This window comes from Coregonus lavaretus (assembly GCF_964263955.1).
Source record: "Coregonus lavaretus genome assembly, contig: HAP1_SCAFFOLD_790, whole genome shotgun sequence".
NCBI lineage: Eukaryota > Metazoa > Chordata > Actinopteri > Salmoniformes > Salmonidae > Coregonus > Coregonus lavaretus.
In genome coordinates, this window is record NW_028157721.1 from 78,132 (window position 1) to 142,750 (window position 64,619).

The following is a 64,619-nucleotide window of genomic DNA, read 5'->3' on the forward strand; positions in this document are numbered from 1 at the left end:
ATTAATGAATGTTTCATTATTAGAAATGATCATATATTGATTGTAGAGAGAAACATGTATAGTATGAATATTTGAGTAGATTGACCAGAGCAGTTTAAAAAGCAGTATCAGTCAAAAGACAGACAGTGAGGTATCAGATTTAGATTGAATTGAGTATCCAGTCCACACCATATCTATTTTGACAGTGAAGATAACCTTTTAAATGTGGCTCTATACTCCAGCATTTTGGATTTGAGATCAAATGTTTTATTTGAGGTGACAGTATATAATGTCACCTTTAATTTGAGGGAATTTTTATACATATCTGTTTCACCATTTAGAAAAATAAAAGCCCTTTATGTATCTAGTCCCCCTTTTTCAAGAAGTCAAGTATTCTGACCAATTAACTTATAGTGTATTAAAGTAGTCAAAAGTTTAGTATTTGGTCCCATATTCTTTGAATGCAATGACTAAATCAAGCCTGTGACTGCCATGATTAGGAAAAATCATGAATGAATCATGAATAATAATTAATGAGAAAGTTACAGAGGCTACAACAAAACATGCTAACATCTCACCATTAACATCAAATAAAAGGTGACATTCTGTACTGTTGCCTAATATGAAACATTTTATCTGAAATCCAAAATGCTGGAGTATAGCACCAAATGTAAAACTGTAAGCTTCACTATCCAAACAGACAGTGAGGTATCAGATTTACCGTATTTTCCGCACTATAAGGCGCACCGGAGTATAAGCCGCAGCAGCTAAATTGAATGATGTGTACATATCTAAGCCGCACTGGACTATAAGCCGCAGGTGTTTTAATGTTTAATTACCATATGTAATGGTTCGTGCACAGAGGGGATTGTCGGGAAAGAGATGGCTGCTTGAGGAAGCTCCCATTTATTAACATTTCAACAAACAAGTTGCATATTTGCATAACGTATTCCAGCAAAATTAGTTAATAGCGTCACAATCATTTAACCACTTAACTTTGGTTATTTTTGAAAAACCTTGAAAAAGTGTGCACATCTTTGAATATTTATCTACATTATAGCCTACAGTAGTCCCATAACAAAAAACAAAGCTTACAGCGCTTGACGAGGCAATATCAATGGCTAAATTAAATGTGTTTTTTTTTTAAGTGCAAAATAAAGTGCCTGTAACACGACAGTAAGCGCGTAAACCTAAAGTTGCAGCAACACGGCTGCTTAAAATATACGGTAATCAGCCTACCAGAAAAGTCATTAATCCTCGTCTTCATCTTTTAGGCTAAGGTGCAGTACACGGCTGTAACCAGAAAAGTCAAGTCATTAATTTTCATCTCCGTCTTCTTCCTGCGTACTAAAACCACCAAAGTCCTCATCTTCAGTGTCGGAAACGAACAGGCTCAGTGTGGCTTCATTAGCCACTCTCCTCTCTCCTTCGTTGACGCGCTCAAAACCAACGAACTCCTCTTCGTCACTGTCGGAATCGAACAGCCTCTGAAGGGCCTCAGCTGTGGCGGCGTCCTCCTCTTCATCACACAGCAGTCCAGCCTTTCGGAACCCGTTAATGATCGTGGATGTTTTGACACTCCTCCAAGCTATCAGGATCCACTCGCAAACTTGAGCGAAAGTTGCTTTTCGCATGCGACCAGTTTTGGTGAATGATTTATCGCCGCTAGTTATCCACGCCTCCCACTGAACGCGTAGTGCCACTTTGAACGCACGATTGACACTGATGTCGAGTGGCTGCAGATGCTTCGTTGTGCCCCCAGGAATCACAGCTGGAATCGAGTTTGTGCTCTTGATGGCTGCTTTCACATAATCCGTTATATGGGCCCTCATGCTGTCCAAAACGAGCAAAGCTTTTTTTGGGCGAAAGAATCCTCCAGGGCGCTTGACGTAGCACTCATTCAGCCACTCATTCATTACGCTTTCCATCATCCACCCTTTCTTGCTGACTTTAAAGGAAATGCCGTTCAGGATCTTTTCTTTTGGCATTGTAATCCGCTTAAAAATCACCATTGGCGGAAGCTTTAATCCAGATGCTGTGCAGCCAAGAACACAAGTGAAATTCGTTCTCTCGTGGCCAGTGGTTTTCAACGTGATGGACGATTCACCTTTCTTGTTAACAGTCCTAGTGAGAGGCAGGTCAAACGTCAAAGGCACTTCATCCATATTTATGATCTGGTCCGGTCCGATGGAATATTCCTCTATCATTCTTTGTGTGAATTCGCCGAAGTTTGTTATTTTTTCCTGGTAGTCGGGAGGGAGTTGCTGACACACAGTCGTCCGCGCCCTGATGGAGAGTCCCTTTCGTCTCATAAATCTGAAACACCAGGATGGTCCACCTCTAAAATTTTCAATTTTCATTTCGGTGGCGACTGTTTCAGCTTTCAGTCGGATCTGCACGGTGGAAACACCTCGGCCGTCTGCTCTCTGTGTGTTCACCCAATCTTCAAGAAAGTCTTCAAGTTCGGGCCATCTCCTTTTATTACATAATAATAATAATAATAATAATAATAATAATATAATATAATATAATATATAATATAATAATATAATAATATATAATATAATATGCCATTTAGCAGACGCTTTTATCCAAAGCGACTTACAGTCATGCGTGCATACATTTTTTTGTGTATGGGTGGTCCCGGGGATCGAACCCACTACCTTGGCGTTACAAGCGCCGTGCTCTACCAGCTGAGCTACAGATTACCTCTGAAAGCTTTTTTTAACTTTTTGCATTGAGACATTTCTTCCCGCTGGCGTCTCCAACGTCTCACCATTGACTCATTGATGCCAAGGCTACATGCAGCAGCTCTATTTCCTTCTTTTACAGCCAGATTCACTGCCTTTAAGCTGCATCATATGCATTTCTACGTTTGTTTTCCATAATGAGGGTTTGTGCATGAAAACTTCCTTTGCACAAACTGTCTCGCTCTCATAATGTCTGTCTGTCTTGCTCTCGTTCTGTCTCTCGTTCTGTCTCTCGTACCACTCTCGGTTCCACTTTGACTTTTGCGCGCTACCTGTCTCACTCTTTTCCGTCCTCCAGCTTTTCCTGCTGGAGCCCGCCGCTTAAAGGTGGGGGGCGCGGACCGGTCATAGAGCCCATAGAGTTAAAGTTGGTGGACTGTAACCTGTAAAATCCATAGATTTAGGAGGTCTTCTAGTGGCCGTTAGCTGTAAAAATCCATAGATTCGCCGCACCGTTATATAAGCCGCAGGGGTCGAAAAATGGGAAAAAAGGCGCGGCTTATAGTCCGAAAATTACGGTAGATTGTATTGAGTATACAGTCCACACCATATCTATTTTGACAGTGAAGCTAACATTTTAAATGTGGCTCTACACTCCAGCATTTTGGATTTGAGATCAAATGTTTCATATGAGGTGACAGTATATAATGTCACCTTTTATTTGAGGGTATTTGAATACATATCTGTTTCACCATTTAGAAATGAAAGCACTTTATGTATCTAGTCCCCCACTTTTGAAGAAGTCATAAGTATTTTGATAAATTCACTCATAGTGTATTAAAGTAGTCAAAAGTTTAGTATTTGGTCCCAAACTCGTTGGTTGCATTTGCAGTTTGTTTTGGTTGTGTTTTGGGTTATGTTTTGCCCGATAGTAACTGAATGGTGGATGATGACTGGAGTAATTTTCTGTCTAAGTGAGTAGATAACATGTTTCTAAACATTACTAAATTAATCCTGATGATGACATGATTAAGAAAAATCATGAATGAATCATGAATAATAATGAGTGAGAAAGTTACAAACATGCTAACCTCTCACCATTACCAATAACAGAGGGGGTATGATCCTTGTGCCTCTGTAACTTTCTCATTCATCATCATTCACGATTCATTCATGATTCATTCATGATTATTCATAATCATGGTAGCATCCACATGAATGTAGAAGTGTTCAGAAACATCTTCTATTCTTACTGACAATACAAGTGAAGTGACTCCAAAATGACAGGACATTATTCACCATTCAGTTTCTATTGTGAAAAACATCATCTAAAACACAACCAAGACAAACTGCAAATGTATTCAACAAGTTTGTAGAATCACAAGCTTGATGTAATCACTGTGGGTAAGGAATATGGGACCAAATACTAAACTTTTGACTAAATGAATTTGTCTAAATAATTCTGACTTTTTCAAATGGGAGAACTACATAATACAGTACTTTCATTTCTAAACGGTAAAATATACAGTGATGGAAAAAAGTATTTGATCCCCTGCTGATTTTGTACGTTTGCCCACTGACAAAGACATGATCAGTCTATAATTTTAATGGTAGGTTTATTTGAACAGTGAGAGACAGAATAACAACAAAAAAATCCAGAAAAACGCATGTCAAAAATGTTATAAATGTATTTGCATTTTAATGAGGGAAATAAGTATTTGACCCCTCTGCAAAACATGACTTGGTACTTGGTGGCAAAACCCTTGTTGGCAATCACAGAGGTCAGACGTTTCTTGTAGTTGGCCACAGGGTTTACACACATCTCAGGAGGGATTTTGTCCCACTCCTCTTTGCAGATCTTCTCCAAGTCATTAAGGTTTCGAGGCTGAAGTTTGGCAACTCGAACCTTCAGCTCCCTCCACAGATTTTCTATGGGATTAAGGTCTGGAGACTGGCTAGGCCACTCCAGGACCTTAATGGGCTTCTTCTTGAGCCACTCCTTTGTTGCCTTGGCCGTGAGTTTTGGGTCATTGTCATGCTGGAATACCCATCCACGACCCATTTTCAATGCCCTGGCTGAGGGAAGGAGGTTCTCACTCAAGATTTGATGGTACATGGCCCCGTCCATCGTCCCTTTGATGCGGTGAAGTTGTCCTGTCCCCTTAGCAGAAAAACACCCCCAAAGCACAATGTTTCCACCTCCATGTTTGACGGTGGGGATGGTGTTCTTGGGGTCATAGGCAGTATGCCTCCTCCTCCAAACACGGCGAGTTGAGTTGATGCCAAAGAGCTCGATTTTGGTCTCATCTGACGACAACGCTTTCACCCAGTTCTCCTCTGAATCATTCAGATGTTCATTGGCAAACTTCAGATGGGCATGTATATGTGCTTTCTTGAGCAGGGGGACCTTGCGGGCATTGCAGGATTTCAGTCCTTCACGGCGTAGTGTGTTACCAATTGTTTTCTTGGTGACTATGGTCCCAGCTGCCTTGAGATCATTGACAAGATCCTCCCGTGTAGTTCTGGGCTGATTCCTCACCGTTCTCATGATCATTGCAACTCCACGAGGTGAGATATTGCATGGAGCCCCAGGCCAAGGGAGATTGACAGTTCTTTTGTGTTTCTTCCATTTGCGAATAATCGCACCAACTGTTGTCACCTTCTCACCAAGCTGCTTGGCGATGGTCTTGTAGCCCATTCCAGCCTTGTGTAGGTCTACAATCTTGTCCCTGACATCCTTGGAGAGCTCTTTGGTCTTGGCCATGGTGGAGAGTTTGGAATCTGATTGATTGATTGCTTCTGTGGACAGGTGTCTTTTATACAGGTAACAAACTGAGATTAGGAGAACTCCCTTTAAGAGTGTGCTCCTAATCTCAGCTCGTTACCTGTATAAAAGACACCTGGAAGCCAGAAATCTTTCTGATTGAGAGGGGGTCAAATACTTATTTCCCTCATTAAAATGCAAATCAATTTATAACATTTTTGACATGCGTTTTTCTGGATTTTTTTGTTGTTATTCTGTCTCTCACTGTTCAAATAAACCTACCATTAAAATTATAGACTGATCATTTCTTTGTCATTGGGCAAATGTACAAAATCAGCAGGGGATCAAATACTTTTTTCCCTCACTGTATATGTATGAACATCTTTAAATAAAAGGTGACATTCTGTACTGTTGCATAATATGAAACATTGTATCTAAAAACCAAATTTAAAACTGTAAGCTTCACTGTCCAAACACATATGGTGTGGACTATGTGTGCCTGGTAAACACATGTGGATCTGGTGAACAGTTATCACTTGTTGACCAACTACAGGAATACTGACCTCAGAGTCTCCAGTTTGCAGTGGGGATTCCCCAGGACAGCAGAGAACATCTTCACTCCTGAATCCTTCAGGTCATTGTTACTCAGATCCAGCTCTCTCAGGTGTGAGGGGTTTGACTTCAGAGCTGAGACCAGAGAAGCACAGCTTTCCTCTGTGACTCCACAGCCTGACAGCCTGACAGAGAGATCATCATGATTTCACAAACTGTTAATTTAACACCAGTAGTGTAGAAGGACAATGGCAAATGCATTTGGTTTATTCTCTTAAAAAACTTATAGATTCATCTTCCGTCTCCTAGAATTGTATGGTCATATTGTTAGACTAATGTAAACATCAATGCATTGATTCAATATGTTATTCAATAATAAATATGTCTCTAAACTGAATATTTATTCCTGATGATTAGTACTTAAATGTCATTTTATGTACTCACAGAGCAGCTCTGGAGGCTTTGACCACTGGCAGCAGCCTCAGAAGACCTTCCTCTGATCTGGAGTATTTCTTCAGGTCAAACACATCCAGCTCCTTTTCTGAAGTCAGCAACACAAAGACCAGAGCTGACCACTGTGCAGGTGACAGTTCTTCTTCTGAGAGACTTCCTGAGCTCAGGTAACTTTGGATCTCCTCCACTAGAGAATGGTCATTCAGTTCATTCAGACAGTGGAACAGATTGATGCACCTCTCTGGAGAGGGATTCTCCCTGATCTTCTCCTTGATGTACTTGACTGTATCTTCATGGCTCTGTGAGCTGCTTCTTGTCTTTGTCAGTAGACCTCGTAAGTGCTTCTGATTGGACTCCAGTGAGAGGCCCAGAAGGAAGCGGAGGAAAAGGTCCAGGTTTCCCGTCTCACTTTGTAAGGCTTTATCCACAGCACTCTTGTAGACAGTAACTTCAGTAACTTGCGGTTTGGCCATTAGATTCTCATTGTTGTTGATGAATGAGAGGAACACATATACAGCAGCCAGAAACTCCTGAATGCTCAGATGCACGAAGCAGTACACCTTGTCCTGGTACAGCACACATTCCTCTTTAAAGATCTGTGTGCACAATCCTGAGTACACTGTGGCTTCATTGACATCAATGCCAGCCTCTTTCAGGTCTTCTTCATAGAAAATCAGATTGCCCTTCACAAGCTGTTGAAAAGCCAGTTTTCCCAGTGACAGAATGCTCTCTTTATTCCAGTGTGGACCTGTCTCTTCTTTCCCAAGATACTTTTCATTCTTCTGTTTGGTATGAAACTCCACAAGGTGTGTGTACATCTCAGTCAGAGTCTTGGGCATCTCTTCTGTCTTGTGTTTCAACATGTGTTCAAGGACTATTGCAGAAATCCAACAGAAGACTGGAATGTGGCACATGATGTGGAGGCTCCTTGATGTTTTTATGTGTGAGATGATTCTGCTGGCCAGGTCCTCTGAATCACTGAATCTCTTCCTGAAGTACTCCTCCTTCTGTGGGTCATTGAACCCTCGTACCTCTGCCACCTGGTCAACACACACTGAAGGGATCTTATTGGCTGCTGCAGGTCGGGTAGTTATCCAGAGGAGAGCAGAGGGAAGCAGATTTCCCTTGATGAGATTTGTCAGCAGAACATCCACTGAGGTTGACTCTGTGACGTCACAACAGATCTTGTTCTTCTGGAAGTCTAGGGGCAGTCGGCACTCATCCAGACCATCAAAGATGAACAGAACTTTGTACTTGTCGTAGTTGGAGATTCTTGATTCTTTGGTTTCCATTGAGAAGTGATTGAGAAGTTCAATCAAAGTGTGTTTTTCCCTGTTCATCAAATTCAGCTCCCGAAAAGGGAATGAAAATACAAATTGGACATCCTGATTTGCTTTTCCTTCAGCCCAGTCCAGAATGAACTTCTGCACAGAGACTGTTTTTCCAATGCCAGCGACTCCCTTTGTCAGCACAGATCTGATAAGTTTGTCTTGTCCAGTTAAGGGTTTGAAGATGTCGTTACATTTGATTGCAGTCTCTGGTCTTGCTTGTTTCCTGGTTGTTGTCTCAATCTGTCTCAGCTCATGTTCATTATTGACCTCTCCTGTTCCACCCTCTGTGATGTAGAGCTCTGTGTAGATCTTATTGAGAAGTGTTGGGTTTCCTTGTTTAGCGATCCCCTCAAATACACATTGAAACTTCTTCTTTAGATTAGATTTGAGTTCACGTTGGCAAATCACAGCAAGCTCATCTAAATGAAGAAATAACACAGAGGATATTAATATTATATCTGTTTTAATGCGTACAGTATTCTAGGACTGTTATAAAATTTTAAATAAAAGTATTATATTGTTTATTATACTTATTATTAATATAAGTATTATTAATGTTGTCTCTCTCTCTCTCTCTCTCTCTCTCTCTCTCTCTCTCTCTCTCTCTCTCTCTCTCTCTCTCTCTCTCTCTCTCTCTCTCTCTCTCTCTCTCTCTCTCTCTCTCCTCTGTCTCTCCTCTTCTCTCTGTCTAAATTAATCAACACAACACATCCCTGCTGCTACTTGATGAGGTCACTAGGTGTTGTGTTAAGGCTGCTACAATATCACTGAGTTACACAGCTACTTTAGCTGTACTTTAGCTACAGCTTTTAAATGTTCTAAAACAGCATGCAACATGAGGCAGACGGCTCTTACTTTTCTCCAGTGTGTCAGCAAGCTCCCTCTGGTTCATTTTCCTCAGGACGTGCAGTGTGATCTTCAGAGCCCCCTCTCTGGCACTGCTCTCCTGCTTATCATCTTCAGCATCCACCACTTCCTTATCCTGCTTCTGACTCTCAAAGCCTTCTGGGAGTTCTGGACTAAGAATCCTCTTGAACATCTTGAGCTCGTTCTTCACAAATGTCATAATATTCTCTTCAAGCAACTGAAATAAATCAAGTAAATAAGTTAAGCAAGAGACTAAATGCTTTCTCATTAACATATTAATGAATGATTGACAGATCAACTTTACTTGAGGTAAACAAAAACAAATGTACATAACAGGACCACATACACTGAATATGGAGGCCAGGTCTGTTTGATGACTCTGGGAAGACTGACCACTGAGCATCTCTGACTCTGATCTCTCCTGTTGGTTTCTGGGGACAAAACATGAGATTACATTTCCTCATCCAGGGAGTGCACACACACACACACACACACACACACACACACACACACACACACACACACACACACACACACACACACACAGGGAGGGAATGTTGTGTTTGTTTAATATTGTTTCAGGACTATGAAAATGGAAAAAAGGATTAGCCTATGGATTATGAAAACAACAAAAAGAAATGGGAAAATGGGAGAGGAGAAATGACTAGAGACAGTGTTGTTTAACTCACTGACCATGACCCATGAGTTCTTCTTACCTTTGTTCAGTAGAAAAGTCTCCCTCTCTGAACTCTATAGGTTGACCCATAGACTTGTCACTCTTCATGGACACACAGCTGGGTACAGGGGAGGCTGGTCTCTCCTGCTTGATTGGACTTCAACACAACAGAGACAAACATTACGTCTCTCATCTACTCTGAGCTCAGATGGGGAAACATAACAAGAGTTTCATTCCAAAACGCTATATATATTCATTTTCAGAAATGTTTGTAAATTAGCATTTATTGTTTAAAGAAATTTTGAAAGAGATTGTGTGTTTTTTCACTAGCTAATCACGGCATTCAATGACAGACATGTATTTACATTTACATTTTCTTATCCAGAGCGACTTACAAATTGGAGCATTCACCTTATAGCCAGTGTTTTTTTTTTTTTGGGGGGGGGGGGTTAAGGGGGGGTAGAAGGATTACTTTATCCTATCCCAGGTATTCCTTAAAGAGGTTGGGTTTCAAATGTCTCCGGAAGGTGGTGAGTGACCTTGATGGTTTCATTTTAGAGAGACAAATAATCATGTTTTTTTGCTAAATGCTAAATATCTGCCTCACTCTCAGAGAAATAAGTAGTACTGCTAGGTTTTACACAGTAATAATATATCTGCCTCACTCTCAGAGAAATAAGTAGTACTGCTAGGTTTTACACAGTCAAATGTGACTGACCGGCTCGGTTACATAGCAAAATGTGAAATTGTGTTTTTTACATTGGATAAAAGTAGAGACTCAGCTAGAAAAAGGTATATCATACACTACAGTTGAGGAACAATGGGAAAGTAATTCTGCTTTGAAAGATGATAAACTTGTAACCTCAATTTTGAGAAAATGGCCTTTGAATGCTTTGGTTCACCTACTGGAGAGCTCTTCTTTATCTACAGTGGTGTTACTTTGGCAGATAATGTCACCCATCTAAATAAATAGTATATATATATATATATAGTTAACTAAATGTGAAAATGTTTAACGTTTGATGGCTTTGCGCCAGACAACACCTCTTACACTGTGGCTCACCACAACATGTACTCAGGTTAACATTGAGCGCGCTCACCAAGTAACCGTAACCTTGTTACCTGAGGTAAACCTACAGGGTTAAAGCTCACCAAGTAACCGTAACCTTGTTAATAATAAGTTACCTGAGGTAAACCTACAGGTTTAGTGCTCACCAAGTAACCGTAACCGTAACCTTGTTAATAATAAGTTACCTGAGGTAAACCTACAGGGGTAACGCTCACCAAGTAGCCGTAACCTTGTTAATAATAAGTTACCTGAGGTAAACCTACAGGGTTAACGCTCACCAAGTAGCAGTAACCTTGTTAATAATAAGTTACCTGAGGTAAACCTACAGGGTTAACGCAGGCAGGTCTCATTGATAACAATAGTGAAGCTGGCATTGTGACGCAGAACAATGGGCTGGGAATAGAACGTTCTGAAGGCGAGTCGGTGTCACGGAGCTCAGTAGAACTAATAGGAGCTGGCAGGGTGAAAAATGACCAAACATAAGGCCTGTTTTTTCGCGATTACTTCATAACCAGGGACGTAAGGTAATATTATGAAACAGGGCTCCATGGCGGATGCAATTAACTAGTTTTTATCAGAAATAAACGTTGTAAGAAAGGTCACTTGAGGCGCCTTGAAAATAATATTCAAAAGTTCAGTCCTTGGACACAGAGGGGTTAAACACTAAAGTTACCGTCCATCTAGTGAAGAGAGGAGAACCGGACAAAGGCCAACATCCGTCAACGAGAGAGGGAGAAGCCCTCCACGGGATTTAACAGGTGGAAGAAACAACCAGGGAGCTCCATCGGTCCACAAGAAATGCAGGCAGCCGGTGCTGATGTAGTGGTAGCTAGGATAACTAGGATGCTGCTGGTAAAGAGTAGCTAGCTTAGCTAGCTGTACCGAGTAGCTTGACTAACTAGCAGGTCGTTCGTCTGTCCCTCGAGGATGATGACGAATCCGGTGAACCACAAGATGAAACAAGGATAGCGAATGAAAAGGATCTGGCTACACTCATACTGTCCCTGACCAAAAAGCAAATTGAACAATAAACTTCGGTGTCTCAACACTGTAACGAACTCCGTCGTTATTCCCCAACATCACCTCAGACCACTCTGCGCGTAACTGGACAATATGCTTGGCGCCAAACCGTACGTGGACGCGGACAGTTCCAGAACGCGGACATGAGCAGAGCAACACAATAAACTAAACCAAGTCTTTACAGTGGCTTACATTAGTAATAATATTTTATTTATTTTTATATGTAAAACAAACATCCAAAGTTTTTTTTATAACAATATTTTGAGATCTGGGCCCATATCCACAAAGTATCTCAGAGTAGAAAATTGGTCGTATAAGTGCTGAGAATTAAGACATTTTACTCTTATGGGTATAAATGAATGCATAGCATTTTGTCTTCGGTTTGGCAGATTAACTCATGCTTATTTCTGAAGATAAACTCAGGTTTTTGCCCAGTGGCTAAGGAGTTGGAGCTGTGGCAGGAGTTGGACCTATGGCAGAAAGGTGGCTGGTTCGAATCCCGGGCCGGGCGCTGGAAAAAACGGGCGGGCTTGATCAGACCACTGGAGGGCTGCTGGGTTCACATCCTCAAAACATTCACCTTTTGTTGATCAGAACTCTAGAGGTTCTTCTTCACTGAACCCCAAAATATATCTAACTTTTAGTGGTTCCATATATTAAGGAAGTGAAAGAAGCCTTTTTGGTTCTATAAGGAACCTTCTTTTCTAAGTGTATAATAAACAAGTTTTTCTTTTGATTATTTAATTACCTACATCATGTTTTTTCAAGTTATCCCTTTGGAGCGCAACATCACGTTGTTAAAAAATATTCCTAAATTGGCCATGGCTATAAATTGGGCAATTGAAGGCATCTAGGGCGAAATATGTGTTCGATGAAAATTCACATTGTATGCAACGTAGTAGGCAACGTTATTGACAAGGGACCCTGATGCCTACGATGCCAAAGCTATTTAGAGTTGTTAAACGGGTGTGAAGAGTGTGTTGGCTTTGTGCAAGGAGGAGCAGGAGGAGCACTGCCAGAGCCCTGCAAAATGACCTCCAGCAGGCCACAAATGTGCATGTGTCTGCTCAAACGGTCAGAAACAGACTCCATGAGGGTGGTATGAGGGCCCGATGTCCACAGGTGGGGGCTATGCTTACAGCCCAACACCGTGCAGGATGTTTGGCATTTGCCAGAGAACACCAAGATTGGCAAATTCGCCACTGGCGCCCTGTGCTCTTCACAGATGAAAGCAGGTTCACACTGAGCACGTGACAGACGTGACAGAGTCTGGAGATGCCGTGGAGAACGTTCTGCTGCCTGCAACATCCTCCAGCATGATCGGTTTGGCGGTGGGTCAGTCATGGTGTGGGGTGGCATTCCTTTGGGGGACTGCACAGCCCTCCATGTGCTCTCCAGAGGTAGCCTGACTGCCATTAGGTACCGAGATGAGATCCTCAGACCCCTTGTGAGACCATATGCTGGTGCGGTTGGCCCTGGGTTCCTCCTAATGCAAGACAATGCTAGACCTCATGTGGCTGGAGTGTGTCAGCAGTTCCTGCAAGAGGAAGGCATTGATGCTATGGACTGGCCCGCCCGTTCCCCAGACCTGAATCCAATTGAGCACATCTGGGACATCATGTCTCGCTCCATCCACCAACGCCACGTTGCACCACAGACTGTCCAGGAGTTGGCGGATGCTTTAGTCCAGGTCTGGGAGGAGATCCCTCAGGAGACCATCCGCCACCTCAACAGGAGCATGCCCAGGCGTTGTAGGGAGGTCATACAGGCACGTGGAGGCCAAACACACTACTGAGCCTAATTTTGACTTGTTTTAAGGACATTACATCAAAGTTGGATCAGCCTGTAGTGTGGTTTTCCACTTTAATTTTGAGGGTGACTCCAAATCCAGACCTCCATGGGTTGATACATTTGATTTCCATTGATAATTTTTGTGTGATTTTGTTGTCAGCACATTCAACTATGTAAAGAAAAAAGTATTTAATAAGATTATTTAATTCATTCAGATCTAGGATGTGTTGTTTAAGTGTTCCCTATATTTTTTTGAGCAGTGTATATAGTGGCAGTAGTAGTGGCTAGTAGTTATAGAGAGATAAGACCTGGGTTCTATCAGGTGGTCTATATATATAGTGGCAGTAGTAGTGGTTAGTAGTGATATAGAGATAAGACCTGGGTTCTATCAGGTGGTCTATATATATATAGTGGCAGTAGTAGTGGCTAGTAGTGATAGAGAGATAAGACCTGGGTTCTATCAGGTGGTCTATATATATAGTGGCAGTAGTAGTGGCTAGTAGTGATATAGAGATAAGACCTGGGTTCTATCAGGTGGTCTATATATATAGTGGCAGTAGTAGTGGTTAGTACTGATAGAGAGATAAGACCTGGGTTCTATCAGGTGGTCTATATACACTGCTCAAAAAAATAAAGGGAACACTTAAACAACACAATGTAACTCCAAGTCAATCACACTTCTGTGAAATGAAACTGTCCACTTAGGAAGCAACACTGATTGACAATACATTTCAAATGCTGTTGTCCAAATGGAATAGACAACAGGTGGAAATTATAGGCAATTAGCAAGACACCCCCAATAAAGGACTGGTTTTGCAGGTGGTGACCACAGACCACTTCTCAGTTCCTATGCTTCCTGGCTGATATTTTGGTCACTTTTGAATGCTGGCGGTGCTTTCACTCTAGTGGTAGCATGAGACGGAGTCTACAACCCACACAAGTGGCTCAGGTAGTGCAGCTCATCCAGAATTGCACATCAATGCGAGCTGTGGCAAGAAGGTTTGCTGTGTCTGTCAGCAGCAGGACCGCTACCTCCGCCTTTGTGCAAGGAGGAGCAGGAGGAGCACTGCCAGAGCCCTGCAAAATGACCTCCAGCAGGCCACAAATGTGCATGTGTCTGCTCAAACGGTCAGAAACAGACTCCATGAGGGTGGTATGAGGGCCCGACGTCCACAGGTGGGGGTTGTGCTTACAGCCCAACACCGTGCAGGACGTTTGGCATTTGCCAGAGAACACCAAGATTGGCAAATTCGCCACTGGCGCCCTGTGCTCTTCACAGATGAAAGCAGGTTCACACTGAGCACATGTGACGGATGTGACAGAGTCTGGAGACGCCGTGGAGAACGTTCTGCTGCCTGCAACATCCTCCAGCATGATCGGTTTGGCGGTGGGTCAGTCATGGTGTGGGGTGGCATTTCTTTGGGGGGCCGCACAGCCCTCCATGTGCTCTCCAGAGGTAGCCTGACTGCCATTAGGTACCGAGATGAGATCCTCAGACCCCTTGTGAGACCATATGCTGGTGCGGTTGGCCCTGGGTTCCTCCTAATGCAAGACAATGCTAGACCTCATGTGGCTGGAGTGTGTCAGCAGTTCCTGCAAGAGGAAGGCATTGATGCTATGGACTGGCCCGCCCGTTCCCCAGACCTGAATCCAATTGAGCACATCTGGGACATCATGTCTCGCTCCATCCACCAACGCCACGTTGCACCACAGACTGTCCAGGAGTTGGCGGATGCTTTAGTCCAGGTCTGGGAGGAGATCCCTCCGGAGACCATCTGCCACCTCATCAGGAGCATGCCCAGGCATTGTAGGGAGGTCATACAGGCACGTGGAGGCCACACACACTACTGAGCCTAATTTTGACTTGTTTTAAGGACATTACATCAAAGTTGGATCAGCCTGTAGTGTGGTTTTCCACTTTAATTTTGAGGGTGACTCCAAATCCAGACCTCCATGGGTTGATACATTTGATTTCCATTGATAATTTTTGTGTGATTTTGTTGTCAGCACATTCAACTATGTAAAGAAAAAAGTATTTAATAAGATTATTTAATTCATTCAGATCTAGGATGTGTTGTTTAAGTGTTCCCAGTTTTGCCGCCCGGCCAAACTGAGCAATCGGTGGAGAAGGGCCTTGGTCAGGGAGTTGACCAAGAACCCGATAGTCACTCTGACAGAGCTCCAGAGTTCCTCTGTGGAGATGGTAGAACCTTCCAGAAGGACAACCATCTCTGCAGCACTCCACCAATCAGGCCTTTATGATTGAGTGGCCAGACAGAAGCCACTCCTCAGTAAAAGGCACATGACAGCCCGCTTGGAGTTTGCCAAAAGGCACCTAAAGGACTCTCAGACCATGAGAAACAAGATTCTCTGATCTGATGAAACCAAGATTGAACTCTTTGGCCTGAATGCCAAGCGTCACGTCTGGAGGTAACCTGGCACCATCCCTACGGTGAAGCATGGTGGTGGCAGCATCATGCTGTGGGGATATTTTTCAGAGGCAGGGACTGGGAGACTAGTCAGGATCGAGGGAAAGATGAACGGAGCAAAGCAAAGTACAGAGAGATCCTTGATGAAAACCTGCTCCAGAGCGCTCAGGACATCAGACTGGGGCGACCGTTCACCTTCCAATAGGACAACGACGCTAAGCACACAGCTAAGACAATGCAGAAGTGGCTTTGGGACAAGTCTCTGAATGTCCTTGAGTGGCCCAGCCAGAGACCAGACTTGAACCTGATCGAACATCTCCGGAGAGACCTGAAAATAGCTGTGCAGCGACGCTCCTCATCAAACCTGACAGAGCTTGAGAGGATCTGCAGAGAAGAATGGGAGAAACTGCCCAAATACAGGTGTGCCAAGCTTGTAGCATCATACCCAAGAAGACTTGATGCTGTAATCGCTGTCAAAGGTGCTTCAACAAAGTACTGAGTAAAGGGTCTGAATACTTATGTAAATGTAATTTTTTGTTTTGTCATTACGTGGTACTGTGTGTAGATTGATGAGGATTATAATTTTTTCCATCCATTTTAGAATAAGGCTGTAACGTAACAAAATGTGGAAAAGTCAAGGTGTCTAAATACTGTCCGAATGCACTGTATATATAAAATCCACAGTTTTCCAATTGTACAATCATATATCAGATATGGAGCAAACCCTGTAGACAGGTGAAACCGGGGGAAAACCTACTGTAGCTAACAATACTTTCCCAACCTAGAACCCTAGAAAGCTGAAGCTAGTTCGAAACAGGTACCAGTGCCTTCAGAAAGTATTCATACCCCTTGACTTATTCCACATGTTGTTGTGTTACAGCCTTAATCTAAAACTATTTATTTTCCGTCTCTCTGTGTTTCATCATTTTCCTTCAGTTCGCAAGAGGCTGGATGTATCTCACCGGAGAAAGCATCCGAGCGAGTGAAACAGCGCCCCTCTGTCTCTCTATGTGTAGGCCATCTATCTGATGCTGTCTGGTCCAAATGAGTATGACATAGTTGCCGCCTGTAGCATTGAATGCAAGTGAAGCCAGCGAGCATTTGGCCTCCCTTGATAAAAAAAAAAAATACAATTATAGCCAATCAGCATTGAGCTAAACTGAGTGAGCTCAACGGTGAATGGTCCCAAAAAAAGTATCAAGGGAAGCCAGTTTGGATTTGGCTTCACTCCTATCAAATAGCATTGAGAGCATACGTCATTGAAAAAAATAACTTAAATGGTTGCATCTCGTTGTGTTGTTGTCCTCCGGTGGCTAGCTAGCCAGATAGCTAAAATCAACCTTTTCCTAAATTTGCCATGGATGGAGATAGGGATGGCTAATGATTATAACGCTGATTCTGAACTAACCATTAATTCATACATTGTTGTGCCCCTGGCCTGAGAGGATGGAAGATCAATATGTAGCTAGATGTAGATGGATAATGCTAACTAGCTAACGTTGCCCATGAAGGGAAGTTAGGCTAGAGAGCAAGCATTTTAGCCAGGTAGCCTAGGACAACAACAACTAAAAGCATGTACTGTATGACAGTGATAAGACCGTTTTGTTGTGCTGGAATTCTTCTCTCACTCTGTTTTGATTCATGCAGGTGACTGTGACCCTCTGGCAGAAGGCCCAGAATATGTTCTGGAAGTTAAGATAGGAGACATTGCTCAGTTTCTTGGGAAACTGATCTTGCAGGATAACAGCCAGTCACATGCAGGAACCAATCCATGTTCTGTAGGTTTTTGTTTAGCCGTCTATAGGACAACTGCTGGGAGAGGAGGATGTTATTGGTGTTTCTCTACAAGTAGAGTGAGTCAACATGTTTTCTCTACTGGCACCAACACACACACACACACACACACACACACACACACACACACACACACACACACACACACAAATCAGACCCATAGACAGCCACATCATATTTAGCTTACTTTGACTGGACTAAATTGTTTTTGGTATCTTTTAGTTGTCACTGTATTAGACCAAGCATTGGTGACTTAATAATGTTGAAATGTTGAAGTTTAAATGGTGCTGCAAAAGTGGAGGCAGCTCCTGTTTTCTTTGCGACTTGTGGTAACTCCCTGTGGTTCTAAATCAATAGTTGTTTAGTGCATATGAACTAACAGGTTATAGAGCAAACAACGCAATTATCACAACACATCGATTGTAGACGTTCGTCTGTCCCTCGAGGATGATGCCGAATCCGGTGAACCACACAATTAAACAAGAATAGCGAGTGAAAAGGATCTGGCTACACTCATACTGTCACTGATCATTATTCAAAAACGCAAATTGAACAATAAACGTCGGTGACTCAACACTGTAACGAACTCCGTCGTTATTCCCCAAGATCAGCTCAGACCACTCTGCGCGTAACTGGACAATATGCTTGGCGCCTAACCGTACGTGGACGCGGACAGTTCTGTACCGGGACGCGGACAGTTTCAGAACGCGGACATGAGCAGAGCCACACAATAAACTAAACCAAGTCTTTAAAGTCGGGTATATTAGTAATATTCATGTTTTATTATGTCAAACAAAAATTATTCGTTTTTTAAAACAATGTTTTGAGATCTGGGCCCGTATCCAAAAAGCGTCTCAGAGTAGAAAATGTGTCGTATAAGTGCTGAGAATAAAGCCATTTTAGTCCTACTCTTATGGGTATAAATTAAAGCTATGCATGAAGCCTCTTTATTCATAAGTGTCCCACCTAGATGGCAGATATTTAGGACACCTAATGAGCTGTCCTAACCAGTTAAGAGGTACCAGCAGGTGTCTTGATAATAGAAACATGCAGCGAGTCAGTGGTTCCTGTGCAACATGTAATTGCTTTGGAGCAGTGGTGACCTGTCATTCAGGGCAGAGCCCCACCTGTTTAGCAGATGCTCTTACCCAGAGCGATTTACAGTAAGTGCATTCATCTTAAGATAGCTAGGTGAGACAACCAGATAATACAGTCAAATATACAGGATACGAACATTCAATTTCAGCTAAACAATGGATATATAGCGTTTTGCAATAAAAATAATAATAATGATATACATCTAAAATCTATTAATTAAACATCTGAGAACAGTAATATTGAAGGTACCCATAAGCAACCATTTCTGATTAAAAAACACGTGAAAAATTGAGGAAATAGCATTTAGGAAATAAACTCTTAATAATTCTTAAACAAAATTGTCATCTCACCTCTTAGCTTTGGTGTCATGTTCCCCAGAGAGACTCATTTTAGAGGCAGGGCCCCCCTCCTCTCTCTCCCCAGAGAGACTCATTTTAGACCACTGACCCCTAAACAGAGATCCAACATGTTGGTTGTAGCTAACACAGTAATTCTTGAATGTGAATTGTTATCATTTATTAATTATCTCTTACAAAACATTTACTAACAGACATATCGAAACAGTCAGGTGATTTAATGCAATCACATGAATATGTAGTTGTGACATCTCTTCTCCATGTTAACTGTCAATAATAATAATAATAATAATAAGTCACTGTTTGTTAAGGTAGTTATAGACAGTGCAGCAACACAAGGCCATGTCTCACACTTATTTATATTAATTAAAAGTCAGCCATTTATTATCTTTAAATCTGTTCTTTTCTAAACGTATCTGAGAATGTAGACAGAAGGGCTAAAACAGGCTTGATTGATCTGGGGGGGATCAGTGATCTATACAGAAAGGTTTTTTGCAACAATTAAGAGATATTATATTATTTAAAGTAGGCTAGGTTATAATGTATAACAGTTTTTTTGCTGTTGTGTAAAGCAGATCAAGGTCTATACCTCAGCAAGTGGCGACCCGTCATTCAGGGCAGGTGGCCTTTCCTGTTTTGCATGTTATTGTGGCATTAATACAGGTCACATATCAGTTTGCTAACAATATAAAAAATATATACACTACCGGTCAAAAGTTTTAGAACACATACTCATTCAAGGGTTTTTCTTTATTTTTTACTATTTTCTACATTGTAGAATAATAGTGAAGACATCAAAACTATGAAATAACACATATGGTATCATGTAGTAACCAAAAAAATGTTAAACAAATCAAAATGTATTTTATATTTGAGATTCTTCAAATAGCCACCCTTTTTCCTTGATGACAGCTTTGCACACTCTTGACATTCTCTCAACCAGCGACCCGTCATCAAGGGCAGGTGGCCTTTCCTGTTTTGCATGTTATTTTGGCATTAATACGTGTCACATATCAGTTTGCAAAAATTGCAAAAAAATATATATATCATTGAGTTAATATAGCCGCATACAAACATGGTCTCTTTTTTGTTTTCTTGAGTAAGGCAGCTCCAAAATGCAGGTGTTTCAGCCTAGCTCAGTGCTTTCTGTGGTGGTGGGGCAAGCCAGAAGAAAAGCAGAGCGTTGCTTCGTGATTGGCTCAGTGTTCTGTCACTCATGGGGACACTACGTCACTGCCAAGTCTAAGGGTAGAGCTAGAAAATTCAAGCCCCTTGGGTGCTGCCACAGAGTTACATTAGAAGTGCCCATCCAAGAAGGTCATTGGCCACAGATAAAATGACGTCAAATCACATTATATCTACAGTAGCTTTGATTGGACGGATCATGTCAACATCATACTTTCAAAATCTTAGCCAGCAGTCATCATCACGAATCAGGTCGACAATCTACAGGCAAATCCTTTTTAATCCTTGTCATATGAAGAGAAATAATGAAGAGAAATGATAGGACAGCTGATGGGACTCTGCTGTTGGGACTCTGCTGTTGGGACTCTGCTGTTGGGACTCTGCTGTTGGGACTCTGCTGTTGGGACTCTGCTGTTGGGACTCTGCTGTTGGGACTCTGCTGATGGGACTCTGCTGTTGGGACTCTGCTGTTGGGACTCTGCTGTTGGGACTCTGCTGTTGGGAGTCTGCTGTTGGGACTCTGCTGATGGGACTCTGCTGTTGGGACTCTGCTGTTGGGACTCTGCTGTGGGGACTCTGCTGTTGGGACTCTGCTGTTGGGACTCTGCTGTTGGGACTCTGCTGATGGGACTCTGCTGTTGGGACTCTGCTGTTGGGACTCTGCTTTATGTAGGCCCTAACAGTTTGTGGGCACCGTTTGTCACCGTTATAGTGCAATGAATGTATTGTTTAGTGTTGTGTTGTGGAGTGGCTTTGCTGGCATGCATCCCCCTTTATTTATGTTTTGCCCCACCAAGATTGACATGCTAAAATCACCACTGACCTCAGCTATAGCCTAGATGACCAGCCTAAACCTGTTCAGATCAGTTCCCATAACGTTATAACAGTAACAGTAGCAGGAGCCTAGTCCTGATACAGATGGAGGTCTATACCTCAGCTATAGCCTACATATCCTAGATGACCAGCCTAAACCTGTTCAGATCAGTTCCCATAACGTTATAGACCTACCAGTAGCAGGACAGAGCTTGTAGCCTAGGCATGGTATTTTACACACCATTTCAAACGGAGACCATCAGGTTTGTCAGCATGATAAGTGATCATAGCTCAAACCTACTCTGACTATTGAATGTCTGACGTCGACCTAACCTTATAATAGTTTGTAGTTTAGCCTAGACCTACGAGAGTCTGCCCGTCTTTCCTACATATCAACACATTCATCCGACTTCTAATGTTACAGAGAAATATGTGCCACAGTTTCAACAGCCATTGTGTAACTGCGTAGGCTACACACTTACTTTCACGTTCATATGAGGAAATCACATAACTTCTGACAGTCGCTGGTGCAGCCGCCTGTTCTCTTGCAGATGAAGTAGCTTTTATAGGCGACTCATTCAACCAGCCTAAACAACAGTAAATAAAAGATGTCAAATGGTCAAAAGTCAATCCTGATATAGCCATGTACATCAAAGAGAGGTGTATTGCTACAGATGTAGGATCTTAATTTTAGCCAGTTTGCTACAGCAGGAAAATAATCCTGCAGCAACAGGACATTTGAATTATTATGGGAATGGCCGGCAGGGATGTAGCTCAGTTGGTAGAGCATGGCATTTGCAACGCCAGGGTTGTGGGTTCGATTCCAGTATAAAAAAATGTAATGTATGCACTCGCAATGTATGTAAGTCGCTCTGGATAAGAGCGTCTGCTAAATGACTAAAATGTAAAAAATCACCATGTAGAATTATGTGTACAGATGTAGGATCTTAATTTGATCACCCCCCCCCCCCCCCCCCCACTGCAGAATAACTTTCCCTCAACGCAGTAAATATAAAACTTGTAGTGTATTTGAGGTTTTAAAAGGCTTCTGAAGTTTGTAATTTCCACTTAGAAATGGCAGACTTGAGTTTCCCTTACTAAAAATGTATCAACCGCTACAAAAATGTCCATTAATTATAATTCACATAATAATTCACATTTCCTGTTGCTGCAGGAATATTTTCCTGCTGTAGCAAACTGGCTAAAATTAAGATCCTACATATGTATGTGCAAATGTACTTGGCGAATAAAGGTGATTCTGATTCTGCAAAGGTTGAGTCTCTAGATTCCCTTGCTGCTCTGGGGAAATAATGAAATGGAAATCATGGGCGATTTAAACTGGGACTGGTTATCTCCAAACTTTGAGACCATGTCATTTGTTATATTTCACCCAATTGATAAAGGAAGCTAGAAGGCTGAACCCAGAAGACAACTTTAAATCAACACTTACTGATATTATCCTAAAATCCTTTCACTCATATTGTTGAGTCTCTTTGTTCAACGGACGTCGGGTAGCCTGTGATATTAATATTGTAGCAAACAGCGGGGCAGGGCAGTGAACCCAGGTCGCTGGCCAAAACTAGGTTAACCCATTGCTGCGATGGGAATTGTAACCTGTCTCACACTGCCCCCTATAAAAGCAAGTCCTGTGCTTCGACTACTCAGACCCCTCACACATCCGGGCCGTGCAATCTGATGGCCTCACAGACACCATACTACTTCTGACACCAATGTAGCAAACAGCGGGGCAGGGAAGTGAACCCAGGTTGCACTTGTAAAAAGGCAAAAACCTACGCATCGCGCCACTGGCGCCAATTGGGTTACTTGGTTGGAATTGCATCATAGTACATGGGAATAATGATGCATTTTATTTAGTAAAGTGGTTTCTTGCATCAAACACAACAACATTTTCAGTCACCTCCTCCTTGTGTGAAGGACAAGTAGATAAGCAGGTTAATGTCAAGCTCTGCATGTTTTTTGTAATGTCTCATGGAATGTAGGCTTACATTGAACACCACACATTGGCTGCTACTGTAGGCTGAATGATAGAACAGCTATTTCCATGTTAAATGTTATTGGAGGCCTTTTTTACATTATGATCAAATAGCCTACTTGGTCTCTGTTAAAACTGTAACTTAAAGTGGGTACAGCCTCAGTGTTCACAGTAAACTCACGCCGGAAGTTGCACAGATCGCTACACTATAGCAGAACTATGATACAATTACATTTATCATACGAAATGGGAAATGTAGAACTAGGATGAATGAATATTGATGTATTGAATTCACAGGAGGTTGGTGGCACCTTAATTGGGGAGGACGGGCTTGTGGTAATGGCTGGAGCGGAATAGGTGGAATGGTATCATTAATATGAGCCGTCCTCCCCTCAGCAACCTCCACTGATTGAATTTGACTTGCCCACATCCAGTTAGCGCCATTTTGTATGATTAAACTGTCAAGTCATTATATATTTTCCGTTCTACTGAGAGAGCACCTTCCTGATGACTAGCACTCTGTACATTCCTATGGATGAGGCCTGAGCTGGAATGTGAAGATAACTGAAGCTAGCTAACTTTAGAAAACCAGTATATCTAGCTAGCATCATAGTCCACCCCTCAGGCTAAGTTCAGGTTACAGCATCAGGCAGACATCAACAGCCGAGTTGTAGGCTACTACCTGTGTCGTATTCATTAGTTTACACAGCAGCCAACAGTTTTGCAACAATGCATAAACAGTTTACTCCAAACACTGTACAACGTGACCTAAACGGTTTCTGTTGCCAAACGTTTTTCTACGGTGGGCACTAATGAACACACACAACCTGTTTTGAGGAAGTGTAAGTTGTTGTTAGTCTTTCCACAGTATTTATATGTCTCTCTTTCACACAACATACCTTCCTGAGTGAAAAGAGTTAACAGTAGATTAGAAAGAGAAAATGTTGTTGCTTGTTGTGTTTTAAGCCTGTTTTGAGAAGACAAGTCTATAGACCTATGATACAGTACACTCTTAGAAAAAAGAGTTCCAAAAGGGTCCTCTGGCTGTCCCCATAGGAGAACGCTTTTGGGTTCCTGGTAAAACCCTTCTGGCTTCCATGTAGAACCCTCTGTGGAAAGGATTCTTCATGGAACCCAAAAGGGTTCTACCTAGTACCAAAAAGGGTTCTACAAAGGGTTCTCCTATGGGGACAGCCAAATAACTCTTTTAGATTCTAGATAGTGTAGGAGCGATCACCCTGGGGCACACAGATGGAAACAGAACGAATTCACCCCACGCATCTAATTTATATCCAAAACATGTTAAGGAGAGTAGACCTATTATAACACTCTGTCTACCAAAATATCCATCAACTATAGGAATACACATAACAATATCATCAACTATATGAATACACATAACAATATCATCAACTATATGAATACACATAACAATATCATCAACTATATGAATACACATAACAATATCATCAACTATATGAATACACATAACAATATCATCAACTATATGAATACACATAACAATATCATCAACTATATGAATACACATAACAATATCATCAACTATATGAATACACATAACAATATCATCAACTATATTAATACACATAACAATCGTCGTCTTACCTTTTATATGTCTCTCAATAGAAGTAGCGTCTGGAATGATCATTTGGTCGTGGAAAGTTCCTTTAGTTTGTTCTGCTCATTTCCATATCAGGTTCTACCTGTTCTCTCTCCCACTCCCTGTCTCTTTATAGCTCTTACAATGTGCCTTGGCATACATTCTACAAGTGTCTGGAACTCTATTGGAGAGCTGGACCTGAGCTACAATCACCCAGGAGACTCAGCTCAACTTTAAAGCCATTTTTCTCAGATTCACTGTTTGCGTAGACTGCTCTTTGCCTTTGTAGGGCAGTAGTTCAGGTGGCTTCCCTTGCCCTTAGTCAGCCTCCTGTCCCTCCTATCGCCATGGAGACACCTTCCTGAAAACAATGACTCCATACTTCATGTCCTTAAAGATTAGAATGTTCCAATGTGGTTGGCCAAAAAGATGACAAGATAGATCACACATTCATCATTCAGGGTTACTATCAAACAGAAATGTCACATTTCTGGTTTGTCCATACCTTGTTTCCTGCTTGTAGCAGTGTGCGTTTACAGGAATCGTTCTCTCTAACTATAAGTCACATGATTTCATGAGAATATTTTTCTGCAGTAAGAGGGTAATGCAAGTGAAGGTGTCCTTGGATCAACGTCAACAAGAGTTATAACCAGTATTGTTAAATTAACTGTTGGAATTGCAAAAAATATATATGTTTTTATTGTCAGATACACCGGATAGGTGCAGTGAAATGTGTTGTTTTACAGGGTCAGACATAGTAGTACAGCACCCATGAAGCAAGTTAGTGTTAAGTGCCTTGCTTAAGGGCACATCAACAGATATTCACATTGACGGCTCGGGTATTCGAACCAGCGACCTTTCAATTACTGGCCCAACGTTATAACCACTAGGCAATGTGACCATACCATACCAGGTCCCGCCCTAAAAGAAGACAATGTTTAAGTGTTCAAATGTAGTCCATGAAGAGGTATTAGGATTATGTGCACAGCTATTCTGCCGTACAATTGCAAACTGCTGCTACACATTTGGTCAAAGATGAGTTCAGACCTAAATCAGGCTTCGTAGTATCTGTCATATCTTGTGACAAAGTGTCCTGGTTCAATTTTCTTCAGTTTCAGAGAAAATGGAGGGTCAAATTTGATCCAACTACAAAATCCCAGTAAAAACCAAGGAAACAGCAGTAAGTGAGGTTACTGCCATCTGGCTTTGTTCCACCATGTTCTACTGCAGTTACTACGGTTTTCCTTGGTATTCTATCAGGCTCTGAGTTCAGGCCATCCCGACCATGACACTCACCCTCACACACTCCATGAGACAGCCAGTGATCCAGTTATCACCAGAATAAACATGGCACAATTCCGCGGATAATTTTGTTCATGAAGTCAGTCTTGTCCAAAACTGAGTTTAGTGAGACTTGTGGTTGTGACTGCATCACAACGTAAATGAAGGTTGCCCACATGCCCACACCAAGTAATAATCCATTCAGAATGCAACTGCACCCGACCCAATCGTAATGCCAGTGGTAAATTTGGGTTGAATTTGGATATCCCTATGGGGCTAGTTAGGGAACATCAGTAAATTACACCATGTACATGGGACAACATGTTACAATTCCAATAGCTCCAAATTTGGATTGCAAAACTAAAGAGAGAATCAGACAAGACACAGAGACAGCAACAGAAGAATAGGATATGATGGAGAGAGACACCAGACAAGACACAGAGACAGCAACAGAAGAATATGATATGATGGAGAGAGACACCAGACAAGACACAGAGACAGCAACAGAAGAATATGATATGATGGAGAGAGACACCAGACAAGACACAGAGACAGCAACATAAGAATAGGATATGATGGAGAGAGACACCAGACAAGACACAGAGACAACAACAGAAGAATAGGATATGATGGAGAGAGACACCAGACAAGACACAGAGACAGCAACAGAAGAATAGGATATGATGGAGAGAGACACCAGACAAGACACAGAGAGAGCAACAGAAGAATAGGATATGATGGAGAGAGACATCAGACAAGACACAGAGACAGCAACAGAAGAATAGGATATAATGGAGAGAGACACCAGACAAGACACAGAGACAGCAACAGAAGAATAGGATATGATGGAGAGAGACACCAGACAAGACACAGAGACAGCAACAGAAGAATAGGATATGATGGAGAGAGACACCAGACAAGATGAAAGACATCAATAGACGACACAGAGAAAGTGATGGAGAGAGACAGAGGAGGGGAGAACACACAGTAGACTATCACTAAAAGCTGATATAGGGATTATAATTACTGCACTGTGTGTGTGTGAGAGAGAGAGAGAGAGAGAGAGAGAGAGAGAGAGAGAGAGAGAGAGAGAGAGAGAGAGAGAGAGAGAGAGAGAGAGAGAGAGAGAGAGAGAGAGAGGGTGTTTAGGTACTGTGGGATTATTTAATCAGTTTGGCTCATTGGAGAGGTCAGAGTCTATATTTGAAGTTCTTGAGTGGTTTTTGGCAATACACTGGTGATGTATTCCTGGATTTAGCTGTTGAAATTCCTTCCCGGACCCTCCTACTGCTATGGGCTAAGCCACCGATGTCTTCAAATCCTAGGGGAGAGAGGAGCTGCTACCCCTGGGGAGAGAGGAGCTGTTACCCCTGGGGAGAGAGGAGCTGCTACCCCTGGGGAGAGAGGAGCTGTTACCCCTGGGGAGAGAGGAGCTGCTACCCCTGGGGAGAGAGGAGCTGTTACCCCTGGGGAGAGAGGAGCTGTTACCCCTGGGGAGAGAGAAGCTGCTACCCCTGGGGAGAGAGGAGCTGCTACCCCTGGGGAGAGAGGAGCTGTTACCCCTGGGGAGAGAGGAGCTGATACCCCTGGGGAGAGAGGAGCTGCTACCCCTGGGGAGAGAGGAGTTGCTACCCCTGGGGAGAGAGGAGCTGTTACCCCTGGGGAGAGGAGCTGTTACCCCTGGGGAGAGAGGAGCTGATACCCCTGGGGAGAGAGGAGCTGCTACCCCTGGGGAGAGAGGAGCTGCTACCCCTGGGGAGAGAGGAGCTGTTACCCCTGGGGAGAGAGGAGCTGCTACCCCTGGGGAGAGAGGAGCTGCTACCCCTGGGGAGAGAGGAGCTGTTACCCCTGGGGAGAGAGGAGCTGTTACCCCTGGGGAGAGAGGAGCTGTTACCCCTGGGGAGAGAGGAGCTGTTACCCCTGGGGAGAGAGGAGCTGCTACCGCTGGGGAGAGAGGAGCTGCTACCCCTGGGGAGAGAGGAGCTGCTACCCCTGGGGAGAGAGGAGCTGCTACCAGGAGAGACTGCGACCCTGCTCGGGAAGAGCTTAACGATTGGTGATTGTTGGGGCACGTTTGGCAGGAGCTTCAGTTTTGAAGAATGCTGAACTTGCTGATGTTTCACAATATGCCATGGCCGTCTCAGTCACCAGGTCTCAACCCAATTGAAGACAACCATCAACAAAACACCAAATGATGGAATTTCTTGTGGAAGAATGATGTCACATCCCTCCAATAGAGTTCCAGACACTTTTATTTTCTTATTTTTTCTTTTTTCAACCTTGACAATAAACATTTTAATGAACCACAAACACTTGATGTTTAGGGATGGCACACATAGGGAGACAGTTTGCGTTCCTTCTCACATATGCACCTAGGAAGATGCAGTGTTTCTCAACCTGTCATTTTACATAATGTTGCAAGACACATACCATCAAATGAATCCATAGACTTTTGTCCATATTTACAGAAGGCTGTCATTTCACAAATTGTTCCTATATTGAAAGGACATAGGGAAAATAAAGTCAAACATTTCAATACATAACAAAATAATAAAAACAATCACAGCATTACTCAGTCTTAATGTATTTTAACCATATTAACCAGTTTAATCAAATTGTTTTCATTTGGAACACTAAATCAGAACTACATTTGGAGTTCCAGACACTTGTAGAATGTATGCCAAGGCACATTGTAAGAGCTATAAAGAGACAGGGAGTGGGAGAGAGAACAGGTAGAACCTGATATGGAAATGAGCAGAACAAACTAAAGGAACTTTCCACCACCGAATGATCATTCCAGACTCTACTTCTATTGAGAGACATATAAAAGGTAAGACGACGATTGTTTTGTGTATTAATATAGTTGATGATATTGTTATGTGTATTAATATAGTTGATGATATTGTTATGTGCATTCATATAGTTGATGATATTGTTATGTGTAATAATATAGTTGATGATATTGTTATGTGTATTAATATAGTTGATGATATTGTTATGTGTATTAATATAGTTGATGATATTGTTATGTGTATTAATATAGTTGATGATATTGTTATGTGTATTAATATAGTTGATGATATTGCTATGTGTATTCATATAGTTGATGATATTGTTATGTGTATTAATATAGTTGATGATATTGTTATGTGTATTCATATAGTTGATGATATGTTTTGTAGACAGTGTTATAATAGGCCTACTCTCCTTAAAATGTGTTGGATATAAATTAGATGCGTGGGGTGAATTCGTTCTGTTTCCATCTGTGTGCCCCAGGGTGATCGCTCCTACACTATCTAGAATCTAAAAGGGTTCTTTGGCTGTCCCCATAGGAGAACCCTTTGTAGAACCCTTTTTGGTCCTAGGTAGAACCCTTTTGAGTTCCATGAAGAATCCTTTCCACAGAGGGTTCTACCTGGAACCCAAAAGCGTTCTCCTATGGGGACAGCCAGAGTGTACTGTATCATAGGTCTATAGACTTGTCTTCTCAAAACAGGCTTAAAACACAACAAGCAACAACATTTTCTCTTTCTAATCTACTGTTAACTCTTTTCACTCAGGAAGGTATGTTGTGTGAAAGAGATACAAATAAATACTGTGGAAAGACTAACAACAACTTACACTTCCTCAAAACAGGTTGTGTGTATTCATTAATGCCCACCGTAGCAAAACGTTTGGCAACAGAAACCGTTTAGGTCACGTTGTACAGCGTTTGGAGTAAACTGTTTATACAACCTTTTAAAACTGTTGGCTGCGGTGTAAACTAATGAATACGACCCAGGTTGTAGCCTACAACTCGGCTGTTGATGCCTGCCTGATGCTGTAACCTGAACTTAGCCTGAGGGGTGGACTATGATGCTAGCTAGATATACTGGTTTTCTAAAGCTAGCTTCAGTTAGCTTCACATTCCAGCTCAGGCCTCATCCATAGGAATGTACAGAGTGCCAGTCATCAGGAAGGTGCTCTCAGCAGAACAGAAAATATATAATGACTTGACAGTTTAATCATACAAAATGGCGCTAACTGGACGTGGGCAAGTCAAATCCAATCAGTGGAGGTTGCTGAGGGGTGGACGGCTCATATTAATGATACCATTCCACCTATTCCGCTCCAGCCATTACCACAAGCCCGTCCTCCCCAATTAAGGTGCCACCAACCTCCTGTGAATTCAATATATCAATATTCATTCGTCATAGTTCTACATTTCACATTTCGTATGATAAATGTAATTGTATCATAGTTCTACTATAGTGTAGCGATCTGTGCAACTTCCGGCGTGAGTTTACTGTGAACACTGAGGCTGTACCCACTTTAAGTTACAGTTTTAACAGAGACCAAGTAGGCTATTTGATCATAATGTAAAAAAGGCCTCCAATAACATTTAACATGGAAATAGCTGTTCTATCATTCAGCCTACAGTAGCAGCCAATGTGTGGTGTTCAATGTAAGCCTACATTCCATGAGACATTCCAAAAAACATGCAGAGCTTGACATTAACCTGTTTATCTACTTGTCCTTCACACAAGGAGGAGGTGACTGAAAATGTTGTTGTGTTTGATGCAAGAAACCACTTTACTAAATAAAATGTATCATTATTCCCATGTACTATGATGCAATTCCAACCAAGTAACCCAATTGGCGCCAGTGGCACGATGCGTAGGTTGTTTGCCTTTTTACAAGTGCAACCTGGGTTCACTTCCCTGCCCCGCTGTTTGCTACATTGGTGTCAGAAGTAGTATGGTGTCTGTGAGGCCATTAGATTGCACGGCCCGGATGTGTGAGGGGTCTGAGTAGTCGAAGCACGAGACTTGCTTTTATAGGGGGCAGTGTGAGACAGGTTACAATTCCCATCGCAGCAATAGGGTTAACCTAGTTTTGGCCAGCGACCTGGGTTCACTGCCCTGCCCCGCTGTTTGCTACAATATTAATATCACAGGCTACCCGACGTCCGTTGAACAAAGAGACACAACAATATGAGTGAAAGGATTTTAGGATAATATCAGTAAGTGTTGATTTAAAGTTGTCTTCTGGGTTCAGCCTTCTAGCTTCCTTTATCAATAGGGTGAAATATAACAAATGACATGGTCTCAAAGTTTGGAGATAACCATTCCCAGTTTAAATCGCCCATGATTTCCATTTCATTATTTCCCCAGAGCAGCAAGGGAATCTAGAGACTCAACCTTTGCAGAATCAGAATCACCTTTATTCGCCAAGTACATTTGCACATACATATGTAGGATCTTAATTTGAGCCAGTTTTCTACAGCAGGAAAATATTCCTGCAGCAACAGTAAATGTGATTTATAATTAATGGACATTTTTGTATCGGTTGATACATTTTTAGTAAGGGAAACTCAAGTCTGCCATTTCTAAGTGGAAATTACAAACTTCAGAAGCCTTTTAAAACCTCAAATACACTACAAGTTTTACATTTACTGCGTTGAGGGAAAGTTATTCTGCAGTGGGGGGTGATCAAATTAAGATCCTACATCTGTACACATAATTCTACATGGTGATTTTTTACATTTTAGTAATTTAGCAGACGCTCTTATCCAGAGCGACTTACATACATTGCGAGTGCATACATTTAAATTTGTTATACTGGAATCGAACCCACAACCCTGGCGTTGCAAATGCCATGCTCTACCAACTGAGCTACATCCCTGCCGGCCATTCCCATAATAATTCAAATGTCCCGTTGCTGCAGCATTATTTTCCTGCTGTAGCAAACTGGCTAAAATTAAGATCCTACATCTGTAGCAATACACCTCTCTTTGATGTACATGGCTATATCAGGATTGACTTTTGACCATTTGACATCTTTTATTTACTGTTGTTTAGGCTGGTTGAATGAGTCGCCTATAAAAGCTACTTCATCTGCAAGAGAACAGGCGGCTGCACCAGCGACTGTAAGAAGTTATGTGATTTCCTCATATGAACGTGAAAGTAAGTGTGTAGCCTACGCAGTTACACAATGGCTGTTGAAACTGTGGCACATATTTCTCGGTAACATTAGAAGTCGGATAAATGTGTTGATATGTAGGAAAGACGGGCAGACTCTCGTAGGTCTAGGCTAAACTACAAACTATTATAAGGTTAGGTCGACTTCAGACATTCAATAGTCAGAGTAGGTTTGAGCTATGATCACATATCATGCTGACAAACCTGATGGTCTCCGTTTGAAATGGTGTGTAAAATACCATGCCTAGGCTACAAGCTCTGTCCTGCTACTGTTAGGTCTATAACGTTATGGGAACTGATCTGAACAGGTTTAGGCTGGTCATCTAGGATATGTAGGCTATAGCTGAGGTATAGACCTCCATCTGTATCAGGACTAGGCTCCTGCTACTGTTACTGTTATAACGTTATGGGAACTGATCTGAACAGGTTTAGGCTGGTCATCTAGGCTATAGCTGAGGTCAGTGGTGATTTTAGCATGTCAATCGTGGTGGGGCAAAACATAAATAAAGGGGGATGCATGCCAGCAAAGCCACTCCACAACACAACACTAAACAATACATTCATTGCACTATAACGGTGACAAACGGTGCCCACAAACTGTCAGGGCCTACATAAAGCAGAGTCCCAACAGCAGAGTCCCAACAGCAGAGTCCCAATAGCAGAGTCCCAACAGCAGAGTCCCAACAGCAGAGTCCCGACAGCAGAGTCCCAACAGCAGAGTCCCAACAGCAGAGTCCCAACAGCAGAGTCCCAACAGCAGAGTCCCAACAGCAGAGTCCCAACAGCAGAGTCCCAACAGCAGAGTCCCGACAGCAGAGTCCCGACAGCAGAGTCCCGACAGCAGAGTCCCAACAGCTGTCCTATCATTTCTCTTCATTATTTATCTTCATATGACAAGGATTAAAAAGGATTTGCCTGTAGATTGTCAACTTGATTCATGATGATGACTGCTGGCTAAGATTTTGAAAGTATGATGTTGACCTGATCAGTTCAATCAAAGCTACTGTAGATATAATGTGATTTGCCGTCATTTTATCTGTTGCCCAATGACCTTCTTGGATGGGCACTTCTAATGTAACTCTGTGGCAGCACCCAATGGGCTTGAATTTTCTAGCTCTACCCTTAGACTTGGCAGTGATGTAGTGTCCCCATGAGTGACAGAACACTGAGCCAATCACGAAGCAATGCTCTGTATTGTCTTCTGGCTTGACCCACTACCACAGAAAGCACTGAGCTAGGCTGAAACACCTGCATTTTGGAGCTGCCTTACTCAAGAAAACAAAAAAGAGACCATGTTTTTTTGCGGCTTTATTAACTCAATTATATATATATTATTTTTACATTTTTTGCAAACTGATATGTGACACGTATTAATTCCACAATAACATGCAAAACAGGAAAGGCCACCTGCCCTGAATGACGGGTCACCACTGGCTGAGGTATAGACCTTGATCTGCTTTACACAAAAAATTACTGTTATACATTATAACCTAGCCTACTTTAAATAATAAAACATATCTTAATTGTTGCAAAAAACCTTTCTGTATAGATCACTGATCCCCCCCAGATCAATCAAGCCTGTTTTAGCCCTTCTGTCTACATTCTCAGATACGTTTAGAAAAGAACAGATTCAAAAATAATAAATGGCCGACTTTTAATGAATACAAATAAGTGTGAGACATGGCCTTGTGTTGCTGCACTGTCTATAACTACCTTAACAAACAGTGACTTATTATTATTATTGACAGTTACCATGGAGAAGATATGTCACAACTACATATTCATGTGATTGCATTAAATCGCCTGATTGTTTCGATATGTCTGTTAGTAAATGTTTTGTAAGAGATAATTAATAAATGATAACAATTCACATTCAACAATGACTGTGTTAACTACAACCAACATGTTGGATCTCTGTTTAGGGGTCAGTGGTCTAAAATGAGTCTCTCTGGGGAGAGAGAGGAGGGGGGCCCTGCCTCTAAAATGAGTCTCTCTGGGGAACATGACACCAAAGCTAAGAGGTGAGATGACAATTTTGTTTAAGAATTATTAAGAGTTTATTTCCTAAATGCTATTTCCACAAATTTTCACATGTATTCATAGATTTTAGATGTGTATATTTTTTTTTTGCAAAACACTATATATCCATTGTTTAGCTGAAATGGAATGTTCGTATCCTGTATATTTGACTGTATTATCTGGTTGTCTCACCTAGCTATCTTAAGATGAATGCACTTACTGTAAATCGCTCTGGGTAAGAGCATCTGCTAAACAGGTGGGGCTCTGCCCTGAATGACAGGTCACCACTGCTCCAAAGCAATTACATGTTGCACAGGAACCACTGACTCGCTGCATGTTTCTTTTATCAAGACACCTACTGGTACCTCTTAACTGGTTAGGACAGCTCATGAGGTGTCCTAAATATCTGCCAACTAGGTGGGACACTTATGAATAAAGAGGCTTCATGCATAGCTTTAATTTATACCCATAAGAGTAGGACTAAAACGGCTTTATTCTCAGCACTTATACGACACATTTTCTACTCTGAGACGCTTTTTGGATATGGGTACAGATCTCAAAATATTGTTTTAAAAAACGATTTTTTGTTTTTGTTTGACATAATATTACTAATGTACCCGACTTTAAAGACTGCTTTTAGTTTATTGTGTGGCTCTGCTCATGTCCGCGTTCTGGAACTGTCCGCGTCCCCGTACAGAACTGTCCGCGTCCACGTACGGTTTGGCGCCAAGCATATTGTCCAGTTCCGCGCAGAGTGGTCTGAGGTGATGTTGGGGAACAACGATGGAGTTTGTTACAGTGTTGAGACGCCGAAGTTTATTGTTCAATTTGCTTTTTTTGCGTAATGGTCAGTGACAGTATGAGTGTAGCCAGATCCTTTTCACTCGCTATCCTTGTTTCATCTTGTGGTTCACCGGATTCGTCATCATCCTCGAGGGACAGACGAATGACCTGCTAGCTAGCCAAGCTAGTCGGTACAGCTAGCTAAGCTAGCTACTCTACCAGCAGCATCCTAGTTATCCTAGCTACCACTACATCATCACCGGCTGCCTGCATTTCTTGTGGACCGATGGAGCTCCCTGGTTGTTTCTTCCACCTGTTAAGTACCGTGGAGGGCTTCTCCCTCTCTCGTTGACGGATGCTGGCTTCCTACCATCCCTCTGTCCGGTTCTCCTCTCTTCACTAGATGGACGGTAACTTTAGTGTTTAACCCCTCTGTGTCCAAGGACTGAACTTTTTGAATATTATTTTCGGGGCGCCTCAAGTTACATTTTTTACAAAGTTTATTTCTGATAAAATTTGTTCATTGCATCCGCCATGGAGCCCAGTTACATAATATTACCTTCTGTCTCTGGTTATGAAGTAATCGCGAAAAAACAGGCCTTATGTTTGGGCATTTTTCACCCTACCAGCTCCTATTAGTTCTACTGTAGGTTTACCTCAGGTGACTTATTATTAACAAGGTTACGGTTACTTGGTGAGCGTTAACCCTGTAGGTTTACCTCAGGTAACTAATTGTTAACAAGGTTACGGCTACTTGGTGAGTGCGCTCAATGTTAACCTGAGTACATGTTGTGGTGAGCCACAGTCTAAGAGGTGTTGTCTGGCGCAAAGCCATCAAACGTTAAACATTTTCTGGTCATGGTTAAACATATTTGTTTTAAGAAAAAAGTGTACAATCTAAACAAAATGCATGTCCCTGTCCTCTTTTTCAAGATGTGGCAGATTTAAACAGCCAGAATAATTTTTTTTATGAAGAAATAACAATTTTTCTGATGACTTTTTGTTTCTAAATGGCTGCTGGGTAATTTGATATGCATCGAAATCTTCGTTCATAGGCATCAAATTGAGCGAATGCTGCGCAGGTTCACTGAGTTGCAAACCAAATGGGTATAATGGGGTGATTGTTGTCTAATTGGGTGGTCTAGCTAATGGATTTGTAGATCTGACACAGTTGCTACCTCAGATTATGAGCCTAGCAAGTGTCATATAGCTCAGTTGGTACAGCATGGCGCTTGCAACGCCAGGGTTGTGGGTTTGTTTCCCACGGGGGGCCAGTATGAAAATGTATGCACTCACTAACTGTAAGTCGCTCTGGATAAGAGCGTCTGCTAAATATGTAAAATGTAAATGTAAAAAATTTAATGAATGAGTTATGTAGTACCCACAGATGGCCAAAGGGAGGAGCAAGAGTGCTATAAACCCATACTGTTTTTTGCCATATAAACCCTAAACCTAACAATCAATCAAATGTATTTATAAAGCTCTTTTTACACCAGCAGATGTCACGAAGTGCTATACAGAAACTCTTACCCTACTTATAACCTATTTTAGCCGTAACCCTAACCCCTAATTCTAGGGTAGGGTAGCCTAGAACACTTTTAGAAACTATTTTAGTAATAATATTATCTTAATAAATACAATTATAGTATTAAATAGTGTTTTAATTATTTTGTTGTTATTTTATTATATGTATAATAGCAAGACAGAACACTTGATAAATAAGACACATTTGTTTTATTTTTCAAATGTGGTTGAATTGGGTGACCTAATAAACTCTGTGTGAAAGTCCAGCAATTGGCGTGGGGCAGGTTTGAGACTGATCTAATACACTTTATTTCTCAGCTGCCTCACCAATGTCTGTACGTGAATTAATAACTTTTATTTGCTAAATATTTCAAATAGATGGCAGCATAAGACAACGAAGCATCAGTTATAGGCTACAAGCAGCAATATGATTGACATAAAATATTATGCAACCTAAAACTATATGTCCCATGATTTTCTAAGATGGTCACTCATTACTTTAGTTAGCTATATATCTCGTATTAGGCCTGTGATGCTTTTGGAAGAGCAATTAAATAGTGACTATAGCAGGTGTTGAACCCCGGGTAAATAATCACTAGTCAGATGCTCCAACCTCAACCCTAGTTGACATGCATTATAGATAATAATCTTAAAATCTGATATTGGGAGTAAATAACCTCGGAATAGAAAAGACAAGAATGCATCTTCCAGCCCGCCAATAAATTACATCAAATCATATCAAATGTTATTTGTCACATACACGTGTTTAGCAGATGTTATAGCGGGTGTAGCGAAATGCTTGTGCTTCTAGCTCCGACAGTGCAGTAATATCTAACAAGTAATATCTAACAATTTCACAACATATACCCAATACACACAAATCTAGTAAGGAATGGGATTTAAGAATATATACATATATGGACAAGCAATGACAGAGCAGCATGGACTAAGATACAGTAGTATATTATAGAATACAGTATATACATATGAGATGAGTGGTGCAAGATATGTAAACATTATTAAAGTGAACAGTGTTCTATTTCTTAAAGTGGCCATTGATTTCAATAGGCAGCAGCAGCCTCTAATGTGCTAGTGATGGCTATTTAACAGTCTGATGGCCTTGAGATAGAAGCTGTTTTTCATTCTCTCAGTCCCAGCTTTGATGCACCTGTACTGACCTCGCTATTGGATGATAGCGGGGTGAACAGGCAGTGGCTCGGGTGGTTGATGAATCTGACAATGGATGTACTAGGAAAATAAGTTTTTCTCGACCAGAGGTGACTAAATTAATGTTCAGGCTTATTGCGTTAGCAGTGTGGAAAGGGACAGTAAAAAGCGTGTGCAGGAGTTTTCCTGTGAAGGGGAGTGGTGGTGTATCCAGGGAGAAAACTAAACTGAGCTTCTGAAATGTCATTCATGGTCTTATGCTGCATTCTATTGGAATTATTTAGCAACTGCAGTAGTACTGAATAAAGTGTATATCCTTATTAAAGTAGTAATTACTCAGAATTGCAAAATAAGACATTTTCTAGTTCATTTTACCACTTACAACAATAAAATAACAATTTATAGCATAGCACAATGAAACTGACATAAACCAAAAACAACATACATTTAGTTAATTATAAAAAATGAATAAAAAATGATGTATTTAGATGGGTGACATTATCTGCCAAAGTAACACCTTGATCGAGCGTTCTTTTTGATTATTATTACTGTGTAAAACCTAGCAGTACTACTTATTTCTCTGAGAGTGAGGCAGATATATATATTATTACTGTGTAAACCTAGCAGTACTACTTATTTCTCTGAGAGTGAGGCAGATATATTATTACTGTGTAAAACCTAGCAGTACTACTTATTTCTCAGAGAGTGAGGCAGATATATATTATGACTGTGTAAAACCTAGCAGTACTACTTATTTCTCAGAGAGTGAGGCAGATATATATTATTACTGTGTAAAACCTAGCAGTACTACTTATTTCTCTGAGAGTGAGGCAGATATATAGCATTTTGCAAAAAAACATGATTATTTGTCTCTCTGAAATGAAACCATCAAGTGATAGATTTTAAACAAGTACATGTCTGTCATTGAACAACCCCATGCCATGATTAGATAGTGAAAAAACACACCAATCTCTTTAATAATATCTTTAAACAATAAAAGCTAATTTACCAACATTTCTGAAAATGGATATATAGCATTTTGGAATGAAACTCTTCTTATGTTTCCCCATCTGAGCTCAGAGTAGATGAGAGATGTAATGTTTGTCGCTGTTGTGTTGAAGTCCAATCAAGCAGGAGAGACCAGCCTCCCCTGTACCCAGCTGTGTGTCCATGAAGAGTGACTGGTCTATGGAACCTCCTATACTGTTTAGAGAGGGAGACTTTTCTAGTGAACAAAGGTAAGAAGAACTCATGGGTCATGGTCAGTGAGTTAAACAACACTGTCTCTAGTCATTTCTCCTCTCCCATTTTCTCATTTCTTTTTGTTGTTTTCATAATCCATAGGCTAATCCTTTTTTCCATTTTCATAGTCCTAAAACAATATTAAACTAACACAACATTCCCTGTGTGTGTGTGTGTGTGTGTGTGTGTGTGTGTGTGTGTGTGTGTGTGTGTGTGTGTGTCAGTGAGTGTGTCCCTGGATGAGGAGATGTAATCTCTATCCTGATTTCCTAGTCACTTTTACCCCTACCTACATGTACATATTACATCAACTACCTCAACTACCTGGTACCCTGCACATTGACTCAGTACTGGTACTCCTTGTATATAGTCTAGTTATTACCTCAACTACCTGGTACCCTGCACATTGACTCAGTACTGGTACTCCTTGTATATAGTCTAGTTATTACCTCAACTACCTGGTACCCCTGCACATTGACTCAGTACTGGTACTCCTTGTATATAGTCTAGTTATTACCTCAACTACCTGGTACCCCTGCACATTGACTCAGTACTGGTACTCCTTGTATATAGTCTAGTTATTACCTCAACTATCTGGTACCCCTGCACATTGACTCAGTACTGGTACTCCTTGTATATAGTCTAGTTATTACCTCAACTACTTGGTACCCCTGCACATTGACTCAGTACTGGTACTCCTTATATATAGTCTGGTTATTACCTCAACTTCCTGGTACCCCTGCACATTGACTCAGTACTGGTACTCCTTATATATAGTCTAGTAATTACCTCAACTTCCTGGTACCCTGCACATTGACTTAGTACTGGTACTCCTTGTATATAGTCTAGTTATTACCTCAACTACCTGGTACCCCTGCACATTGACTCAGTACTGGTACTCCTTATATATAGTCTGGTTATTACCTCAACTTCCTGGTACCCCTGCACATTGACTCAGTACTGGTACTCCTTGTATATAGTCTAGTTATTACCTCAACTACCTGGTACCCCTGCACATTGACTCAGTACTGGTACTCCTTATAGTCTCATTATTGTTATTTTATTATGTTACTATTTCCTTTTTTTATTTAGCTAATTTTTGTGACTTTTTAACTCTGCATTGTTGGGAAAGGGCTCGTAAGTAAGCATTTCACGGTAAAGTGTACCACTGTTGTATTCGACGCATGTGAGAAATACAATTTGATATGATTTGAAGCTCATGCGCAGAAATACGTCATTGGGTCTAATGGTCTTCTTGTGCCGAACTTCACATTTGCAGGCCTTCAAATCAAATGCACTCCTTCGATATAAAGTTGTTTAAGACTAACATGAAAATGTGTCAGTTTGTTAAACTACTTAAGACAGAACATTTTCAAAATTAACAACTAAGGAAGTCATTTTTACCTCTCATTGACTTCTCAAAACCCAAACCCTGGCCTGGTCTGCTTCATATGTATTCCAAGAAGACATTTTTTACATCAGCAGTTGTCACAAAGTGCTTATATAGAAACCCAGTCCAAAACCCCAAAGAGCAAGCAATGCAGATGTAGAAGCACGGTGGCTAGGAAAAACTCCCTAGAAAGGCAGGAACCTAGGAAGAAACCTAGAGAGGAACCAGGCTCTGAGGGGTGGCCAGTCCCCTTCTGGCTATGCCGGGGGAGATTATAAGAGTACATGGCCAATAAGGCCAGATCGTTCTTCAAGATGTTCAAATGTTAATAGATGACTAGCAGGGACAAATAATAATCACAGTGGTTATAGAGGGTGCAACACGTCAGCACCTCAGGAGTAAATGTCAGTTGCCTTTTTATAGCCAAGCATTCAGACGTTAAGACAGCAGGTGTGGTAGAGAGGGCGAGAGAGAGAGAGAGAGGGGGGCGAAACAGCAGGTTCGGGACAAGGTTGCACGTCCATTGAACAGGTCAGAGTTCCATATCCGCAGGCAGACCAGCAGAAACTGGATCAGTCACGTCCGGTGGAGCATGTATCAATACTGATAGGATCGAAAGAAGGGGAGCGCTGCTCTCGGATCAGTTTTCTCCATTAAAATCATTCCTTAACATTATAATTATTTCACAATACTGACCACGGATCAGCTTCTAGAAAGATATTACTACTTATGGCTGCAAATAATGAGGTAGTTTATTGTAATGCTTACACAATACAAATGCACTAAATCACAGATTTGGCACATCATTGTTCACATGTTAGGCTACACATCATGAAATATATTGAGACAAATTACAGACAGTAGCCGACAAGTAGCAAAATAAAACTAAATATATTGAACATTGAATATATTCCAATATGATTGAAATAGGACTATAGCCTACTGTTTATATTGTAATGCAGTCATCTCGGTTTTCATTTGAAGCATCATTTTATACATCACTTGTTTGCATCAATTGCAAAGACATTTGCAACATTGCATTTGTAGTCAACTTTGTTCTGAATTTATCGGCGGTCACAGAGAGACGGATAAACCATGTGATTCTATGTTTAGCGGAGATCTTCTGTGTATAAAGTGACGCGAGAGGGCAAAAAAGCATCTAACGACGCACTTGACTATTCTACAAGTGGTCTGAGGCAGGTGTTAGAATATGAGCGTTTTCACGTGCAACGTTAATAATGATGGTTTTAGGAAACAGCTCAGTGCTCCTATGAAGGTTTTAAAGGTTTTGAACCAGCTCAGAGACTCCTACGAATGTTCTATCAATGAACTAGATAGATTCTAATGATGAACTTAGCGTTAAGAGGCTTTTGTGAGACCCTGGATAAGAACATCTGCTAAATGACTAAAATGTAAATGTTTTACGTACAGATCTCATATTAATGTATTGCATTTTGTACATTTGTACAGATGTTTATTAAAAATGTAGTTATTTGTTACATTTGACTGTGTAAAACCTAGCAATACTACTTATTTCTCTGAGAGTGAGGCAGCTATATATTATTACTGTGTAAAACCTAGCAGTACTACTTATTTCTCTGAGAGTGAGGCAGATATATATATATATTATTACTGTGTAAAATATAGCAGTACTACTTATTTCTCTGAGAGTGAGGCAGATATATTATTACTGTTTAAAACCTAGTGTACTACTTATTTCTCTGAGAGTGAGGCAGATATATATTATTACTGTGTAAAACCTAGCAGTACTACTTATTTCTCTGAGAGTGAGGCAGATATATTATTACTGTGTAAAACCTAGTGTACTACTTATTTCTCTGAGAGTGAGGCAGATATATATTATGACTGTATAAAACCTAGCAGTACCCCTTATTTCTCTGAGAGTGAGGCAGATTTGTAGCATTTTGCAAAAAAACATGATCATTTGTCTCTCTGAAATGAAACAATCAAGTGATACATTTTAAACAAATACATGTCTGTCATTGAACAACCCCATGCCATGATTAGATAGTGAAAAAACAAATCAATCTCTTTCATAATTTCTTCAAACAATAAAAGCTAATTTACGAACATTTCTGAAAATGGATATATAGCGTTTTGGAATGAAACTCTACTTATGTTTCTCCATCTGAGCTCAGAGTAGATGAGAGTTGTAATGTTTGTCTCTGTTGTGTTGAAGTCCAATCAAGCAGGAGAGATCAGCCTCCCCTGTACCCAGCTGTGTGTCCATGAAGAGTGACCGGTCTATGCATCTACCTATAATGTTTAGAGAGGGAGACATTTCTAGTGAACAAAGGTAAGAAGAACTCATGGGTCATGGTCAGTGAGTTAAACAACACTGTCTCTAGTCATTTCTCCTCTCCCATTTACCCATTTATTTGTGTTATTTTCATAATCCATAGGCTAATCCTTTTTTCCATTTTCATAGTCCTGAAACAATATTAAACTAACACAACATTCCCTGTGTTTGTGTGTATGTGTGTGTGTCAGTGTGTGTGTGTGCACTCCCTGGATGAGGAGATGTAATCTCTATCCTGATTGCCTAGTCACTTTTACCCCTACCTACATGTACATATTACCTCAACTACCTGGTACCCCTGGACATTGACTCAGTACTGGTACTCCTTATAGCCTCATTATTACCTCAGCTTCCTGGTACCCCTGCACATTGACTCGGTACTCCTTATAGTCTTATTACTAACTCAACTACCTGGTACCCTGCATATTGACTCGGTACTCCTTATAGTCTCATTACTACCTCAACTACCTGGTACCCCTGCACATTGACTCAGTACTGGTACTCCTTGTATATAGTCTTGCCTATGGAGCAGTGAGGGGAACGGCACCTCTGTACCTTCAGGCTCTGATCAGTCCCTACACCCAAACGAGGGCATTGCGTTCATCCACCTCTGGCCTGCTGGCTCCCCTTCCTCTGCGGAAGCATAGCTCCCGCTCAGCCCAGTCAAAACTGTTCGCTGCTCTGGCACCCCAATGGTGGAACAAGCTCCCTCACGACGCCAGGACAGCGGAGTCACTCACCACCTTCCGGAGACACTTGAAACCCCACCTCTTTAAGGAATACCTGGGATAGGATAAAGTATTCCTTCTAACCCCCCCCCCCAAAATTGTAAAGTGGTTATCCCACTGGCTATAGGGTGAACGCACCAATTTGTGAGTCGCTCTGGCTAAGAGCGTCTGCTAAATGACGTTAATGTGCCCTTGAGCAAGGCACTTAACCCTAATTGCTCCTGTAAGTCGCTCTGGATAAGAGCGTCTGCTAAATGACTAAAATGTAAATGTAAATGTAGTCTAGTTATTACCTCAACTACCTGGTACCCCTGCACGTTGACTCAGTACTGGTACTCCTTGTATATTGTCTAGTTATTACCTCAACTACCTGGTACCCCTGCACATTGACTCAGTACTGGTACTCCTTGTACATAGTCTAGTTATTACCTCAACTACCTGGTACCACTGCACATTGACTCAGTACTGGTACTCCTTGTATATAGTCTAGTTATTACCTCAACTACCTGGTACCCCTGCACATTGACTCAGTACTGGTACTCCTTGTATATAGTCTAGTTATTACCTCAACTACCTGGTACCCCTGCACATTGACTCAGTACTGGTACTCCTTGTATATAGTCTAGTTATTACCTCATCTACCTGGTACCCCTGGACATTAACTCAGTACTGGTACTCCTTATATATAGTCTAGTTATTACCTCATCTACCTGGTACCCCTGGACATTAACTCAATACTGGTACTCCTTGTATATAGTCTAGTTATTACCTCAACTACCTGGTACCCCTGCACATTGACTCAGTACTGGTACTCCTTATATATAGTCTAGTTATTACCTCATCTACCTGGTACCCCTGGACATTAACTCAGTACTGGTACTCCTTATATATAGTCTAGTTATTACCTCATCTACCTGGTACCCCTGGACATTAACTCAATACTGGTACTCCTTGTATATAGTCTAGTTATTACCTCAACTAACTGGCACCCTGCACATTGACTCAGTACTGGTACTCCTTGTATATAGTCTAGTTATTACCTCAACTACCTGGTACCCCTGCACATTGACTCAGTACTGGTACTCCTTGTATATAGTCTAGTTATTACCTCAACTACCTGGTACCCCTGCACATTGACTCAGTACTGGTACTCCTTATATATAGTCTAGTTATTACCTCATCTACCTGGTACCCCTGGACATTAACTCAGTACTGGTACTCCTTATATATAGTCTAGTTATTACCTCATCTACCTGGTACCCCTGGACATTAACTCAATACTGGTACTCCTTGTATATAGTATAGTTATTACCTCAACTACCTGGTACCCCTGCACATTGACTCAGTACTGGTACTCCTTGTATATAGTCTAGTTATTACCTCAACTACCTGGCACCCTGCACATTGACTCAGTACTGGTACTCCTTGTATATAGTCTAGTTATTATCTCAACTACCTGGTACCCTGCACATTGACTCAGTACTGGTACTCCTTGTATATAGTCTAGTTATTACCTCATCTACCTGGTACCCCTGGACATTAACTCAGTACTGGTACTCCTTATATATAGTCTAGTTATTACCTCATCTACCTGGTACCCCTGGACATTAACTCAATACTGGTACTCCTTGTATATAGTCTAGTTATTACCTCAACTACCTGGTACCCCTGCACATTGACTCAGTACTGGTACTCCTTGTATATAGTCTAGTTATTACCTCAACTACCTGGCACCCTGCACATTGACTCAGTACTGGTACTCCTTGTATATAGTCTAGTTATTACCTCAACTACCTGGTATCCTGCACATTGACTCAGTACTGGTACTCCTTATAGCCTCATTATTGTTATTTTATTATGTTACTATTTCCTTTTTTTATTTAGCTAATTTTTGTGACTTTTTAACTCTGCATTGTTGGGAAAGGTCTTGTAAGTAAGCATTTCACGATAAGGTGTACCACTGTTGTATTCAGCGCATGTGAGAAATACAATTTGATTTGATTTGAAGCTCATGCGCAGAAATATGTCTTTGGGTTTAATGGTCATTTGTGCCGAACTGCACATGTGCAGGCCGTTAAATCAAAGGCACTCCTTCGATATAAAGTTGTTTTTGACTAACATGAAAATGTGTCAGTTTGTTAAACTACTTAAGACATAACATTTTCAAAATTAACAACTAAGGAAGTCATTTTTACCTCTTATTGACTTCTTAAACCCCAAACCCTGGCCTGGTTTGCTTCATATGCGTTCCCAGAAGACATTACATCAGCAGTTGTCACAAAGTGCTTATATAGAAACCCAGTCTAAAACCCCAAAGAGTAAGCAATGTAGAGGCACGGAGGCTAGGAAAAACTCCAGAGAAAGGCAGGAACCTAGGAAGAAACCTAGAGAGGAACCAGGCTCTGAAGGGTGGCCAGTCCTCTTCTGGCTGTGCTGGGGGGAGATTATAAGAGTACATGGCCATTAAGGCCAGATCGTTCTTCAAGATTTTCAAAAGTTCATAGATGACCAGCAGGGTCAAATAATAATCACTGTGGTTATAGAGGGTGCAACACGTCAGAACATCAGGAGTAAATGTCAGTTGGCTTTTCATAGCCAAGCATTCAGAGGTCGAGACAGCAGGTGTGGTAGGGAGAGAGAAGGAGAGGGAGAGAGAGAGAGAGAGGGTCGAAACAGCAGGTTCGGGACAAGGTCACACGTCCGGTGAACAGGTCAGAGTTCCATATCCGCAGGCAGACCAGTAGAAACTGGATCAGCAGCATGACAAGGTATCACGTCCGGTGGAGCATGTATCGATACTGATAGGATCGAAAGAAAGGGAGCGCTGCTCTCGGATCAGCTTTCTCCATTAAAATCATTCCTTAACATTATGATTATTTCACAATACTAACCACGGATCAGCTTCTAGAAAGATATTACTACCTACGGCTGCAAATATTGAGGTAGTTTATTCTAGTGCTTACACAATAAAAATGCACTAAATCACAGATTCGGCACATCATTGGGCACATGTTAGGCTACACATCATGAAACATATTGAGACAAATTACAGACAGTAGCCTACAAGTAGCAACATAAAACTAAATATATTGACCATTGAATATATTCCAATATGATTGAAATAGGCCTATAGCTTACTGTTTATATTGTAATGCAGTCATCTCAGTTTTCATTTGAACCGAATTTGTGTACATCCCTTGTTTGAATCAATTGCAAAGACATTTGCAACTTTGTATTTTTAGTCAACTTTGTTCTGAATTTATCTGCGGTCACAGAGAGACGGATAAACCATGTGATTCTTTGTTTAGCGGAGATCTTCTGTGTATAAAGTGACGCGGGAGGGCAAAAAAGCATCTAACGATGCACTTGGCTGTTCTACAAGTGGTCTGAGGCAGGTGTTAGAATATGAGCGTTTTCAAGTGCAACGTTAATAACGATGGTTTTGGGAAACAGCTCAGAGATTTTACAATGCTCCTACAAATGATCTATCAATAAACTAGATATATTCTAATGATGAACTTAGCCTTAAGATGCTTTTGTGAGACCCTGGATAAGAACATCTGCTAAATGACGAAAATGTAAATGTTTTACGTACAGATCTCATATTACTGTATTGAATTTTGTACATTTGTACAGATGTTTATTAAAAATGTAGTTATTTGTTACATTTGACTGTGTAAAACCTAGCAGTACTACTTATTTCTCGGAGAGTGAGGTAGTTATATATTATTACTGTGTAAAACATAGTAGTACTACTTATTTCTCAAAGAGTGAGGCAGACATATATTATTACTGTGTAAAACCTAGCAGTACTACTTATTTCTCTGAGAGTGAGGCAGATATATATATTATTACTGTGTAAAATATAGTAGTACTACTTATTTCTCAGGGAGTGAGGCAGACATATTATTACTGTGTTAAACATAGTAGTACTACTTATTTCTCTGAGAGTGAGACATATATGTAGCATTTGGCAAAGAAAACTACATTATTTGTCTCTCTGAAATAAACCATCAAGCGATTTTAAACAATGAGAGAAATAATGTTTGTCTCTGTTGTGTTGAAGTCCAATCAAGCAGGAGAGACCAGCCTCCCCTGTACCCAGCTGTGTGTCCATGAAGAGTGACTGGTCTATGGAAACTCCTATAATGTTTAGAGAGGGAGACTTTTCTAGTGAACAAAGGTAAGAAGAACTCATGGTTCATGGTCAGTGAGTTAAACAACACTGTCTCTAGTCATTTCTCCTCTCCCATTTTACCATTTATTTTTGTTGTTTTCATAATCCATAGGCTAATCCTTTTTTCCATTTTCATAGTCCTGAAACAATATTAAACTAACACAACATTCCCTCCCTGTGTGTCTGTGTGCGTGTGTGAGTGAGTGAGTGTGTGTGTGTGTGTGTATGTGTGTGTGTGTGTGTGTGTGTGCACTCCGTGAATGAGGAGATGTAATCTCATGTTTTGTCCACAGAAACCAACAGGAGAGATCAGATTCAGAGATTCTCAGTGGTCAGTCTTCCCAGAGTCATCAAACAGACCTGGCCTCCATATTCAGTGTAAGTGGTCCTGTTATGTACATTTGTTTTTGTTTACCTCAAGTAAAGTTGATCTGTCAATCATTCATTTATATGTTAATGAGAAAGCATTTAGTCTCTTGCATAACTTATTTACTTGATTTATTTCAGTTGCTTGATGAGAATATTATGACATTTGTGAAGAATGAGCTGAAGATGTTCAAGACGATTCTTAGTCCAGAACTCCCAGAAGGCTTTGAGAGTCAGAAGCAGGATAAGGAAGTGGTGGATGCTGAAGGTGAGAAGCAGGAGAGCAGTGCCAGAGAGGGGGCTCTGAAGATCACACTGCACGTCCTGAGGAAAATGAACCAGAAGGAGCTTGCTGACACACTGGAGAAAAGTAAGAGCTGTCTGCCTCATGTTGAATGCTGTTTTAGAACATTTAAAAGCTGTAGCTAAAGTACAGCTAAAGTAGCTGTGTAACTCAGTGATATTGTAGCAGCCTTAACACAACACCTAGTGGCCTCATCAAGTAGCAGCAGAATGTGTTGTGTTGATTAATTTAGACAGAGAGAAGAGGAGAGAGAGAGAGAGAGAGAGAGAGAGAGAGAGAGAGAGAGAGAGAGAGAGAGAGAGAGAGAGAGAGAGAGAGAGAGAGAGAGAGAGAGAGAGAGAGATAGAGGAGGGAGAGAGAGAGAGAGAGAGAGAGAGAGAGACAGAGAGACAGAGACAGAGAGAGAGAAAGAGACAGAGAGAGAGAGAAAGAGAGAGAGAAAGAGACAGAGAGAGAGAGAAAGAGAGAGATAGAGACAAACACAGAGAGAGAGAGAGAGAGAGAGAGAGAGAGAGAGATTATTATCAACATTATTGATACCATCAGTAAAACTGAATAATAATAAGAGTATCAGTCACACCAGTCTGTAATGCATTATGAAAACACATTTATACAGACAGTTAAGAGAATACATGATTACATTTTAAACTTTATAACACAGACTTACAATACTGTAGGCATTAAATCATACGTAATATTAATATCGTCTGTGTTATTTCTTTATTCAGAAGAGCATGCTGTGATTTGCCAACGTGAACTCAAATCTAATCTAAAGAAGAAGTTTCAATGTGTATTTGAGGGGTTCGCTAAACAAGGAAACCCAACACTTCTCAATAAGATCTACACAGAGCTCTACATCACAGAGGGTGGAACAGGAGAGGTCAATAATGAACATGAGCTGAGACAGATTGAGACAGCAACCAGGAAACAAGCAAGAGCAGAGACTGCAATCAAATGTAACGACATCTTCAAACCATTAACTGGACAAGACAAACTTATCAGAACTGTGCTGACAAAGGGAGTCGCTGGCATTGGAAAAACAGTCTCTGTGCAGAAGTTCATTCTGGACTGGGCTGAAGGAAAAGCAAATCAGGATGTCCAATTTGTATTTTCCGTCCCTTTTCGGGAGCTGAATTTGATGAACGGGGAAAAACACACTTTGATTGAACTTCTCAATCACTTCTCAATTGAAACCAAAGAATCAAGAATCTCCAACTACGACAAGTACAAAGTTCTGTTCATCTTTGATGGTCTGGATGAGTGCCGACTGCCCCTAGACTTCCAGAAGAACAAGATCTGTTGTGACGTCACAGAGTCAACCTCAGTGGATGTTCTGCTGACAAATCTCATCAAGGGAAATCTGCTTCCCTCTGCTCTCCTCTGGATAACTACCCGACCTGCAGCAGCCAATAAGATCCCTTCAGGGTGTGTTGACCAGGTGACAGAGGTACGAGGGTTCAATGACCCACAGAAGGAGGAGTACTTCAGGAAGAGATTCAGTGATGAGGACCTGGCCAGCAGAATCATCTCACACATAAAGACATCAAGGAGCCTCCACATCTTGTGCCACATTCCAGTCTTCTGTTGGATTTCTGCAACAGTCCTTGAACACATGTTGGGTACAGACAAGACAGAAGAGATGCCCAAGACTCTGACTGAGATGTTCATACACCTTGTGGAGTTTCATACCAAACAGAATAATGAAAAGTATATGGGGAAAGAAGAGACAGGTCCACACTGGAATAGAGAGAGCATTCTGTCACTGGGAAAACTGGCTTTTCAACAGCTTGTGAATGGCAATCTGATTTTCTATGAAGAAGACCTGAAAGAGGCTGGCATTGATGTCAATGAAGCCTCAGTGTACTCAGGATTGTGCACACAGCTCTTTAAAGAGGAATGTGGGCTGTACCAGGACAAGGTGTACTGCTTCGTGCATCTGAGCATTCAGGAGTTTCTGGCTGCTGTATATGTGTTCCTCGCATTCATCAACAACAATGAGAATCTAATGGCTGAACCTCAATCAACCAGGAACTTTTTTGCACTGTTCGGAAACAAGCCTGAAGTTACTTTCTACAAGAGTGCTGTGGATAAAGCCTTACAAAGTGAGACGGGAAACCTGGACCTTTTCCTCCGCTTCCTTCTGGGCCTCTCACTGGAGTCCAATCAGAAGCACTTACGAGGTCTACTGACAAAGACAAGAAGCAGCTCACAGAGCCATGAAGAAACAGTCAAGTACATCAAGGAGAAGATCAGGGAGAATCCCTCTCCAGAGAGATGCATCAATCTGTTCCACTGTCTGAATGAACTGAATGACCATTCTCTAGTGGAAGAAATCCAAAGCTACCTGAGCTCAGGAAGTCTCTCAGAAGCCAACCTGTCACCTGCACAGTGGTCAGCTCTGGTCTTTGTGTTGCTGACTTCAGAAAAGGAGCTGGATGTGTTTGACCTGAAGAAATACACCAGATCAGAGGAAGGTCTTCTGAGGCTGCTGCCAGTGGTCAAAGTCTCCAGAGCTGCTCTGTGAGTACATACAAGTATATTTAAGTATTAATCATCAGTTTAGAGAAAAATATATATTATAGTATGCATATAATATTATATTGAAAAACATATTGAATCACTGCATTGATGTTCACATTAGTATAACAATATGACCATACAATTCTAGGAGACAGAAGATGAATCTATATATTGTTTGAGAGACTAAACCAAATGCTGCTCTGTTAAATTAACAGTGTTTTTGTGAAATCATGATGATCTCTTTGCAGGCTGTCAGGATGTGGAGTCACAGAGGAAGGCTGTGCTTCTCTGGTCTCAGCTCTGAGGTCAAACCCCTCACACCTGAGAGAGCTGGATCTGAGTAACAATGACCTGAAGTATTCAGGAGTGAAGCATCTCTCTGATGGACTGGGGAATCCCCATTGTAAACTGGAGACTCTGAGGTCAGTATTCCTGTATCACTCAATGAACACACACACACTGGACACACACACACAGACACAGGACACACATACTATACACACACACTGGACACACACACACACTGGACACACACACATACACACACTGGACACACACACACTGGACACACACTCATTAGACAACACACACACATTTGTAAAAAATAAAGAAAAACCCTTGAATGAGTAGGTGTGTCACTGGACACACACACAAACACACACTGGACACACACACACACACACACACACACACACAAGGATTAATTTATTAGTGTTTAGAAACATGTTATCTACTGTTAATAATGATACATTCATTCATTTATATACAGTACCAGTCAAAAGTTTGGACACACCTACTCATTCAAGGGTTTGTCTTAATTTTTACTATTTTTTACATTGTAGAATAATAGTGAAGATATCAAAACTATGAAATAAGAAATATATTTTATATTTCAAAATCTTCAAATAGCCACCTTTTGCCTTGATGACAGCTTTGCACACTCTTGGCATTCTCTCAACCAGCTTCACCTGGAATGATTTTCCTACAGTCTTGAAGGAGTTCCCACATATGCTGAGCACTTGTTGGCTGCTTTTCCTTCACTCTGCGATCCAACTCATCCCAAACCATCTCAATTGGGTTGAGGTTGGGTGATTGTGGAGGCTAGGTCATGCTGGTTAAATTCTAAATAAATCACAGACAGTGTCACCAGCAAAGCACCCCCACACCATAACACCTCCTCCTCCATGCTTTACGGTGGGAACTACACATGCCGAGATCATCCGTTCACCCACACCGCTTTTTAAAAAGACACAGCGGTTGGAACCAACAATCTCAAATTTGGACTCTAGACCAAAGGACAAATGTTCACCGGTGTATTGTCCATTGCTCGTGTTTCTTGGCTCAAGCAGGGCTCTTCTTCTTATTGGTGTCCTTTAGTAGTGATTTATTTGCAGCAATTTGACCATGAAAGCCTGATTCACACAGTCCCCTCTGAACAGTTGATGTTATGATGTGTCTGTGACTTGAAATCTGTGAAGCATTTATTTGGGCTGCAATTTCTGAGGCTGGTAACTCTAATGAACTTATCCTCTGCAGCAGAGGTAACTCTGGGTCTTCCATTCCTGTGGTGGTCCTAATGAGAGCCAGTTTCATCATAGCTCTTGATGTTTTTTGTGGCTGCACTTGTTCTTAAAGTTTTTGAAATGTTCCGTATTGACTGACCTTCATGTCTTAAAGTAATGATGGACTGTTGATTCTCTTTGCTTATTTGAGCTGTTCTTGCCATAATATGGACTTGGTCTTTTACCAAATAGGGTTATCTTCTGTATACCCCCCTACCTTGTCACAACACAACTGATTGGTTCAACCACATTGAGAAGGAAAGAGATTCCACAAATTAACTTTTAAGAAGGCACACAAGTTAATTGAAATGCATTCCAGGTGACTACCTCATGAAGCTGGTTGAGAGAATGCCAAGAGTGTGCAAAAATGTCATCAAGGCAAAGGGTGGCTATTTGAAGAATCTCAAATATAACATATATTTTAATTTGTTTAACACTTCTTTGGTTACTACATTATTCCATACGTGTTATTTCATAGTTGTGATGTCTTCACTATTATTCTACAATGTAAAAATTAGTTTTTTATTTTTATATTATTACAAATTTGAATGAATAGGTGTGTTCAAACTTTTGACTGATAGTGTATATATACATATATATAGATATGGCAGGTTTCAGGACTCTGATGTATCTGAAAATGTTTTTAAAATATATTTTCAACACCAAAGAATAGCAGTGTGATTTTAATATGATTTTACTCTTGCAGGCTGTCAGATTGTCTAGTCACAGAGGAAGGCTGTGCTTCTCTGGTCTCAGCTCTGAAGTCAAACCCCTCACACCTGAGAGAGCTGGATCTGAGTAACAATGACCTGAAGGATTCAGGAGTGAAGCTGCTCTCTGCTGGACTGGGGAATCCCCACTGTAAACTGGAGACTCTGAGGTCAGTATTCCTGTAGTTGGTCAACAAGTGATAACTGTCCACCAGATCCACATGTGTTTACCAGGCACACATAGTCCACACCATATGTGTTTGGACAGTGAAGCTTACAGTTTTTCATTTGGTTCTATGCTCCATCATTTTGGATTTGAGATAAAACGTTTCATATCAGGCAACAGTACAGAATGTCACCTTTTATTTGAGGTTAATGGTGAGAGGTTAGCATGTTTTGTTGTAGCCTCTGTAACTTTCTCATTCATAATTATTCATGATTCATTCATTATTTTTATTAATCATGGCATCATCAGGATTAATTTAGTAGTGTTTAGAAACATGTTATCTACTCACTTAGACAGAAAATTACTCCAGCCATCATTCACCATTCAGTTACTATTGGGCAAAACATATCCCAAAACACAACCAAAACAAACTGCAAATGCAAACAATGAGTTTGGGACCAAATACTCAACTTTTGACTACTTTAATGCATTATAAGTGAATTGGTCGGAATACTTATGACTTCTTCAAATGGGAGAACTAGACACGTAAAGTGCTTTTATTTCTAAACGGTGAAACAGATATGTATGAAAATACCCTCAAATAAAAGGTGACATAATATACTGTCACCTCATATGAAACATTTCATCTGAAATCCAAAATGCTGGAGTACAGAGCCACATTTAAAATGTTATCTTTGTCAAAATAGATATGGTGTGGACTCTATACTCAATACAATCTAAATCTGATACCTCACTGTCTGTCTTTTGACTGATACTGCTTTTTAAACTGCTCTGGTCAGTCTACTTAAATATTTGTACTATACATGTTTCTCTCTACAAGCAATATTATGATAATTTCTAATAATGATACATTCAATTATTAATAGATATGGCAGATTTCAGAACACTGATATATCTGAAAATGTTGAAAAAATATACTGCAACTATTTTCACCACCAAAGAATAGCAGTGTGATTTTAATATGATTTGACTCTTTGCAGGCTGTCAGGCTGTCTAGTCACAGAGGAAGGCTGTGCTTCTCTGGTCTCAGCTCTGAAGTCAAACCCCTCACACCTGAGAGAGCTGGATCTGAGTAACAATGACCTGAAGGATTCAGGAGTGAAGCTGCTCTCTGCTGGACTGGGGAATCCCCACTGTAAACTGGAGACTCTGAGGTCAGTATTCCTGTAGTTGGTCAACAAGTGATAACTGTTCACCAGATCCACATGTGTTTACCAGGCACACATAGTCCACACCATATGTGTTTGGACAGTGAAGCTTACAGTTTTACATTTGGTGCTATGCTCCATCATTTTGGATTTGAGAAATAATGTTTCATATTATGCAACAGTACAGAATGTCACCTTTTATTTAAAGATTTTCATACATATACTGTATATTTTACCGTTTAGAAATGAAAGTACTTTATTATGTAGTTCTCACATTTGAAAAAGTTATAATTATTTAGACAAATTAATTTAGTCAAAAGTTTAGTATTTGGTCCAATATTCTTTGCCTGCAGTGATTACATCAAGCTTGTGATTCTACAAAGTTGTTGAATACATTTGCAGTTTGTCTTGGTTTTGTTATAGATTATATTTTTCCTAATAGAAACTGAATGGTGAATAATGTCCTGTCATTTTGGAGTCACTTCACTTGTATTGTCAGTAAGAATAGAAGATGTTTCTGAACATTTCTACATTCATGTGGATGCTACCATGACTATGAATAATCATGTATGAATCGTGAATGATGATGAATGAGAAAGTTACAGAGGAACAAGGATCATACCCCCTCTGTTATTGGTAATGGTGAGAGGTTAGCATGTTTTGTTGTAGCCTCTGTAACTTTCTCACTCATTCTTTTTAATGATTCATTCATGACTTTTATTAATCATGTCATCATCAGGATTCATTTAGTGTCACGCCCTGGCTCTGGGGACTCTGAAATGTTGAGCCAGGGTGTGGATTTTCTATGTTTAGTTTTCACTGTGTAGCTTCTATGTTGTGTTTTCTATGTTTTGGTTTCTGTTCTAGATCGTATATACAGTGGGGCAAAAAAGTATTTAGTCAGCCACCAATTGTGCAAGTTCTCCCACTTAAAAAGAAGAGAGAGGCCTGTAATTTTCATCATAGGTACACGTCAACTATGAAAGACAAAATGAGAAAAAAAAATCCAGAAAATCACATTATTTTAATGGTCCGGCCCGTTCCTGCTCCACGTACCAAGCCATATCTGAAAATGTATCTGAAAAAATATACTGCCACTATTTTCACCCAAAGAATAGCAGTGTGGTTTTAATATGATTTGACTCTTTGCAGGCTGTCAGGCTGTCTATTCACAGAGGAAAGCTGTGCTTCTCTGGTCTCAGCTCTGAAGTCAAACCTCTCACACCTGAGAGAGCTGGATCTGAGTAACAATGACCTGAAGGATTCAGGAGTGAAGCTGCTCTCTGCTGGACTGGGGAATCCCCACTGTAAACTGGAGACTCTGAGGTCAGTATTCCTGTAGTTGGTCAACAAGTGATAACTGTTCACCAGATCCACATGTGTTTACCAGGCACACAGTCCACACCATATGTGTTTGGACAGTGAAGCTTACAGTTTTACATTTGGTGCTATGCGCCAGCATTTTGGATTTAAGGTAGAATGTTTCATATGAGGCAAAAGTACAGAATGTCACCTTTTATTTGATGTTATTGGTGAGAGGTTAGCATGTTTTGTTGTAGCCTCTGTAACGTTCTCATTCATTATTATTCATGATTCATTCATGATCTTTCTCAATCATGGCAGTCACAGGCTTGATGTAGTCATTGCATTCAAAGAATATGGGACCAAATACTCAACTTTTGACTACTTTAATACACTATAAGTTAGTTGGTCAGAATACTTATGACTTTTTCAAATAGGGGGACTAGATACATAAAAGGCTTTTATTTTTCTAAATGGTGAAACAGATATGTATGAAAATACCCTCAAATTAAAGGTGACATTATATACTGTCACCTCATATGAAACATTTGATCTCAATTCCAAAATGCTGGAGTACAGAGCCACATTTAAAATGTTAGCTTCACTGTCAAAATAGAGATGATGTGGACTGTATACTCAATACAATCTAAATCTGATACCTCACTGTCTGTCTTTTGACTGATTCTGCTTTTTAAACTGCTCTGGTCAGTCTACTCAAATATTTGGACTATACATTTTTCTTTCTACAATCAATATATGATCATTTCTAATAATGAAACATTCATTAATTTATGAATAGATATGGCAGGTTTCAGGACACTGATATATCTGAAAATGTTGAAATAATATATTGCCACTCTATTTTCACCACCAAAGAATAGCAGTGTGGTTTTAATATGATTTGACTCTTTGCAGGCTGTCAGGCTGTCTAGTCACAGAGGAAGGCTGTGCTTCTCTGGTCTCAGCTCTGAAGTCAAACCCCTCACACCTGAGAGAGCTGGACCTGAGTAACAATGACCTGAAGGATTCAGGAGTGAAGCTAATCTCTACTGGACTGGGGAATCCCCACTGCAGACTGGAGACTCTGAGGTCAGTTTTCCTGTATCACTCAATGAACACACACTCATTGGACACACACACACACACACACACACACACACACACACACACTGGACACGGACAAACACACACACACACACACAAGGATTCATTTAGTAGTGTTTAGAAACATGTTATCTACTGTTAATAATGATACATTAATTCATGTACATACAGTACCAGTCAAAAGTTTAGACACACCTACTCATTCAAGGGTTTGTCTTTATTTTTACTATTTTTTCCATTGTAGAATAATAGTGAAGACATTAAAACTATGAAATAACAAATATGGAATCATGTAGTAACCAAAAAAGTGTTAAACAAATGAAAATATATTTTATATTTGAAATTCTTCAAATAGCCACCCTTTGCCTTGATGACAGTTTTGCACACTCTTGGCATTCTCTCAGCCAGCTTCACCTGGAATGCTTTTCCAACAGTCTTGAAGGAGTTCCCACATATGCTGAGCACTTGTTGGCTGCTTTTCCTTCACTCTGCCGTCCAACTCATCCCAAACCATTTCAATTGGGTTGAGGTCGGGTGCTTATGGAGGCCAGGTCATCTGATGCAGCACTCAATCCCTCTCCTTACACAGTCTGGAAGTGTGTTGGGTCATTGTCCTGTTGAAAAACAAATGATAGTCCCACTAAGCCCAAACTAGATGGAATGGCATATCGCTGCAGAATGCTGTGGTAGCCATGCTGGTTAAGTGTGCCTTGAATTCTAAATAAATCACAAACAGTGTCACCAGCAAAGCACCCCCACACCATAACACCTCCTCCTCTATGCTTTACGGTGGGAACTACACATGCCGAGATCATCCGTTCACCCACACCGCTTCTCACAAAGACACGGCGGTTGGAACCAAGAATCTCAAATTTGGACTCCAGGCCAAAGGACAAATGTCCACAGGTCTAATGTCCATTGCTCGTGATTCTTGGCCCAAGCAGGTCTCTTCTTCTTATCGGTGTCCTTTAGTAGTGGTTTCTTTGCAGCAATTCGACCATGAAGGCCTGATTCATACAGTCTCCTCTGAACAGTTGATGTTGTGATGTGTCTGTGACTTGAAATCTGTGAAGGATTTTTTTGGGCTGCAATTTCTGAGGCTGGTAACTCTGATGAACTTATCCTCTGCAGCAGAGGTAACTTTGGGTCTTCCATTCCTGTGGTGGTCCTCATGAGAGCCAGTTTCATCATAGTGCTTGATATTTTTTGCGACTGCACTTGAAGAAACTTTAAACGTTCTTGAAATGTTCCTTATTGAATGACTATCATGTCTTAAAGTAATGATGGACTGTGGTTTCTCTTTGCTTATTTGAGCTGTTCTTGACATAATATTGACTTGGTCTTTTACCAAATAGGGCTATCTTCTGTATACCCCCCTACCTTGTCACAGCACAACTGATTGGCTCAAACGCATTAAGAAGGAAAGAAATTCCACAAATTAACTTTTAAGAAGGCACACCTGTTAATTGAAATGCATTCCAGGTAACTACCTCATGAAGCTGGTTGAGAGAATGCCAAGAGTGTGCAAAGCTGTCATCAAGACAAAGGGTGGCTATTTGAAGAATCTAAAAAATAAAATATAGAAAATTAGTTTAACACTTTTTTAGTTACTACATGATTACATATGTGTTATTTCATAGTTTTTATGTCTTCACTATTATTCTACAATGTAAAAAAATAGTTAAAAAAAAAACTAAACAAAAACTTGAATGAGTAGGTGTGTTCAAACTTTTGACTGGTACTGTATATATACATTTATGAATAGATATGGCAGGTTTCAGGACTCTGATGTATCTGAAAATGTTGAAAAAAATATATTTTCATACCAAAGAATGTCAGTGCGGTTTTAATATGATTTTACTCTTTGCAGGCTGTCAGGCTGTCTAGTCACAGAGGAAGGCTGTGCTTCTCTGGTCTCAGCTCTGAAGTCAAACCCCTCACACCTGAGAGAGCTGGACCTGAGCTACAATCACCCAGGAGACTCAGGAGTCAGACTGCTCTCTGCTGGACTGGAGAATCCACACTGCAGACTGGAGAAACTCAAGTATGTAGAGGGTTTATGTCAATGTTCATATCAGAAATGTTGGAGTTATCAGGCTAGTTAAGACAAACATTCTGACCACCACTTGGACTAAGTTATATAAAGACTGTGTGTGTGTTTGTGTGTGTGTCCAGTGTGTGTGTGTGTGTCCAGTGTGTGTCCTGTGTGTGTGTTTGTGTGTGGTGTGTTTGTGTATCCAGTGTGTGTGTGTGTGTGTGTGTGTCTATGTCTGTGTCTGTGTCCAGTGTGTGTGTGTGTGTGTGTCCAGTTTGTGTGTGTGTGTGTGTGTGTGTGTGTGTGTGTGTGTGTGTGTGTGTGTGCACACACACACACAGGACACACACACACTGGACACACACACACACTGGACAAACACACTGAACACACACACACACACACTGGACACACACACATACTGGACACACAAACACACACACTTGACATACACACACACACTTGACAGACACCGGACACACACACACACACACATACACACAAAAAGGAAACACACACTGGAAACACACACACTGGACAAACACACACATTGGACACACACACACTGGCCCCACCCACACACACACAAAGGAAACACACACACACACTTGGACAAAGTTATATGCTGACTGTTTGTGTGTGTGTGAGTTCAGGTGTATCCCTCAATGACTGTCTGTTCTTCTGCTTACCGCTACAGTGTGGAACATGGTGGAGAGAACAGAATGAAACCTGGACTTAGAAAATGTGAGTGTTGACTGCTGTGAAGAATATGACTAAGAATAAGTCTTAATTCAAGTGAAGTCAAAGTCAAAGACCACCATCATTACTTACTTGGTCATATTAAATATCAGCTGTAGTTCTAAAGAAGCAGAAATCAGGAAAGTTTACAAAGAGTTGCTTTGACACTGTTTGTGTGTGTGTGTGTGTGTGTGTGTGTGTGTGTGGCGCGTTCCAGTGTGTGTTCAGGATGTGTGTGTGTGTGTCCAGTGTGTGTGTGTGTGTGTGTGTGTGTTCAGTGTAAGTGTGTGTGTGTTTGTGTGTTTGTGTTTGTTCAGGATGTGTGTGTGTGTGTAATTAATGGGAATAAGTGTGTTTTATATTACCATACAGCATAACATATGATCATTCAACAAGTCTCAAGTTACCTTAACTTCTCCTTTTGATACCTAGAAACATCTACATTAAATGAATTAGTGAAAAGTGAGTTAACATTCTAATGTGAATGATGATGATTTCTAATATTGTGTCTGGTTTCATCCATCAGATGTCTGTGATCTCACACTGGACCTAAACACAGTAAACAGATTCCTCTCTCTGTCTGAGGAGAACAGAAAGGTGACATGTAGGAGAGAGGAGCAGCCGTATCCTGATCACCCAGAGAGATTTAAGGTCTGGGACCAGGTGCTGTGTAGAGAGGGTCTGACTGGGCGCTGTTACTGGGAGGTAGAGTGGAGTGGGAGAGAGGCTGTTATAGGAGTGACATATAAAGGAATCAACAGGAGAGGAAGTGCTGATGACTGTTGTCTTGGACACAATGACAAGTCCTGGAGTCTGATCTGCTCTGACAACAGTTACTCTGCCAGGCACAATAATAATCACACTACCATAGACGTCCCCTCCTCCAGCTCCCACAGAGTAGGAGTGTATCTGGACTGGCCAGCCGGCACTCTGTCCTTCTACAGAGTCTCCTCTGACACACTGACCCACCTGAACACATTCCACTCCACATTCACTGAGACCCTCTATCCAGGGTTTGCGGTTTATGGTGTTGACTCCTCAGTGTCCCTGTAAATAATAACCAAGGTAACACTGGACACACACACACACTGGGAACACACACACACTGAACACACAAACACTGGACACACACACACAGGACACACACATTGACAAACTGGACACACACACTGGACACACACACACACTGGACACACAAACACTGGACACACACACACACATACTAAACACACACACACACTGGACACACAAACACACTTGATACACACACTGTACACACACACACACACACACACACACACTGAACAAACACACTGAACACACACACACCGGACAAACACACACTGGACACACACACACACACACACACACACACACACAAACACAGGACACACACACACTGATCACACACACACACACACACACTGGACACACACTGGACAAACACACCCACACACTGGATACACAAACACAATGGACACATACACACTCTGGACACACGCACACACTGGACCCACACACACACACTGAACACACACACACTGGACACACACACACACACACACAGAGAACACACACACACTGGACACACAGACACACACACACACACACACACACACTGGACAAACACACACACATACAGGACACACACACATAAACATTGGACACACACACACACACACACACAGGACACACACGCAGGACAATCACACACACTGGACACACACACTCACACTCATTGGATACACACACACGCACACACTGGACCCACACACACACACTGAACACACACACACTGGACACACACACACACACACACAGAGAACACACACACACTGGACAAACACACACACATACAGGACACACACACATAAACATTGGACACACACACACACACACACACAGGACACACACGCAGGACAATCACACACACTGGACACACACACTCACACTCATTGGATACACACACTCACACACACAGGACACACACACAGGACACACACACACACTGGACACACACACCTGACACACACACACACACACACTGGACACACACACACACACACACACACACACTGGACACACACACTCACACACACACACACACACACACACCTGACACACACACACACACACACACAGGACACACACACACAGGACACACACACACACTGGAAACACACAAACACACCTGACACACACACACACAGGACACACACACACACACTGGACACACACACACAGACACACACACACTGGACACACACACACACACACACACACACACTGGACACACACACTCACACACACTGGACACACACAAACACACACACACACACACTGGACACACACACATACGCTGGACACACACACACACACACAAACACACTCACACTGGACCCACACACATACACACTGGACACACACACACACGACACACACATATACACACTGGACACACACACACCTGACACACACACACACACTGGACACACACACACAGGACACACACACAGGACACACACACACTGGACACACACACACACTGGACACACACACTCACACACGCTGGACACACACACACTGGACACACACACTCACACACACTGGACACACACACAGACACTGGAAACACACAAATACACACTTACACACACACTCACACACACTGGACACACACACACACACACTGGACACACACACTGGACACACACACACAAACTCACACACTCACACACACTGGACACACACAAACACACACACACTGGACCCACATACATACACACTGGACACACACTCACATATGCTGGACACACACACACTGGACACACACACACACACACACATACACACTGGACACACACACCTGACACACACACACAGGACACACACATTGGACACACACACACACACACACACTGGACACACACACTCACACACACTGGACACACACAAACACACACACACAAACTAGACACACAAACTCACACACACTGGACACACACACTGGACACACACAAACACACACACACACACAGGACACACACACACACACACACACTGGACACACACACTCACACACACTGGACACACACACACACACACACACACACACACACACACACACTGGAAACACACATTCACACACACTGGACACACACACTGGACACACACAAACACACACACACACACTGGACAGACACACATACGCTGGACACACACACACACCTGACACACACACACACAGGACACACACACACACACACACTGGACACACAAACACACACACACACACTGGACACACACACACACACACACACTGGACACACACTGTACACACACAAACACACACACACACACTGGACACACACACATACGCTGGACACACACACACACACACACATACTCACACTGGACCCACACACATACACACTGGACACACACACACACGACACACACACATACACACTGGACACACACACACCTGACACACACACACATAGGACAAACACACTGGACCCACACACACAATGGACACACAAACATACACACTGGACACACACAAACACACACACACTGGACACACACACTCACACACACTGGACACACACACACACACTGGACACACACACACACTGGACACACACACACACTGGACACACACACACTGGACACATTTCCATGTGTTGGATTTTGATGAAAGGAAATCCCATATCGCCTACTGGACAGGACTTTGCTATGGCATCTTCTGTTTGGGTGTCTCAGGTCAGGTCTGAGCCATGATCAGAATGTGTCTCTTTGTCTTTTTCCAGCACTGCCATTTCTACCTGTCCTGATCTAGTGTTTCACCCTTGACCTCCTCACACCGTCTCACTGTCCATGTCTGCTTTTAGCTCCCACCTCTACTTCACTGTGTTATAATGGACCTTATGCTTGTTATGTCAACTCTGTAACCAGTTATCAAACATACTGACCTTTCTGACCCTATCCCATGGCCCTACTTTCTACAACTGAACATTTAAATTCCTCTATGAGTTTTGTTTAGTGTCCATTTACTTATCTATGTATTTGTTGTATATTGAGGTTGTGCTGCAGAGCATCATGGGGGTTTGTATGTGTTGAGATGATCACGTTCCAGATAAATGGTTGAACTGATTCCTGTCTCCCGTCTCATCATTATGGAATTGTTATACAGATGTGGTTATGAAACCCACGAGACATAACAACAGATTGGTGATGAGTAAGTCTGAATCTACAGGAACTATTCTGTCTGGAAGAAGTGGGTTTTTACAACTGTTTAAAACTGTTATTTTATGTGGTCCAGAATAGGCTAATGTTAGCACAGTGTATTGCTAGCAGAGGCAAGTGCATAGTCTAGCTAGCTAAGAAAGAGAGTTAACCAGTGGTGTAAAGTACTTCAGGAAAAATACTTTAAAGTACATAACAAACAGATTCAAGAAAATGGGGACTATATTAAAACAATAGGAGAAGTACTACTACTTACAGCCACACAAAACATTGCACAAAGAGGACACGATGAGTCTGCAGAGTCTGATAATAAAGGGAACTTCATGGCAATCCTAGAAACAATAGCTAAGCATGACACAACTGTGGAAAAAAGGTTGACTTCCATTCATAATGCAAAATACACAAGCAAAGGGATTCAGAATGAGGTTCTGAGTTGTTTGGCAGACATGGTTCCAACAGAGATGATAAAAGAAGTGAAAGACAGTGAGGTCTTCAGCATAATGGCAGACGGAAAACTAAAGATGTTAAAACAAAAGGATCAGATATCTCCAGTACTCAGGTACTATTTCAGTGGAGCTGCTGATATTGAAACCATATACAATATTCACTAGAAATGGTTGTAATGAAAACCTGGGACACTCCTATAGACCGATGGAATTATGAGTAGGGGACAATTATGTATTTCTGAAAGATATAAACTAATTTAGGATTTGACATCAATTATTGCGTGGGAAACTGCAGTCTGGTTTGTTTGTCTGAGTGAACAGAGCAGTTGGGGGAAGGGAATACACATACAATGTTTCAATCTCCAACTGTCTTGTTTCACAGACTCCTGTGAGAGAGAATATAGTAGACGGTTGCTGTCAAAAAGTGATTGGTGATTCCCTCTAGCTCCCTGCAGCTGGTCTGGGCGTGTAGTCAAGGACATGGGATAGAGATCAACTGGAGGAACAGGTAGACCTGGTAGCTCCCTGCAGCTGGTCTGGGCGTGTAGTCAAGGACATGGGATAGAGATCAACTGGAGGAACAGGTAGACCTGGTAGCTCCCTGCAGCTGGTCTGGGCGTGTAGTCAAGGACATGGGATAGAGATCAACTGGAGGAACAGGTAGACCTGGTAGCTCCCTGCAGCTGGTCTGGGCGTGTAGTCAAGGACATGGGATAGAGATCAACTGGAGGAACAGGTAGACCTGGTAGCTCCCTGCAGCTGGTCTGGGCGTGTAGTCAAGGACATGGGATAGAGATCAACTGGAGGAACAGGTAGACCTGGTAGCTCCCTGCAGCTGGTCTGGGCGTGTAGTCAAGGACATGGGATAGAGATCAAC

General features: G+C 41.5%; 2 protein-coding genes across 2 annotated transcripts in view; one reads left to right on the forward strand and one right to left on the reverse strand.

Moving 5' to 3' along the window:
• LOC311124994 (NLR family CARD domain-containing protein 3-like) overlaps positions 1–9,366 on the reverse strand; it is a gene marked incomplete at its 3' end in the record, with an annotated part of 12,807 nt that extends 3,441 nt beyond the window's left edge. Inside the window, exons 1-5 of the mRNA XM_084199082.1 lie at positions 9,353–9,366; positions 8,983–9,067; positions 8,625–8,853; positions 6,430–8,188; positions 5,997–6,170 (exon numbers count right to left, since the gene is read on the reverse strand). Of these exons, the coding sequence (XP_084055208.1) occupies positions 5,997–6,170; positions 6,430–8,188; positions 8,625–8,853; positions 8,983–9,039 (2,219 nt within the window). The 5' untranslated portion in view covers positions 9,040–9,067; positions 9,353–9,366. The remainder of the gene's footprint in view (positions 1–5,996; positions 6,171–6,429; positions 8,189–8,624; positions 8,854–8,982; positions 9,068–9,352) is intronic.
• A 21,048-nt stretch (positions 9,367–30,414) lies between these two features.
• On the forward strand, positions 30,415–60,509 carry LOC311124997 (NLR family CARD domain-containing protein 3-like; the record flags this gene model as incomplete). The annotated part of the gene is made up of 10 exons (XM_084199085.1): positions 30,415–30,418; positions 48,471–50,245; positions 50,518–50,684; positions 52,531–52,704; positions 53,702–53,875; positions 55,022–55,195; positions 56,087–56,260; positions 58,146–58,319; positions 59,008–59,054; positions 59,575–60,509. 10 exons carry the CDS (start codon positions 30,415–30,417, stop codon positions 60,099–60,101), a joined length of 3,390 nt encoding a protein of 1,129 aa, XP_084055211.1. The 3' UTR covers positions 60,102–60,509.
• Between the last annotated feature and the right edge of the window lie 4,110 nt (positions 60,510–64,619).